General features: G+C 50.4%; 1 protein-coding gene across 1 annotated transcript; it reads left to right on the top strand.

Annotated features, from left to right (window-relative positions):
- The first annotated feature begins 16,240 nt into the window (after positions 1 to 16,240).
- On the top strand, positions 16,241 to 53,701 carry LOC136577642 (natural cytotoxicity triggering receptor 3 ligand 1-like). Its single transcript, XM_066577552.1, has 5 exons — positions 16,241 to 16,435; positions 31,603 to 31,932; positions 34,117 to 34,425; positions 35,038 to 35,154; positions 53,417 to 53,701. The coding sequence occupies exons 1-5, from the start codon at positions 16,387 to 16,389 to the stop codon at positions 53,419 to 53,421; spliced, it is 810 nt and encodes a 269-aa protein (XP_066433649.1). The 5' UTR covers positions 16,241 to 16,386; the 3' UTR covers positions 53,422 to 53,701.
- Positions 53,702 to 71,806: the final 18,105 nt, after the last annotated feature.

The following is a 71,806-nucleotide window of genomic DNA, read 5'->3' as shown; positions in this document are numbered from 1 at the left end:
TACTGTGTATTTTGACTGCACAGTATTTGAATGAATCTAAGCAAAACAGAAGGAAAAAGTTACGATTTTCAATTTTTTTGGCAATTTTTGTAAATTTAAGAACAGTTTTTTTGTACAGCGTACATAGGAATGAAGACGTTCACCACAAAATGGATACCTCCGTTTGTCCCTTGTTCAGAAACATACCCATTGTGGCCCTCATCTACTTACAGGACGCATGGCAAGGCCTATAAAGGAGGGAACACCTGTTGGATTTCAGGGCACAACTGAATAAATTCCAGGCCCCATTGCTTATTTGTATGGAATAAAAATTGACTCCCTAAAATTTCCCCCCCCCCCCCCCGACACACACACACACTCCGTTCCCTTTTCGGCGTTCGCAAATCTTAGATAAAAGTAATAATGTGAACTGTGTAGTATGTCCAAAGACAGGGGTAATTACGGAGGCTGGTTGAAATGGGCCCATTGGGCAATAAAACCGTGTATCCCCCCTCCTCTCATGCTTTTTGGGGGTATTTAGTGACCTCAGTAGCAGTTATGGGGTGTAAAAAGTGGCGCTCTGTGAGTCTCCGTAAGCTTGATGAGGTGCGGCGGTCTCACACAGAAGATGCTTAAAAAGCTGCTCCTGGAACTGCAGGAAGGCGAGCGTTCCCGGGGCTTCTTGTAAATTACGTATTACAGGTAGCGGTCTGAATAACGTCGGGCTCACGCAGCCGTAGGCGGAATCCGCTTGCGGAGGCCCGCAGCGGATCCCATCTGTGAGCCCGGCTGTGACCCTGCGTACGGCCGCGTAATGTACTGCGCATAACTGCGTACTTCCACGGGCGGTCATGCGCAGTACTTTTTTTTTGTTTGCATTTCCCACACCGTCGCTTAGCGATGACATGGGTACCCGCAGCCCGTATACAAGGTAGTTGCGTATGGGCAGCGGGTATATCCGCGACCACGGAGCACAATGGGCTCTATGTTGCGGATAGCCGCGGTAAAATAGAACCTGCTGCGTTCTCTTTTCTGCGAGTGGATTACACAATTCCGACCCGCTAATGTGAGCGAAATTGTGTAATCCAATGCGATTGATCTGCGTATTAACGCGGATCAGACGCATGCAGAATCTGTAATTCCTATCCGGTCATGTGAGACCGACCTATGTTAGAGCGCTACTTTTTTATTACGTGACCGGCGACCGCTCAACGAGGCCACCCGTCACTGCTCCAGGCTCTCGGCGACCATTGGTCGCTGAGAGCAAGAAGATTTTAAATTTCCTGGGCTCCCCGACTCCTGCGCATGTGTCCGGTATTTTGCCGGCGGTCACATGTGCAGAATCCGGGTAAGTTCACAGATGAGGATCGCGTTGGGGTGCAAATACGGAGGCCTCTGGTAAAAAGTTTCATCTCATCTCACCGATCGCATCGGATAACGGCGAACACGTGATCAGGAACCGTTCACCGCGGCCCCCCGTGAAATCTCCATGCTCTTGGCTACGTTTTGTAGCCAGGAGCAGGGAGAATTTAAATTATCCTGGCAATCCACAGCTTTTGCGCATTCGTCCGCCATTTTGGCGACGGGCGTGTGCGCAGAAGCTGGGGTAAGGTCCGCGGATAAATCCGGGGGCCTTATGTACGTACTTTCATCCTCCCTCAGGGATGTGATCCGTGAGGGGAGATGAAACGTACGCTTTTTTAACTTTTTTTTACCTTTTTAAAACTTTTTTTTACTTTTTTTTTTTTACTTTTGTACACTTTTTTTGACTTTATATGATCACTGTTATCCATTGGATAACAGTGATCACATGCTGGGTGACATCCCTCTGCTCCAGGCTACACATGGCAGCCAGGAGCAGAGGGATTTTGAATTTCCCGGGGCTCGAGCCCCTCTGTGCGCGCGACCGATGTCAATCATCGGGCGCAGAGGGGGACTTCGGGTCCCGGAACAACGGGGACATCGGCGGACCCGCGGTGAGTATTTTCACCTCCCCTCATGGATTCGATCCATGAGGGGAGGTGAAACTTTTCTTTTTTTAACACTTTTTTTCACGTTATCCATTAGATAACGGCGATCGCGGTACTGGGGACCGCTCACCGCGGTCCCCGCTGACATCTCCTGCCTCCCGGCTACCTACAGGAGCCGGTAGCCAGGAGATTTTAAATCTCCCGCGCCGCCGAGCCTTCTGCGCATGCGACTGACGTAATGCCGCCTGGCGCGCATGCGCAGAAGACTGGCTTCGGGGCCTGGAGCGGCGGGACAGGGGGAACAGTGTGGCGGACCTCGGTGAGTATTTTCAGCTGCCCTGATGGATCCGATCCATCAGGGCAGCTGAATCTTTAACTTTTTTCAAACTTTTATTTACTTTTTTGCGATCGGCGCTATCCATTGGATAGCGCCGATTGCAATGCCGGGGGCGGAGTACCGCAGCCCGGGATGACAGCTCCATGCTGTTGGCTACCTGCGGACACCGACAGCATGGAGCTGTCACGTCCACAGCCCGAGGGGCTTTATTCTCTGTAGGACGCATGTTTTAAGTCCTCAGAGAATAAAGCCCACTTCGGGAGGACGTAAAAAGACTATGGCCCGGTCGTTAAGGGGTTAATGGCCTGGTAGAAGGATTGTGCAATAAAATACCAATATTTGCAGATGACAAAACTATGTAAAGAAATGAACACAAGAGAAGACAGAATGTGGTAACAAGAGGATCTGGATAAGTTGGAGGCAGAAAAGTGGGAAATGAGGTTTAACATTAATAAATGTAAGGTTTTGCACATGGCCGGGGAAATACGTGTCACAATTACACACTACATGGGAAACCACTGGGTAACACTGATGTGGAAAAGGACTTGTGGATTTTAGTGATCTCTAAGCTAAAATGAAGCAACCAGTGTCAGGCAGCTGCTGCCAAGGCAAATAGGATCATAGGGTGCATCAAAAGAGGTCTAGGGGCACATGACAAGAACATTGTTCTTCCTCTTTACAAGTCACTGGTCAGAGCACACATGGAATGTACAGTTTGGGGCATTGGTACTCAAGAAGGACATCAAAGCTGGAGCGGGTACAAGGGCGGGCAACTAAAGTAATAAACGGAATGGGCGGACTACAATACAGAGATTTTTCCCATCATGTATTTATGCCCAGGACTGTCACAAAGGGGCGCTCTCTACGTCTAGAGTAGTGGTTCTCAACGTGGGCGTTATTGCCCCCTGGGGGGCGTTTTTACTTCTCAAGGGGGGCGGTGGAACGAAAAGGCACACCTGGGGGCGTTGGAACATAAAAGGGGCGGTAGGGGGACGTTCTCTGTTTGGTTTGTTGATTTATTTTTGTATAGTAATTACATTTTTCTAAAAATTAGTAGCGAATAAACTGTCCGAAATCAAATCGGGGAAATCTGAAACCGACAAAAACTGAGGCAATGACTTCCATATGAATCACTTCCAAGTAATGGGAGTTGTGTGCAGCCTGCGCACCTCTCATATAATGTATGACTTTATAAATGTATACTTACGGCTGTTGCAGGTAGGTATCAGCTGTGAAGGACTGCCGGCGAGTATGAAGCAAGATCGACTTCTGATCCCGCTCCGTACAAAGTCTGCACGCCCAGGACGTAACTGTATGTCGTGGAGCATGAAAGGGTTAAGATTTTCATTTTAGCTGATACTGGTCTTGTGACCGTGAAAACTGCGTTAAACCTTATTCACACAATACTGAAAGCGTCACGTCCGTGTTGGAGAAATACAAGGCTGAGCCGCAGCGTTCTGCCACAGATGTTCATGCAGACCCACATGGAGATTTGGCTCCAGTCAATGGGGACAGCGTGTGTGCAGCCGACTGACGCAGGTTTTTTTCCTAGCAATGTGTATCTCAGAACTCACGCGGAAAAACTGCCCCGTATGAACTGTAGCGCAGACTTAGGCCGCTTGCACACGGGCGGAAATCCCGCCGCGGGATTTCCGCCACTGAAAGCCTGCATAGGAGTGCATTACAAAACGCACTCCTATGCAGACGGCCGCGGCATGTCCTATTTCTGTGCGGGGCTCGCGGAGCCTCGCACAGAAACGTCACTCACCTGGCTGCCGGCTCCGGTCTGCGCATGCGCCGGCAGCCCGGGGGCCGCCAGGCGCGAGGTCGGGTCCCGCGGCGAGAATTCTCGCCGTCGGATCCGACCCGCCCATCTGCAGGCGGCCTTAGATAGTATTTCATAGAATGCTAAAATGGCGTGAATTTCATGAGGATTTGGGGCAAAATCAGCAGCGAAGGAGCAGTAGGAGAAAATATAGTGGTTTCTTTCGGGGATGCCTACTTTACATAGTATCATAGTTCGTAAGGCTGAATGAAGACAATGTCCATCTAGTCCAGCCTGTTAGCCTCCTGTTTTCTTGATCCAGAGGAAGGCAAAAAAACCCAAGAGCAGAAGCCAATTAGCCCTTTTGGGGAAAAAATTCCTTCCCGACTCCCTAATGGCAGTCAGACTGTTCCCTGGATCAACCCCTAATAGTTCCTACCTGCCTGTATACCCGGATTAATAATTAACCTAAGATTTATAACTAGAGATGAGCGAGCGTACTCGTCCGAGCTTGATGCTCGTTCGAGTATTAGGGTGTTCGAGATGCTCGTTACTCGAGACGAGCACCACGCGATGTTCGAGTTACTTTCACTTTTTTCTCTGAGACATTTGCGCGCTTTTCTGGCCAATAGAAAGACAGGGAAGGCATTACAACTTCCTCCTGTGACGTTCCAGCCCTATCCCACCCCCCTGCAATGAGTGGCTGGGGAGATCAGGTGACACCCGAGTATTAAAATCTGCCCCGCCCGCGGCTCACCACAGATGCATGCTGACAGAGATCAGAGAAAGTGCTGCTGATGCAGCTGCTGCTATAGAGAGAGTGTTAGGTGTTATTTTAGTCTTCAAGAACCCCAACGGTCCTTCTTAGGGCCACATCTGACCGTGTGCATTACTGTTGAGGCTGCTTTTAGCAGTGTTGCACAATTTTTTTTTTTTTGTATATCGGGCATGCAGACCATAGCGTCCTCAGTCTGCAGTCATTGTACAGAGTATAGGGGCAGTACTGGTGAGGCAGGGACAGTGGTACAGGGAAAGAGGTATACTGGCTATATAGGCGGTGGGCTTTTTCCAAAAAATTGGGAAGAAATACTATATTTGGGCTGCCTGTGACCGCGTGTCTGCTGGGGGTAGTAGTCATATTTAATACGCAGCTAAGCGTTACAGCAGGCTTGCGCATAATTGTTTCCTGGCTCTGCTGTGCCCGTTACATCACCGCCGTCATACCGCCAGAGGGAAACAGTATACATAATATACGCTGCATACAGGGTCTGTCTGGTGTTTCAGCTCACCATTTAAAAAAATAGAAGCAAAATACTTAAGGCCTACCACTGGCCTTTGGCCACTTGACTGCTTCTGCGCTGTGAATTCCACTAGCTCAGTCATACGCACCTACGTCTCAAAATTCTTTCCTGGCTCTGCTGTGCGTTCCGTAAGCGAAGTCAGCCTCCAACCACAGGCCAATAAGCGGCACATTTAATTACAGCGTTCTGTTTCTGCTCTACTCGTAATACACTATGCTGAGGGGTAGGGGTAGGCCTAGAGGACGCGGACGAGGACGCGGAGGCCCAAGTCAGGGTGTGGGCACAGGCCGAGCTCCTGATCCAGGTGTATCGCAGCCGACTGCTGCCGGATTAGGAGAGAGGCAAGTTTCTGGTGTCCCCAGATTCATCTCACAATTAATGGGTCCACGCGGTAGACCTTTATAAGAAAATGAGCAGTGTGAGCAGATCCTGTCGTGGATGGCAGAAAGTGCATCCAGCAATCTATCGACCACCCAGACTTCTACGCCGTCCACTGCTGCAACTCTGAATCCTCTGTCTGCTGCTCCTCCTTCCTCCCAGCCTCCTCACTCCATTAAAATGACACATTCTGAGGAGCAGGCAGACTCCCAGGAACTGTTCTCGGGCCCCTGCCCAGAATGGGCAGCAATGGTTCCTCTCCCACCGGAGGAGTTTGTCGTGACCGATGCCCAACCTTTGGAAAGTTCCCGGGGTCCGGGGAATGAGGCTGGGGACTTCCGGCAACTGTCTCAAGAGCTTTCAGTGGGTGAGGAGGACGATGACGATGAGACACAGTTGTCTATCAGTCAGGTAGTAGCAATTTTAGTAAGTCCGAGGGAGGAGCGCACAGAGGATTTGGAGGAAGAGCAGCTGGACGATGAGGTGACTGACCCCACCTGGTTTGCTACGCCTACTGAGGACAGGTCTTCAGAGGGGGAGGCAAGTGCAGCAGCAGGGTAGGTTGAAGAGGCAGTGCGGTGGCCAGGGGTAGAGGCAGGGTCAGACCGAATAATCCACCAACTGTTTCCCAAAGCGCCCCCTCGCGCCATGCCACCCTGCAGAGGCCGAGGTGCTCAAAGGTGTGGCAGTTTTTCACTGAGAGTGCAGACGACCGACGAACTGTGGTGTGCAAGGTTTGTCGCGTCAAGATCAGCCGGGGAGCCACCACCACCAGCCTCACCACCACCAGCATGCGCAGACATATGATGGCCAAGCACCCCACAAGGTGGGACGAAGGCCGTTCACCGCCTCCGGGTTGCACCACTGCCTCTCCCCCTGTGCCCCAACCTGCCACTGAGATCCAACCCCCCTCTCAGGACACAGGCACGACCGTCTCCCGGCCTGCACCCACACCCTCACCTCCGCTGTCCTCGGCCCCATCCACCAATGTCTCTCAGCGCAGCGTCCAGCCGTCGCTAGCGCAACTGTTTGAGCGCAAGCGCAAGTACGCCGCCGCGCACCCGCACGCTCAAGAATTAAACAAGCACATAGCCAAATTGATCAGCCTGGGGATGCTGCCGTACAGGTTTGTGGAAACGGAGGCTTTCAAAAACATGATGGCGGCAGCTGCCCCGCGCTACTCGGTTCACAGTCGCCACTACTTTTCCCGATGTGCCGTCCCAGCCCTGCACGACCACGTCTCCCGCAACATTGTACGCGCCCTCACCAACGCGGTTACTGCCAAGGTCCACTTAACAACGGACACGTGGACAAGCACAGGCGGGCAGGGCCACTATATCTCCCTGACGGCACATTGGGTGAATTAAGTGGAGGCTGGGACCGAGTCAGAGCCTGGGATCGCTCACGTCCTACCCACCCTCAGAATTGCGGGCCCCAGCTCGGTGGTGGTATCTGCGGCGGTGTATGCTTCCTCCACTAAACCACCATCCTACTCCTCCTCCTCCTACGCAACCTTTGTCTTGCAATCAAGATGTGTCAGCAGCAGCACGTCGCCAGCAGTCGGTGTCGCGCGGCGTGGCAGCACAGCGGTGGGCAAGCGTCAGCATGCCGTGCTGAAACTACTCAGCTTAGGAGAGAAGAGGCACACGGCCCACGAACTGCTGCAGGGTCTGACAGAGCAGACTGACCGCTGGCTTTCGCCGCTGAGCCTCCAACCGGGCACGGTCGTGTGTGACAACGGCCGTAACCTGGTGGCGGCTCTGCAGCTCGGCAGCCTCACGCACGTGCCATGCCTGGCCCACATCTTTAATTTCGTGGTTCAGCGCTTTCTGAAAAGCTACCCACGCTTGTCAGACCTGCTCGGAAAGGTGCGCCGGCTCACCGCACATTTCCGCAAGTCCAAGACGGACGCTGCCACCCTGCAACATCGGTTTAATCTGCCAGTGCACCGACTGCTGTGCGACGTGCCCACACGGTGGAACTCTACGCTCCACATGTTGGCCAGGCTCTATGAGCAGCGTAGAGCAATAGTGGAATACCAACTCCAACATGGGCGGTGTAGTGGGAGTCAGCCTCCTCAATTCTTTACAGAAGAGTGGGCCTGGTTGGCAGACATCTGCCAGGTCCTTGGAAACTTTGAGGAGTCTACCCAGATGGTGAGCGGCGATGCTGCAATCATTAGCGTCACCATTCCTCTGCTATGCCTCTTGAGAAGTTCCCTGCAAAGCATAAAGGCAGACGCTTTGCGCTTGGAAACGGAGGCGGGGGAAGACAGTATGTCGCTGGATAGTCAGAGCACCCTCATGTCTATATCTCAGCGTGTTGAGGAGGAGGAACATGAGGAGGATGAGGAGGAGGGGGAAGAGACAGCTTGGCCCACTGCTGAGGGTACCCATGCTGCTTGCCTGTCATCCTTTTAGCGTGTATAGCCTGAGGAGGAGGAGGATCCTGAAAGTGATCTTCCTAGTGAGGACAGCCATGTGTTGCGTACAGGTACCCTGGCACACATGGCTGACTTCATGTTAGGATGCCTTTCTCGTGACCCTCGCGTTACACGCATTCTGGTCACTACAGATTACTGGGTGTACACACTGCTCAACCCACGGTATAAGGAGAACCTTTCCACTCTCATACCCGAAGAGGAAAGGGGTTCGAGAGTGATGCTATACCACAGGACCCTGGCGGACAAACTGATGGTAAAATTCCCATCCGACAGCGCTAGTGGCAGAAGGCGCAGTTCCGAGGGCCAGGTAGCAGGGGAGGCGCGAAAATCAGGCAGCATGTACAGCACAGGCAGGGGAACACTCTCCAAGGCTTTATGGCTCCCCAGCAAGACTGTGTCACCGCTCCCCAGTCAAGGCTGAGTCGGTGGGAGCACTGTAAAAGGATGGTGAGGGAGTACGTAGCCGATCGCACGACCGTCCTCCATGACGCCTCTGCCCCCTACAACTACTGGGTGTCGAAGCTGGACACGTGGCCTGAACTCGCGCTGTATGCCCTGGAGGTGCTTGCTTGTCCTGAGGCTAGCGTCTTGTCAGAGAGGGTGTTTAGTGCGGCTGGGGGAATCATCACGGATAAGCGTACCCACCTGTCAACCGACAGTGAAGACAGGCTTACAATCATAAAGATGAACAAAGCCTGGATTTCCCCAGACTTCTCTTCTCCACCAGCGGACAGCAGCGATACCTAAACAATACGTAGGCTGCACCCGCGGATGGAAACATCGTTCTCTATCACCATAAAAAACGGGGAGCTTTTAGCTTCATCAATCTGTGTATTATATTCATCCTCCTCCTCCTGCTCCTCCTCCTGAAACCTCACGTAATCACGCCGAACGGGCAATTTTTCTTAGGCCCACAAGGCTCAGCCATATTACTTTTGTAAACAATGTTTATACGTTTCAATTCTCATTAAAGCGTTGAAACTTGCAGCTGAACCAATTTTTATTTTAACTGGGCTGCCTACAGGCCTAGCTACAAATTAAGCCACATTAACCAAAGCGATTAATGGGTTTCACCTGCCCTCTTGGTTGGGTATGGGCAATTTTTCTGAGGTACATTAGTACTGTTGGTACACCAATTTTTTTGGGCCCTCGCCTACAGTGTAATCCTAGTAATTTTTAGCCCACCTGCATTAAACCTGACATTACCTCAGTTGTGCTGGGCACTGCAATGGGATATATTTATGTGCCGCCGGTGGCTTCCTGGGACCCACGCATGCTGTCGGTCCACACGGAGTTGTAACTGCATGTGTCCACTTCTAAAGAACCCCAGTCTGACTAAGGCATGCAGTGTGGGCCGAAGCCCACCTGCATTAAACCTGACGTTACCTCAGCTGTGCTGGGCACTGCAATGGGATATATTTATGTACCGCCGGTGGCTTCCTGGGACCCACCCATGCTGTCGGTCCACACGGAGTTGTAACTGCATGTGTCCACTTCTAAAGAACCCCAGTCTGACTGGGGCATGCAGTGTGGGCCGAAGCCCACCTGCATTAAACCTGACGTTACCTCAGATGTGCTGGACACTGCAATGGGATTTATTTATGTACCGCCGGTGGGTTCCAGGGAGCCACCCATGCTGTGGGTCCACAGGGACTTCACATTGGGGATTTGTACCTGCCTGTGTCTATGAATTAAAAACCCCGGTCAGGTTGGGGCATGCAGTGTGGGCCGAAGCCCACCTGCATTTAATCTGATGTAAGCTGTGCTGTCCAGGGAACTGCAATGGGATACATTTATGTACAGCCGGTGGGTTCCAGGGAGCCACCCATGCTGTGGGTGCACACGGAATTCCCATTGCGGAGTTGTACCTGCCTGTGACTATTTATAAAAAACCCCGGTCTGACTGGGGCATGCAGACACCTTGACAGAATGAATAGTGTGTGGCACATGGGTTCCCCATTGCTATGCCCACGTGTGCAGCTCCTGATGGAGGTGGCACAGGATTGGATTTCTCATTGCTTCTGTACAGTATTGTGGGCTATCGCCTCGCCCCTTTTAAAGAGGGTCGCTGCCTGGCCCTGCCAACCCTCTGCAGTGTGTGCCTCCGGTTCCTCCTCATGACAGACGCACTTATAAATAGACATGAGGGTGGTGTGGCATGAGGCCAGCGTGTGGCATGAGGGCAGTTGAAGGCTGCGCAGGGACACTTTGGTAAAGTAAAAATTGTTGGGAGGGGGGGGGGGCCCACTCTTGCCGCTATTGTGGCTTAATAGTGGGACCTGGGAACTTGTGATGCAGCCCAACATGTAGCCCCTCGCCTGCCCTATCCGTTTCTGTGTCGTTTCCATCACTTTCTTGAATTTCTCAGATTTTCACAAATGAAAAACTTAGCGAGCATCGGCGATATACAAAAATGCTCGGGTCGCCCATTGACTTCAATGGGGTTCGTTACTCGAAACGAACCCTCGAGCATAGCGAAAATTTCGGCTCGAGTAACAAGCACCCGAGCATTTTGGTGCTCGCTCATCTCTATTTATAACCTAAAATATCCTTCCTCTCCAGAAAGACATCAAGTCTCCTTTTAAACTCCTCTACGGATTTTGCCATCACTACGTCCTCAGGCAGAGAGTTCCACAGTCTAACTGCTCTAACAGTAAAGAAACCTTTTCTATGTTGGTGATGAAACCTGCATTCTTCTAAACGTAGCGGATGCCCTCTTGTTACCGTCGCAGTCCTGGGTATAAACAGATCCTGGGAGAGATCCTTGTATCGTCCCCTCATGTATTTATACATGGTTATTTGGTCGCCCCTTAACCTTCTTTTTTCTAGAGTAAATAGTCCCAATTTTGATGCCTCTCTGGGTATTCCAGTCCCATCATTCCATGTACTAGCTTAGTCGCTCTTCTTTGAACCCCCTCCAATACCGTAACATCTTTCCTGAGCACAGTACGTTTTTTCTCTTTTTTTAAACCTCCTTCTTAGGGCTGCCACCCACTTGCAATTGCGTTTTTTGTTAACGCGATTGTCAATGGGACTTTCTAATGTTAAAAACGCAACGCAATGCACCAAAAACGCAATTGCGTTTTTTACAATAGAAAGTCCCATTGACAATCGTGTTAACAAAAAACGCAATTGCAAGTGGGTGGGAGCCCTTAGGGTGACTACCCACTAGCGTTTTTTTTACTGCAAAATTCGCAGCGTTTTTTTTTTCATTTTTCATTAAACAAGTATGAGTAGCTCCAAGTTTTTAATTGTCGGTCATCTGGGTTGTCTTCAGTGACGAATGCAGGTTTAGATCAATGACAACGGCTGTGTTCGTGTCTGGAAGCCTAGGGGTGAGCACCCCTTTGTATACAAGTGAAAGGCAGTACAACAGGGTACTAGAGCCTCCATGCCTTCCCGTATCATATCTTGTATTTAAGCTAGAGGTGGTGAAACAGTATGCAGAGGCTCCATGTCCGACCATATCACAACTTGTATCCAAGCTGGCAGTACAACATGGTACTAGTGCCTCCATGGCCAACTGTATCACATCTTATATCCAAGCTAGAGGCAGTACTACAGGGTACTAGAGCCTCCATGCCTGCCTGTATCACATCTTGTATCCAAGCTAGAGGTGGTACAACACGGTACTAGGATCTTCATGCCCCCCAGTATCACATCTTACATCTGAGCTAGAGGCGGTACAACGGGTAGTAGAGTCTACAAGCCCGCTTGTATCCAAGCTAGCGGCGGTTCAACTGGGTACTAGAGGCTACATGCCCACCCGTATCACATCTTGTATCCAAGCTGGCAGTACAGCATGGTAATAGAGCCCCCATGCCCACCCATATCACATGTTGTATCCAGTTGTCTTCAGAAATTAATGCAGGTTTAGATCACTGACAATGACTGTGTTCATGTCTGGAGACCTAGGGGTGAGCACCTCTTTGTATCCAAGTGAGAGGCAGTACAATTGCAAATCGCGCGAAAAAATGCCTGTCTGACTAAGGCCTTATATTGCACTCGCCAATGTGAAATTAGCCTAAAATATCAATTTTTGCAGGAGATACAGAGCTATGTAATTAACACAAGAGGACAGAATGCGGTTACATATAAATCTGTATATGGTTGCAAATGGATCTGAATAAGTTGGGGGCAAAAAAGTGGCAAATGAGATGTAACACTGATAAATGTAAGGTTCTGCACATGGGCAGAGGAAATACAGGTCACCATTACACACTTTTTTTTGCCCACAAATAGCCATGCAAACAGATCGCGTGTTTTAGAACCAATGATTTCCTTTTGAAGCGCTCACGTAAATGATTTTTAGACATGCAAAATACTCGCACCTACAAAAGATGGGACATGCGTGGCTACAATGCACACATCTAAGGTCCGTGCTGCATGAAAAGATAGAACCTGACCCATCTTTTTTTTTTATTAGATGTTTTTATTAAGATTTTAACATATAAAAACATACTACACGTATAAACCTCCCAAACGTCATCCCCATCACCCCCAAGCTCTTTTTCATATTAACCGTCCCAAAGTCCGTGAAGGACAACGTAAGTGGTGGAACCTGTTTTACATTGTCTTCCACCTTAAGGATCCAAGTTCGTCGGAAATGATGTCACCAGCAAACATGATTTGTAATCTGCATGCTCCTTCCCTTTTTGTCCTCACACTTTCCTTGACATCTTGTAGATCGTGGGTTACCCGATCCATCTTTGGTGCATGTTGCACAGGCATTCCCATTGGCTCCTAAAAATCGTCTAAAAATCGTTCATGTGAATGCTTCAATAGGAAACCATTGGTTCTAAAAGGCGCAATCTTTTTGCGCAGCTATTTCTGTGCAAAAAAACCCCCACTCATCTGAACAAGGTCTAAATGGGAAATCACTAGTTAACACTGACATGGAAAACGAATTTTAGTCAACTGTAAACCTAATTGGAGCAACCAGTGTCAGGCAGCTGCTGCCAAGGCAAATAGGGTCGTGGGGTGCATCAAAAGAGGTGTAGGAGCGCACGATGAGAACATTGTTCCTCCTCTTTACCAGTCACTGGTCAGATCACACATGGAATATTGTGGACAGTTTTGGACACCGGTATTCAGAACTTGAGGGGGTACAAAGGCGGGCAAGTAAAGTCATAAATAGAATGGGTGGACTACAATACCCAGAGAGGTTATCAACATTTGGGTAATTTAGTTTAGAAAAAAGATGGCTGAGGAGCGACCTAATAACCATGTATAAGTCAATCAGGGGACAATACAGAGATCTCTCCCATCATCTGTTTATACCCAATTACAAACACTGTATTCACATAATTCATAATAATTCAGAATTTCAGTAATTAGCAGAAAACTATGGTTTTTATACCTTGTATTCCGTTATATCGAGGTAACCCTTATAAAATCAATCCATCCCCACTATGAACAGTCTACAGTAGCGGTCTATGAGTATATACTAGGGGATGCCAAAGGAATAAGTAATAAAACAGACATTATTAATGAAATAACTATCAGTAGTAGAGATGAGCGAGAATACTCACTAAGGACCATTACTCGATCGAGCATTGTCCTTAGCGAGTACCTCCCCGCTCGGAAGAAAAGGTTTGGCTGCCGGCGCGGTTGAGAGGTATGTTGCTGCAGTGAGCAAGGGGGAGCAGGGGGGAGAGAGGGAGAGAGAGATCTCCCAACCCGCCGCCGGCAGCCGAATCTTTTCTTCTGAGCGGGCAGGTACTCACTAAGGGCAATGCTTGATCGAGTAATTGCCCTTAGCGAGTATGCTCGCTCATCTCTAATCAGTAGTCAATTAATTGAGACTCTCCAGCATTAGGAATTGGCGACTGATAATAATTCACGGGTATGAACCAAGAGGTATGTAGCAGGAGACCGTAACAACAAATTCGTGATACGATTTACCAATGGATATTTTGTGTTATCGGTTACTGAGAGGAGAAGTGATTACACATAGAAGTGAATGTGCAGAAGCATCAGGAACACCCAGCAGCGCTTCTAAACTAAAATAAGGCCTCGTGCCCACGGCCAGGACAGATTGTGACTGCGAAATTTCAAAGCAAAATCAGAGACGGCGACCCCCAGAGACCCTATACTCACCTGTCCCTGTCCGCAGCGAGTGTCTCACCTGGCGAACCGGCGTGCATGCGCAGTGCAGGGCATGACGCTTCAGCGCTAGGCTGTGACACTAATTCCCGCTATACGTCCACAGTGCCCATTGTGCGGAATATTGCGGAACAGACGGCTTCCTTTGACTGCAATGGAAGCCGTCTGTGCGATTTTACGCACAAAATAGAACATGCTGCAATTGTCCCCCACAAGCAGAAAATCGCAGCTGATTTCCGCTCATAGGCAGGGGAGAATCTTTTAAGGCCTTAGTCAGACGGGCGTTTTTTCGCGTGATTTGCGGATCGCATGACGGATGCGCATCCGCAAATCGCGTGACCGGTGCCCGAAAATCGCCCGAAAATCTGCTCCTAGCCGCGTTTCATTAGAAACGGGCCGGAGCTGTCCAGCGCATTGCATTCAATGGAGCGGCAATACAGCCAGCTCCATTGAAAGCAATGCGCTGCGGGCGAGTGTGGGATGAATTGTCGGGAAGGGCTTAAATATATAAGCCCTTCCCTGCAATTTATCCAGAAAAGTGTTAAAATAAAGAATATATATATACTCACCTGCTCCCGGCAGCCAGAGTTCCGCGCAGCCGGCCTGCAGTGGGTGTGAAGGGGGTGTGAGTCAGAGCTGCCCCCTGGATGTCAAGAGGGTGGCACTCACATTGCTTCCCCGGCAGTCAGGCTCTCCTTATAGAACAGAAATCGCAGATCGCACCTGTCTGCGATCTGCGATTCCTGTTCTCTTCTCTATATGCGCTCAATGGGGCCGGCGGCAGCAGCGCCGACCCCATTGAGCGCATATAGAGAAGAGAACAGGAATCGCAGATCGCAGATAGGTGCGATCTGCGATTTCTGTTCTATAAGGAGAGCCTGGCTGCCGGGGAAGCAATGTGAGTGCCACAGGAGACAATCTGATTTGCTAGAAGCTGCCTGCACTACCATTCCTCGTCCTCCCCCTCCCCCCCACCAGGAACACGCTCTTCACTCTACAGTTGCATGATGTCTCGTTGAATCTCTCTGTGACCCACGCATCATGTAGGCAAGCAGCCAGAAAGCATTGTGTGCTGTGTGGGGCCCACAGTTCCCCCAGCTTTAGGGTCTGGTTGTAACCACTGAAAGCCCTACATATAAGCCACTGTGTATAACTGCTACGTATTAGTAAAGACGAAAATCCAGAGCAATTCCACAGAGAATCTGTGTCAAAGTTCACATATTAGACATGAGGGGCTTGGAGCGCAGTTGTTCATGGTGGATTTTTCCGTGATACTTGAAAGTAACAAAGACTCCTTCTGCTGCCGCACATGCTCTGTTGAATGCTCTGTGTATGTTGACGTTTTACTTTAAAATCAATGTTTCCTCTGTACATATGTCATCCAACAAAGTCAGGCACATTATTGTTTTCCTGTCTGATTCATCTTAGATTCGATAGAAAAAATGGCTATGTTCCCGGATGATGTTCACATCTGTGCAACAGCTGTCAACCTTGTGGAGTTCTCTCATGTAACGATGTGGAGAATATACTGAGAACAGTGAGATTGAGGAAAAATATCCAAAGAAACTGGATCCAGAGGACGCAAACCACTACTCACCGAAAGGGGTCAGAGGAGGATGTCAAGAATTGTTCTGATGAATAGGTGCTGCACAGTCAAGAGTAACCGAAAATAACACTGGTGCTCCAACTAACGTGCCCGAACACACAACTTGTTCCTTAGCATGGATGGCTGTAACAGTTTGCTGTAGTTTGAAGGAAGATAATGTGAGGGGGGTCTCTAATAAAGTGGCCATCCAGTGTACATACTGCTATTATGGCTCTAAGGAAGCTGCTGATTAGATAAATATATTAATCATATCATTATGTATTCACAGAACAGATGCAGTCATATAAAACACTCAAGATAAACATATTGTTTACTTCTTCCACTGAGATAAGAGTTAATTTTTTCCTAAAGTGAAAGTGAAAATTCCCCACAAGTCAATAGTCCAAGGAGGTGCAGAATAAGTGGAAGAGAACAGTAATATACAGATATGATTTAGGATTTGCAGCTTCGTCCACAAGAAGTGAGAAACTCGGGTTAATCCAAAGAAGGATCTGGGCGACAAATGGGCTTCAGAGAGACATGTGTCGTCCTCCTCCTCCTGCAGCACACAGGTCGGTGATATTCCTTGTAGTGATGGTAATGTGTATGAGTGCGGGGCTGAGGAAACAGATATCAGGGGGCTCAGCTGATACAGAGGGGTGCGGGCGCTGGGAGTGAAAGTAAGCAATGCAAGAAGTGTAGAAGAGAACTTGGGAAGAGAACTATGGCATGTTCAATGGTGCTGTTGAAAATTACAACTCTGCCCACAAAAAAAAGTCCTCAAATAGATATGTCACCAGAAGAATGAAAAGTTATTATTTTTTTGAGAGTGTTATATACCAGAACTGCAGAATGTGACCTGCACACAGGAGCATTAATGACCCATGTTCATGAAAGGGTTAATAACCTACTGTAGTTGCTGCCTTTTTATTAATCAATTTTTATTAGTATCACATATCAGTTGTACATTACAGTAACTAATACACAGATTTTCCATTATATTGCTTGCATATAATTAAAATTTGCTTAATGAAATATACGAATCACTGCTCAGGTGTGATACCATTTTTGTTATTAAACGTAACACAGGACATACAGAACTCTGGTAGTCGCGAGTTCTAATATAGGAATGGGAGGGGGGAAAGAAGGGAAAGAGCAGGAAGAAGAAGGAGGTTGGAGATAAGAGAGTCATAGGGGGAAAGATCAGAAACAAGCAGGAAATCAACATTTTGAGACATCATGATGCATATTTGTTGATACAAGGAGTCGACACTAGAGATGAGCGATTATACTCGCTAAGGCACATTACTCGAGCGAGTAATGCCTTAGCCGGGTATTTCTCCGCTCGTCTCTAAAGAATCGGGGGCCGGCGGGGAGCGGCGGGGGAGAGCAGGGAGGAACGGAGGGGAGATCTCTAGAGATATCTAGAAATTTCATTATTTCTAAAGGCTAAAACTTTTTCATAAATGCTATATTCCGACACCATTTGTATTTTAGTTCCCTTACTCGAGGCACCTCTGTCGTTCGCCACCTTCTAGCTATAAGCAATTTTGCCCCCAACAGTATATGACATCAATATTTTGGTTGCTGGCTTAATTATTTTTAAATGTAGGAAAAGAAGGGCTGTACCCAGATGTTTCGGGATACTAAATTCTTAAAACTTATTTTTCATGAAGAATATATCATTCCAGTAGGTTAAAAGTAAGGGACCTGACCAAAAAATATATATAAGGTGTTCCCTCATGTCCACAGCCTCTCCAACATAAGGCCTCAGGGGTCAAGCGTCTACTTCTCAATTGTATGGGTGTAAGATACCACCTTGGTAATACCTTTAAATGAGTTTCCAACATATTAGCGCATTTAGTAGCTTGTTTTGCTCTTTTAAAAGAACCCAACCAACTTTCTATTGGGACATCTATCCTCAGATCCTTCTCCCAATTTAGGAGATGCCATTTTTTTCCCGGTCTTAAATCTCCTATCATGTGGTCGTAGAAAAATTTAGTTTTTGACTTATTACTAGAGATGAGCGAACGTGTTCTTCCGAGCTTGATATTCGTGCGAATATTAGGGTGTTCGGTATGTTCGTTATCCGTAACGAACACCATGCGGTGTCCGGGTTACTTAAACTTTCTTCCCTGAGACGTTAGCGCTTTTTTTTGGCCAATATAAAGACAGGGAAGGCATTACAACTTCCCCCTGCAACGTTTAAGCCCTATACCACCCCCCTGCTGTGAGTGGCTGGGGAGATAAGGTGTCCGCCTGATATAAAAGTCTGCCCCTCCCGCGGTTCGCTATGGATGCATTCTATATGCGCTCAATGGGGCCAGCGGCAGCAGCGCTGACCCCATTGAGAACATATAGAAGACAAATCCTTCTTCTCTGGCACAGCTGTAACAGCTGTAGCAGAGAAGAACGATGTTTGCCCATTGAATTCAATGGAGCGGCAATACAGCATGTTCCACTGAATGCAATGGGCTGCCGGCGATTGCAGGATGAATGGTCGGAAAGGGGTTAAATATATAACCCCTTTCCTGCAATTCATCCAGAAATGTGTTACACTAAAAATATATACCGGCGTATAAGGCGACGGGGCGTATAAGACAACCCCCCAACTGTCACCTTATACGCCGGCAATACAGTGGAGCAAAGAATAAAAATCATTACTTACGTTTTTAGATGATCTGCGGCGCTCCTGCAGGCTGTCGCTCCCTCCTGGTCCACGGCAGAGTATTGCTTTCTCCACGAAAGACTTGAAATCCCCGCCTCCAGAAACACAGCCAATCACAGCCATTCAATGACATCATTGTCATTGGCTGTGATTGGCTGAAGGCACGTGTCTTTCTGGAGGCAGGGATTTAAAGCCTTTCATAGAGAAAGCTTGTCTGCCGTGGATTAGGAGGGAGTGACAGCCTGCAGGAGCGCCGCAGATCATCTAAAAACGTAAGTAATGCTTTTTATTCTTTGCTCCACTGTATTGCCGGCGTATAAGGTGACAGTTGGGGGGTCGTCTTATACGCCCCGTCGCCTTATACGCCGGTATATATTTTTAGTGTAACACATTTCTGGATGAATTGCAGGAAAGGGGTTATATATTTAACCCCTTTCCGACCATTCATCCTGCGATCGCGGGCAGCCCATTGCATTCAGTGGAACATGCTGTATTGCCGCTCCATTGAATTCAATGGGCAAACATTGTTCTTCTCTGCTACAGCTGTTACAGCTGTGCCAGAGGAGGACGATCTTTATGCTGACAGTGGGGGGGGGGGGGGGGCACTCTTGCCGCTATTGTGGCTTAATAGTGGGACCTGTGAACTTGAGATGCAGCCCACCATGTAGCCCCTCGCCTGCCCTATCCGTCACTGTGTCATTCCCATCACTTTCTTGAATTGCCCAGATTTTCACACATGAAAACCTTAGCGAGCATCGGCGAAATACAAAAATGCTCTGGTCGCCCATTGACTTCAATGGGGTTCCTTGTTCGAAACGAACCCTCGAGCATCGCGGGAAGTTCGTTCCGAATAACGAACACCCAAACATTTTGGTGTTCGCTCATCTCTACTTATTACTTTGTGTTAATTTTATCAAACTTAATGCTGTTGACTGGGAAAACTATTTTCCGAGGATAGGATGTTTGCAGAAACGATCATATCTGGGAGTATTTAAATAACTCATCTTTAGGTATTCCATAGCTCTCAACTAATAGCGAGAAAGGTTTAAGGGTGCCATCGCTAAAAAGATCTGAGATAAATTGTAATCCTTTCTTAGACCAGGAGACTAGGTGTAAACCAGGAATGAAATATTTCAAGATATCAATAGGAACCTGTTTAACTTCATAAGTTGTGGTTTTCTCGGAGAGATGCGCAAATTTAGTCCAAGCCTCCAGTGTCACCCTCATGGGAAGCAAAATGGAAGGAATGTGTAAATTCGGGCCTAAGAAGGGGTATAGGATTGATAACATTTTTGCATAAATCAGAGAATTTAGGGTCTTTGAATTAAATATCTCTGATTCTAAATTATGCCAACTGACCGATGTAGACTGTGTGAACCAGGGTTCCGATTGATTTTGGTAGTAGGGTGTGTCGGTATGCCTCTAAATTAGGAAGATCCACGCCTCCTTGTGATTTATGGAGAGACAGTATAGAATGGGCCACTCTTCAAGGTTTCCGAGGCCAGACATAGTCAGTCATTTGACTTTGAAGTTTCTGCATTATTGATTGAGGAATTGGTATTGGAAGAGTCAGGAAATAATATAGTACTTCTGGGAGAATCATCATCTTGTAAAGTACTATGTGTCCAATCCACATGGCTTGATAGTTTTAAAAATTATTTAATTCTTCTTGTAAGGTCTTCAATAGATGAAGATATGGTGATGGATCTCTGGATTGAGCAGCATCCACCAGGACTCTTTGAGCTTGAGAAAGGAGCCGTGCGAGCTCCAAAACGCGTTGCACTACCCTGTTCTGTTCAATAAAACACTATTTCACATCACCATCGATGGTTTGTCCATCTCATTCTAGGAGACATTAAACCACACTAGACCTTTTGTTTGGTCTTATGAAAGGTGTTTCTGCCTGAGGTTACCCTGGGGACTCAGTCACACGAGTGGAGGTACGCGTGTATTAGCGACGATACGCGTGTATTTCCGCGTGGAAAAAACGTCTGCGCCTGTCAAAAAAAGAACATATGGGTGGCAATGGAGTTGGTCATGCGGATTTTCGTCCGCACGTGGTGCGGGTTTTTTTCCACGTGGAAATACATGCAGATCATCGCCCATGTGACTGAGCCCTAAGTGCAGGATTTTTTTTTTCCTATCTCCAATAGAGGAAGATAATTGATTGATTTTATGTCTTTAAGGGGAAAACAGATATGAATGCCAAGATAAGGGATCCTTTTTTGTTGCCATTGAAAGGGAAATGTATACCTACTATTCACTGTAGGGTTCGAGAAAAAAACTAAAATATAACCTTTATTAAATATTATATTAAAAGGGAACTTGAAATACAAGTTTCCAAAGGACACACGAAGAACATAAACAGATTGCTCCCCAGTGGGCTGCTGGCGATCGCGGGATGAATTGTCGGGAAGGGCTTAAATATATAAGCCCTTCCCTGCAATTCATCCAGAAATGTGTAAAAATAAAAAAAATATATATACTCACCTGGTCCCGGCAGACGGAGTTCAGCGCGGCCGGCTGCAGTCCTCCTGAACTGCTCTGAACAGCTGTGAGTAGTATTCAGCAGCAGGGGATTTAAAATCCCCGCCTGCTGAATGAGCTGCCTCTGATTGGTCACAGCCTGACCAATCAGAGGCAGCTCTCACTCACACCCATTCATGAATTCATTTCTGGATGAATTGCAGGGAAAGGCTTATATATCTAAGCCCTTCCCGACAATTCATTCCGCGATCGCCGGCAGCCCATTGCTTTCAATGGAGCCGGCTGTATTGCCGGCTCCATTGAATTCAATGGGCTAACATCGTTCTGCCGGGACAAGGTGAGTATATATTTTTTTTATTTTTACACATTTCTGGATGAATTGCAGGGAAGGGCTTATATATTTAACCCCTTCCCGACAATTCATCCCGCGATCGCCGGCAGCCCATTGCTTTCAATGGAGCCGGCTGTATTGCCGGCTCCATTGAATTCAATGGGCTAACATCGTTCTGCCGGGACAAGATGAGTATATATTTTTTTTATTTTTACACATTTCTGGATGAATTGCAGGGAAGGGCTTATATATTTAAGCCCTTCCCGACAATTCATCCCGCGATCGCCGGCAGCCAACCCAACATGTAGCCCCTCGCCTGCCCTATCCGTTTCTGTGTCGTTCCCATCACTTTCTTGAATTTTCCAGATTTTCACAAATGAAAACCTTAGCGAGCATCGGTCATATACAAAAATGCTCGAGTCACCCATTGACTTCAATGGGGTTCATTACTGAAAGTTCGACTCGAGTAACGAGCACTCAAGTATTTTGGTGCTCGCTCATCTCTAATGTTCTGCAAGAGGTTCTATCACTAAGACAAAAATTTACGGCAATAGTGAACAACCTTGATGGGTTCCATTTGTAATATAAAAGGTTTCAGATAGGGTACCATCAACTAAAACTTTGGCCAAGGGGGGTGAATATAATGCTCTAATTGCCTATACAATATTTCCATCCAGATCAAACTTTTCAAGGACTGAAAAGGCATAACCCCGATGTAGCCTATTGAAAGCTTTTTCAGCTTCTAAGGCTAAACGAATGGCAGGAGAGTGGAAGGAATCTATTATTGAAAGAAGGTTTAGTATTCTCCTCATTCCATCTGGTGCTTGTCTCCCTTTAATGAAGCCCACCTGGTCCAAATGTACAATAGTCGGAAGGATTTTGAGGAGTCTTTGGGCTATAATTTTTGAATATAATTTTGTGTCACAAATTAGCTGCGAAATTGGCCGGAAATTTGCTGGTGAAGAGGAATCCTTGCCAGGTTTGGGTATAGTAACTACTGTGGCCTCAAGCATCTCTGCCGGGAGTTTACCTTGTGTTACACCTTGGTTAAAAGCAGAAATCATATGTAGCACTAATATTTCAGCAAATTTTTTATAGTACTCGTTGGAGAAACCATCTGGGCCTGGAGATTTTTGGGATTTTGATAATTTAATTCTATCCAATATTTCATGGTTTGATATAGGTTCATTTAACAGCTTATTTTGAGACTCTGAAATAGATGGGAGATTCAGGTTACAAAGAAAAGACAAGATTTCTTGTTGAGTTGGTTGAGAAGTGGAAACATCATCTTTAAGATTATATAATTATGCATAAAATATACGAAAGCATTCAGCTATTTGTTTTGGGTGGAATTTTTTTTTTCTCTTTGGACATCTGGGTTAGACATAAAGGGAATTTTTGCTTTGATTAATTTTTTCTTAACTAGACTTGTGGATTGAGGCATAGAAGTTTATTCGTAAGGATTGCAGTGTCTTATCAAAATTTTCCATCAAGAGGGTACGTAATCTTTGCCTTAAACTTAAAAGATTTTTATGGTTTTTGTCTGAAGGAGAGGATCGAAGTAGTATTTCAGTGTTTGTAATTTGGGAGAGAATTTCATTAATCTGTGACGCCTTCTCTTTTTTATGTCTTGTACTCATCTTGATGAGGATCCCTCTTATAAAAGCTATATGAGCATTCCAAACCATAAGAAGAGAAACTCCAGAGTGGAGTTAATCTTAAAATATTCTCTCAAAGCGTCAGAAATAGATCCCCATCAAGAAGAGGCTGTTCCTCTACAATTCGGTCCCTCCTCCCTGGCAACCCCACAAAAAAGTGGCAGAAATGGACGCGTGGTCCGACCAAGTAGCAGTATTAATTTTAGCATCTTTAACAAATGGTAGTGACTATCTATCTACTAACACTAGGTCAATCCAAAATAACGACCTGTGCTGCAAAGCATTTAGGCATTGGAACGTGTCATAGAGCGTTTCTTTTTTAAGCCAGGGGCCCAAAGTGGGAGGTCTTCTAGGGATCTGGCATGATGAATCTATATTTTTGTCAGGTATGAGGTTAAAGTCACCACAAACAATCAATCTGCCTCTTTCATGTCTCCGCAACTTTTTAATTATGTTTAAAAATCTCATTTGTGCCGAATTAGGCGCATAGACATTCAATATGGTACAAGGGATAGAATTTACATTACCCGAGAGAATAATATATCTCCCCTTAGGATCTGTTCTAGAAAGGATATTTCTACAGTGAAAGAGTCTCTAAACGCCAACAAAACACCAGCTTTTTTATTTGGTGGCTAGGCTAGGAAAATATTGGGAAATTTCTTATGCTACATTTTTGGAAAGGCGGAGGCGTCAAAGTGGGTCTCTTGCACACATATCTGCATTTTAAGCGAGAGCTTCTTTGCACAAGGAAAGATGGTAAATTCAGCCCATTAGCATTCAGGGAAAGAAGCTTAACCGCGATATAGGTTGTACAATTCGGTATAGAATAGTGTGGACGTTTTTTGATGTCTGTTCTGAACATAGGGGGGAAACAACATACATGGTAATTCAAATAAAGATTCCATCAAATGAATCACAAAAGTGAAAAAAGACAACAAGTCCATAGAACACTCGGGCTCATGCATTGGGGGATGTAAAGTTCACCTGAACGAGAACTAAAGTCAGGCTTACAGAAATTTCTTTACTATAAATGATTACAAAAAATTTCATCGGCCCAAGTGGTATTTGTGTAGCTTTTCTTTCGTGCTCCAGGCCTTCTAGTTGAGCCTATGGATCATTCTTCGGGAAGGGAGATGCCCCAGGACTTCAGCGTTGAAATTGCATCTTCTGGTTTGCAAAATACGTGGTTAACTCCATCTTTTTGGATCAAGAGTTTCGGCGGGAAACCCCATTTCTATGGAATTTTTGCTTGGCGAAGGGTGTTAGTGATTGCAGAGAATTTTCTTCTTGCCTGCAAAGTCACCTGTGATAAGTCCATATATAGCCGGACTTCATTATAGGGTGCGGGTGGTTGGTTTGATTTGTGAGCTTCTTTAACATGGAAGAAGTGCAGCCATGCACATCTCTAGGAACTGATTCTGAAATGGATTTCGGCTTAGGTAGCCTATGAGCTCTAGCGATTATTAGGTTCCTAGGAGATGTGTCTGGCAAGGCCGTTTTTATCAGTTGTTGAAGGTAATACATTCTGGTATTCCTCTAAACTTAACGTTATTATGTCTGTTTCTATCTTCTATGTCTGCTAGCTTGATTTTAGGCATATCAACTTCTTCTGATAAAGCATCAATAAGATCATTATGAGGTTGAGTGATTTCGCCTATTTTGTTTTCCGTATGAGTGATCCTGTCATCAAATTCTTCCATATTTGTTTTTAGAGTAAAAGTCAGGGAGTCAAAAATAGATTTCAAGGAGTTCTTTAATGCTACCATCATTTCTTTCATAAATGCCTCAGTTGCTGGTTTATCTGATGAGGGCATAGAAATAATGATCCGCCATAGGAGGGCTGTGAGAGTCTCCTAAGTGATCTTCCATTAATTTAGGATGCTGCTTTAGCGGGCCAGCAGTGGGAGAGTTCAGTGATTTTTTTTTCTGGGCTGTAACTGGCGCCATTTTTGTACTCTATTGTTTGTCCTTGTGAGCTCCCTTCCCTTTATTAGGAGACATGGAGAGCGTTGTCTGCCCGGGGGAGCTATCTGGGGACTGTTGGACTGCGCTCACCTCAGAGGTCCCCTCATGGAGAGTCTGCATTGCTGGCAGTGAGCAGGAGCTGGATGCTGGGGACAGACTTCCTCTCCACGGCAGAGAAGCAGGTGATACCAGGGCCTGACGGGCTACGGACTGTGAGCAGCCGCGAAGAAGTCCTTCAGGCGTCCGGGCAGAGTGTGGGAAGACTTGCGATAGTTCATCTGTGCCCAACGAAGCAGCAGCGCTGCCACCAGAGTGAGTGACGGCCGCTGAGGATGCTTTAAGGTTGCTTCTTCAGCCTTTGTTCTTGAAGCTCCGAAACTATGCGGCCATCTTGGTGCTCAGTTAGGCCACGCCCCCTGTAGTTGCTGCCTATAAACTCTCTCCAGATGCTCCATAAAACTGAATCTTATATAGGACATGTAGTCTTACAGGGGACCTATAGTGGAGTGATACTCTATTAGGATCACATGTCTTTATCTCTGTTTTCATACATCCCAAAATCATACTTGCTTTTGCAGCTCCTGCTTGACATTGAGGGCTGCTGTTTAGTTTATACCAAAATATCCAACTCCTTGGCTATAAGTCTTTCTCAAGAGTTGTAGAAAATCCTGCAGACTGAGAGCGTGGAGAAATATTACTGCTGCTCATTTTATATGTACTTACAGGTTTAGTGCTCCTTAGTGTCAATAACAGGAATACCTTTAGACTTTTTATGAGCTTTTATGGTTTGTGTGTTCCCAGATATCTGTACTTCTACAATGCCCCTGACCTCTGGACTGCAATTACTCTTCAGAATACTACATTTCCAAGCTCCTTTACCTACACACATGGGATAATGCAATTTATAGCCATCCCACTGACATCCTGAAAGGGAATGGTGTTTGATCCTGCTGGTAAATTCCCACACTCTCCATTAATTCAGAGCGTAAACAGATGAGCGCATGTGCAAATATGCTCGCCGCTATGGTGCGCTTGTAAAAAAAAACAAAAAACAGAAAGATATGTCCTATCTTTTATCGCACATAGCAATATTACGTGAGACACACGATAGTGGAAACTAAACCATTGGAATTAAGGATTTCATTTCATCACGTTTTGTGGGTGAGATTTTCATGCTCGCAAAATATGACAAAAACATGGCCGTAAGGGCTTATTCACATGAGTGTATATCGGCCGCTGTTTTCACGGCCAGGCCGATATACATTACCATGTGATGCATTGGATTCCAATGCATCAGATCACACATGCGTATTCCCGTGGCATAAAGCACCTGGCATAAAGCACCTGGCTTTTACACTGGGCAGGAAGCCATCTTCCTGGCCGGACTATAGCCACTGCCATTGACTCCTATGAGAACCAAGGACAGTGACCAGAGAAGGGAGGTGGGAGGGAGTTTAGTAGCGTGACTGCTTAATTCCCCCCCTCCTTCTCTTCTCCTCTCCACCCCTTGTCGGCTGTTTACAATGGGAGGGGGAGGGGCGGAGCCAAGCGCTGCCCCAATCCGCACCCTCCCATTGCTGACAGCGGACAAGGGGTGGAGAGGGGGCAGGAGATTAGCTCCCATCCTGCCCTCACCCAATCCCATTGGAAACAGCCGGAAAAGAGGAGAGAGGAGGTGAGCTGGCAAGGGGAAAGGAAGGTCTACCCCACTCCATGGCATATACGCCATACGTGAAAATGCAGGCTGATTTACACTCGCGTAATAAGCCCCTAGGCTAATTTCACACGGGTAATTGGGATTTTGCCGCAAGAAAATCACAGCAAAATCACATTTTTGTTACCACAATTCTTAAAGCATCAACGGTGCTTTTTTTAAGAATAATCTTCCATCGCATCGCTGCCGCCCACGATAAAATCACTCAATAGGACTTTATTTTGTTAAAATTGCATCGCAACGCAAGCAGGCTTAATAGACCAACTTGGGAGATAAAAAAATCACACATCACATCACAGAAAGATAGAGCATGCTGTGATTTTTTGTTCTTGCAACATCGTATCAGTGAAAACATCGCTAATGGGAAGGAAACCGTTGAAAATCATTGGTTTCATAAGTCTGCTTTTTTACTTACTCTCGCGTCACATAAAAATCTTGCGATTTTAGCGCCCATGTAAGAACCACCCTTAGGCCGGTTCCACACAGGTGATACAATTGCTTGAGATTTGTTGAAAGACGCACAAATATGAACCCAATTCATTTGAATGGGTTCATACACATGAGCGATGTTTTCACGCATGACACTGCATTGCGATGCTATGCAAGAAACACATTGCAGCATGTTGTATTTTCCTACGATATCCTCTATTTCTTCCAATGGGGCAGGTGGCAGCAGTGCCAGCCCTATTGAAAGCAATGGGAGAACTCTGCAATCCTCTATTACAGCAGTGACAGGGGATTCCTTCATCCCCGCGGGGAATCCCTTTAGCCATGACTGCTGTCACAGAGTAGCACAGAGTTTTCCCATTGCTTTCAATGGGGCCAACGACATCAGAGAATTTCAGTTTCGCGTGTCCTATTATATTTTAGGTGCAATTCTTTTACACGCATAAAATTATCCCCTCTGAATCTTTTCATAGGAATCCATTGATTCTATTAGCTGTGATTTTTTTTTTTTGCTGACTGATCTAACGCTATATCTCAATATTGCTGACCTGCTACACAATGCTATGGCATATGAGCCCCAGGACATGGATTTCAATTTTGTGTTGTGACCCCTGTTAAGATTTAGAGAGTGGGTAGAGTTAGAGAGTGATTTCCCCGAAAATCATCCCTAGCTGTAAAAAAAGTTAAAAAAAAAAATTATACTCACCTAGAAGAGCCGTCCGGCTCTCCTGTCCAGCCCGGCAGTTGTCTTCTGTCTTCTGGAGGCCGAGGATTGAAAAATCCCCACCCCAAAAAATCACTAGTCTCATTGGCTTAGCGCTGCCTGTGATTGGCTGAGCGCTGACACCAATCACAGGCAGCACACAGCTGTCGTTCAGTGGCATTGAATGAATGGCTAAGCGCTGCCTGTGATTGGCTAAGCACTGTGACCAATCGCAGGCAGCTCTCAGCTGTCATTCAATGGCCGAGTGATGCCTATGATTGGTTGAGTGCTCCGCCAATGAGACCAGCGCTTTCTGGGAGTGGGGATTTTTCAATCCCCTGCCTCCGGAAGACAGAAGACGACAGCCGGGCCGAACAGAAGAGTTGGACGGCTCTTCTAGGTGAGTTTAATTTTCTTTTTACAGCTAGAAATATTTTTCAGGGAAGGGCTTATATTTTATCGCTGCGGGGGTTGCCTGCAACCCACTGCTTTCAATGGGGCAACAGCAGTGCTGACCCCATTGAAAGCAATGGGATAGCATCACGGACTTCTGTCACAGCTGCGACAGCTGTGGCAGAGGATTCCTTCCTCCCCACAGGGAAGAAGGTATCTTCTCACTTAGCTATCACAGCTGTCAGAGCTGTGGCAGAAGTCCGCGATGTACTCCCTATGTTTTTAATGGGGCTGGCGCTGCTGCCACCGGCCGCATTGAAAACACTGAGCGATATTGCAGATTTTTTTCTCTGCGCTGTGAGGCTTAAAGGGGTTGTCCCGAGGCAGCAAGTGGGTCTATACACTTCTGCATGGCCATAATAATGCACTTTGTAATGTACATTGTGCATTAATTATGAGCCATACAGAAGTTATAAAAAGTTTTATACTTACCTGCTCCGTTGCTGGCGTCCTCGTCTCCATGGTGCCGACTAATTTTCGCCCTCCGATGGCCAAATTAGCCGTGCTTGCGCAGTCCGGGTCTTCTTCTTTTCTGAATGGGGCTCCATGTAGCTCCGTGTAGCTCCGCCCCGTCACGTGCCGATTCCAGCCAATCAGGAGGCTGGAATCGGCAATGGACCGCACAGAAGCCCTGCGGTCCATGAAGACAGAGGATCCCGGCGGCCATCTTCAGCAGGTGAGTATGAAGACGCCGGACCGCCGGGATTCAGGTAAGCGCTGTGCGGGTGGTTTTTTTAACCCCTGCATCGGGGTTGTCTCGCGCCGAACGGGGGGGGGGGGTTTAAAAAAAAAAAAAACCCGTTTCGGCGCGGGACAACCCCTTTAAGAGTAAAAATTGCAAATAAGTATGCCATTGAAAATCATAGGTTTCATAATCATGCCTCTTTATTTGCTCTCGCATTGCAAAAAAATATGGGTAGGCGCCCTAAGAGTTAGGGCTTATTCCGACGTGAGTATATCGGCCGGGTTTTCATGCCTGGCGGATATACGCTGTCTCTCTCTGCAGGGAGAGGAGGCGGGCCGGGAGCAGTGCACTGAGCTCCCGCCCCCTCTCCGCCCCTCACAACTATTTGCAATGAAAGGGGGTGGGGAGGGGCCTAACTTAGCTCCACCCCGGTCCCGGCCCTCCCATTGCAAACAATGGTGAGGGACGGAGAGGGGACGGGAGCTCAGTGCACTGCTCCTGGCCCGGCCCGCCTCCTCCCCCTGCACAGAGGGACAGCGTATATCAGCTGGGCATGAAAACCCGGCTGATATATGCACGTCGGAATAAGCCCTTAGAGAGTAAAACCTAATTGTAAAGTTGTAGATCTTCTTCCTAGTCTAGCTTTGGTTCTTGTTAGTGTACTCAAGTATGTGTGATTATTTCTAGTCCAGTCTTTGCTCCTTTGGTCTTATAGTTTATTGTTTGCACTTCCCGCTCCCTGCCCCCCGCCCCCCGCCCCCCGCTGGCACCCGAATCTTTAGAGATGAGCGGGCAGGTACTCGCATAAGACACTACTGGCTCAAGTAATTTTATGCAACACAAATGTTTTCGTGTAAATAAGCCCTTAGGGTTCTTTTTCACAGATCAATTAATCATTGGAATGAGCGAATGAACAAGTCATTTGCTTTCAATTGAAGTCCTTTTACTCACGCAATCGTTGACATTTTTCTCACGTTTTCATTGTAGCTCGTTCAGTCCATTGTTCTTCTGTCAGGGGAGTTTGGAAACGCCTGGAAATCGTTAGCAAACGACTGAGCGATCGCCTTGTAGACAGAACAACTGTCAAACGATGCAGGGTGATTTTTATGCCTGTATAAGATGAATGATGAATGAGAAGGGATTGAAGTATCATTCATCATTCAATCATTGACCATGTTTACACTGAACAATTATAGCTCATTTTCGCATGATTCAACAATTATTTGAATAATAATCATTTTGCGTAAAAGGTCCCTTAAATCAGCCCCATTCAATTTTGTTATCTTGTCTCTGGGTCTTAGTGCCCTCTCATTGTTTGATAGGGTCAGTGTTTTACATAGTTTCTATTAGGGAAATACTAGAAATATTCAGGGACAGTGGTGTCTGGTATACGGGTCAGCGTCCGGTGGATAAGGGGAATACATAGGAAAACCTAGTGTTACGGTAAGTTATTGTCAGTTTATTATCTGTTTACCATCATTCATTTGTTCCATTACCTTACTATCATCACCATATCTATCTGACTACCATCATCATCAGCCATTCATGCCATCATATGATTCCCATCACCATTCTCGTCCTGTAAGCTCTTTATAAGTTCTTGTTGTAGCATCTTTGTTATCTATTAGTGTTGATACATGCTTCATATTATTGTTCTGTCTGATCGCACATAATTTGGCCCTACTTTCAGTCCTGGAGGTATATGAGTAGTGGGAGTCACCGTTCGTACCCAGGAAAGGCAACTGCTATGGGTGAAGTCCAGTTCTGTCATTTTGTGTCCAGCTGGTGTTGTTCCACCTTCCACACAATATACATAATCATTCAGTGATGTACAATACTGAGCCATAGTCTGACTTTAGCATTCATACTGTATCTATATATATAAAAACGAAAGCCCTCACTGACTCACTCACTGACTCACTGACTGACTGACTCGCCAAAAGTTCTCCAACTTCCCGATGTCGTAGAAACATGAATTTTGGCACAAGCATAGATTATCTCCAAAATAGGAAAAATAATTGGGTCCCAACTCGATTATTCAACTCTAGCGCAAAAGAATTAGCGTCGAAATTTAACGTACGGAATCTAAATCTCTCACTTCCCAATGTCATAGAAACTTAAAATTTGGCATGGGCATTGAATATGTCATAAATAGAAAAGTTAATGGGTCCCAACTTGATTATTCAATTCTAGCGCAAAAGAACTAGCATCCAAATTTTACATACGGAATGTAATTTTCTCACTTTCCGGTGTCATAGAAACGTGAAATTTGACACGAGCATTGATTATGTCATAAATAGGAAAAGCTAATGGGTCCCAACTCGATTATTCAATTCTAAGCGCAAAAGAATTAGCGTCCACATTTTACGTACGAAATCTAATTCTCTTACTTCCTGATGTCATTTTATATAAAGGATACATCGCATGGTTACCTCCCGTGGTGTTTCCTGGGTAACACAGAGAACTATGCAAAATGGTGAACATATGTTTTTCCGGTATCTCTAAAGTAACCACGACTTCATAAGATTTTCCATGTGAACGCCAGAAAAACACCAGTACCAAATTAACTCGGGCGAAGCCGGGCATATCAGCTAGTATATCATATGTATTATGTGTGTCTACCTGCAGGTGCAGCTTTGGAGATCTCTGCTCCCAGCACACATAAGGCTACAGTCGGCTCACCGGCTCTGATTCCTTGTAGCTATACCGTACAAAAGCCTCCCGTCAATCCTAAATTTTTTGCAGCATTTTGGTACTTCGAGGGAAAACAAAATCTGAGCTACGATAATGAAGTAAGAACAACCGATCCCAGATATTCATTGGACATAGAGAAAGCATTAAATGGAAGAGTGGACCTTTCTATATCTAATATAGCTTTATCAGATGCCGGGGTCTATGCCTGTTCAGTGCTCTACAGCCCGCTGCGGAAGACGAAGGATATCACTGTGTATGTTACAGGTAAGTCAGGCCTTGTCCATGTATGTTGTACATTATGTCTTTAATAACTCTCTGGAAAGCGAAGTCACACTTGGAGTAATTGTTCCTCAGTAGAACTCACTGCAAGTCTCCAGTATAACTGTGGTGATCCCACCACAAAATCCATATGTACAGTATCCCATAGGGTGACCTCGGACACCAGGGATATATGGGGAGCTGGGAGAGTATAGTGCTGGCCTGACATGGTGGCACTTACCAAACCCTTTCCTGGAGGGAACACACATACTGTAAGGACCGTTGATTCGCGGGTCCCTCGTGCCCTCATCGCCGGTACTGTCACACGGGCTGCTGCTGTGCAGCGCAGGGAAGCCCCGCTACTCGAACCTCCCCTGGCCGCCGAGCTCCTCCTTGCCGCCGGGTTGCTAGGGACGCGGTGGGTGTTGCCGCGCGCTACGTCCTCGGTATCATGGCAACCAGACGTGTCTCCTTCCCTGTGTAGCTGGATGTACTCAGCTGCTGTCAGACTCCCCGCCCCAATCAGCTGCTGGGGCGGGAATTCTGACAGCATTTAAACCTGCTTGTGTCTGCATTCCGGTGCCAGTGTTAGTTTGGTCTCCCTGCTACACCAGCGTACTTCTTGTAGTGACTCCTCATTTTTGACTCCCTGTTTTTGAACCTGACGTTGTCTTTGCCTGACCCTCTTGTACCGCGTACCCTCTCGTTGCCGACCCGGATAGTCTGACTCTCCTTGCCGTTGTTTGTTCCAGTGTCTGTCTGTTTGTTAGTCCCAGTGTTCCCCTTCCCTAGTGAGTGTAGGGACCGTCGCCCAGTTGTTGCCCTGGGGCTTAGCCAAGGGGGGCAAGTAGGTAGGGACAGGGGTTGTGGGTATTCTCAGGGACTACCAGTTTCCCGGACCCCGAGTCCTGACACACACTCAAGGCCAGAGTATCACTGCAGGCCACCAGGGAGACCCCTAGGAGAGGAAGATGCCCACAAAACACGATAACGGGAGTTGTAGTTGTCACGTGTGATGCCACCATTCTCTCACACAACGGTCTGACCCTCAGCAGAGAAATAAATATAGCCACACACAGTTAGTTCTTGAGTACCATGGGTCTCTAGGAATGGTTAGAACACGTGATAAACTTTACTTTAGAAAACTGCAAGCAGGTTATACAGGTAGTTCACTTAAAGTTTTTACAGTGCAGGCAAGGCAAAAGATCAGAGGTCAGGGAGGAAACGCAGGATGACACCGGTCCTGCAGTCTACATTATCTGCCAGAAACTGCCGTTGGAAGGGGAACACTCCAGAGGAGGAAAGGGGTAGGGTCACTCCACAGACACTCTGACAGCAATTATTAGCTCAAAATACCTCCACCCAGCCTTGGAGACACGTGGGTGTGACAATTAAAGGGTGTACCTCTATGCGGTGATCCTGGTTCTGGACGGCCGTGTAGGAAATTTGAGAGTTGATTTGTACCTCTTCACTGGCTTTGAGAAGAAGTATTTACTTACAAATGCTTTGTCTTATTCTTGGGGGCTCACTCCACTCACATGCAGAACACAAGCAACACAGGAAATTTCTCCTCCTCTTCCATCTTCACCACAAGGAGGCTGAAGGTGCCTTCATATGGCTCTGTGTTTTATACTCTCTCAACTCCAGAAGATGGAACCCCTTTCCCGCTCTCAATCACTCACTCACATTTATACCCTCTCTTATACCACATGACATGACAGACTTGATACATTTACATGGAGGCTTGGATTTTATTGAACATTTAAGCCTTCCAGTGCTGCAGCTGTGCAACACACATAATGGACATAACAAGACAGCTTTGCACAATGCATCAACAAAGGACAAACATGTATGACATTAATGGAGGGGACTAGGATGATGTACTCGGCCCCTACAGATGCATTACATACGGATTGTGCAGCAGATTCTGCCCTATACTGTACTATAAAGGGTAACATCTGTATGCTCAGATTCAGCTCACAGTTCCTTAACTTTCCCCAAAACATTTAGAAAATACAAACCACATGTATTATACGGCAAAGTGCTGTGGATTTAACATTTCATGCCATAAATTGTAAATCCGCCATTAACAAAAGATAGCGGTTGCTGCAGTTTTTGCCATTAGCCATCATCTCCATATAAGCATATAAGCAATAATAATATTTGACTAACTTTATTTTATATTATCAGCTCTCCCGCAGGTGACCATCACCAATAAGATAGTTGTACTGAATGAAGAGAGCATCCTGCGCTGCTCCGTCACTGGATTCTACCCCGTGGACATTGGTATTAAATGGTTCAGGGGCAGAGAGATGCTGAGAGATGTCACTGAGGATGAACCCCGGAGGAACCCAGATGGAAGCTACAGTGTGAACAGCACCGCGACCATAACCCCCACCGAGGAGGACAGGGAGCAGATCTTCTCATGTAGGGTCCAACATCAGTCTCTAAAGAAGCCTCTCCAGGAAGACTTCCAGCTGCTATACAGAGTATACAGAGGTGACGATGCCCTTAATAAAAGGTCCAATCACCTGCAATAAAGCTCCCTGACTTTTTCATCACCCTGTATATTAAAGTTCAGGGGGCTAATGCTCCCCCTTATGGAGATCATTGTGAGGATGTGATGAGTCTCAAACACCATGCAATGCTCCCTGTGAAAAAACAATATGCTAATAAGTGTTGGAATACTCCTCTACAGCTCCACCTATTGGAAGGCCGGTACCTTATGAGTCAATATCTGATGTTTTTACAGACCTTGCATTATGACTTTGGATGTAATCCAAACCAAAGTACTCATGTACATACAGCTGTTTTAGAGTTCTCGCTCCTCATCAGTGCAAAATGTTGGAGAATAACTAATAGGGTAGCGACCTTCCAGTAGGGGGCACCGTGGAGGATTATTCCATTCCTTAGTTGCATAGCTTTTTCCCAGGGAGCATTGCATGACCTATGTGGTCTTCTACAGAAGGAGAAATTTTAACCCCCTTTCCCCCCCAGTCCCTCTGTATGGGGTGCAAAAATTGATAACCTAATTATTTTCACTGCAGTTTTACCAGACATGTTGTGTAATTAATATTGTTCTAATTAATCTATAGTTTTGTATTTTTACAGATAATGTGATACCGCAAAATCAGAGCCTTCTTATTGCTGTTGTTAGTGGTATTATTACCGCTGCAGTTGTGGGGATTCTGGCCATTATACTGGCAACAGCCTTATATTGCAATACACGTGAGTACCTCTTCTGTCTTCATATTGCAGATCTTTATTTCTCATATGTACAAACTTTAGTAGAAAAGCCTTGAGTCATCACTCACACATCAGAATCTTCTATAAGTGATTGTCCAACAAAGGAAATCATCACCACTCATTGTAGCTGACAGAAGATGTTTTGAAGTTAAAGCATATTTTTAGGTACAAATGCAATAAAGATCTTTAGAGACCGGCCTTCATAGTTATACACTGCAGCTGAGTATTGCACTAATGCCATAGTCTTAGATCTCTGTGTGATATGCCATGTACAGATGTGTTCATCCTCTGTGTATAAGCTAGCGGGCACTTGACTGCTGGTCGACTTTATGGAGGACTTTAAGGAGTTTAAGCATGAGTAAGTTGACATGCGTCAGCATTATGTTGGCTTCTATCCTCCTCCCCTATTTTCCCTTTTCATTGGTCAGCAAAGTTTCCCAGGGCAGAATTTAAGAAATCTGTAATACTCCCAGCCCGAGGCGAGGTATTTCCTTTAATAGATCCTTGAATCCTGATGTCAGAAAATGCAGCACTCCTTGCTTTGTAAAGGGAGAAAGTGCTCAAAGAGGGCACATCCTGGCATTCCCCCTCTTAAAAGAATTGCCCCACAACTCCTGTCCCACCCACAGTGGATCTTGTATCTCCTAGTAGAATTAGCCCCTCTCCGTTTCCTAGAAGAAGAAACAGAGCGGCAACAAGGGAGGATCACTCTCTGGACCGCTGTTGCTCACAATGCAAACGTTTGCTTTGCTTCCTTTAGACTGTTACAAGCAGTGGGTGGTGGAGCTACAGTGGCCGGCGGCACAGAGCAGCCCATGGCCTTCTCAGTGGCTGTTATTGTTTCCCACATGTCTCCAGCATACAGCTCTTCAGCAGCAGCTGTAGCAGTACTAGCGATGCCACCACCTCCTCCTTGTAAACCTCCAACCAGCTGGCCAGGTGGCTTAGTAGGAAAGCACCCCCTTCCACTTTAGAAGAAATACAGGCATCTGCCTTCCCTATCCCTCAAGCCACGCATGCCTGCCTCAGAGCTCAGTTGACCTGCCACCTTCTGATGACAGTGGATCTGAGGCTGAATTTTTTTATGTTGATTTTACCCCCGGGATCCCTCTAACTCCTCGGCAGTTTATAAAGCCTGCCACTTCACGTGCCTCATCAGTTTGATCCCATAGCTTGTTCACCATGAAGAGTGAAAGGCATACTCCCCTTCCAACTCTGCTGACTCCTCAGTTGATAGATATAGGTTCAGGCATCATACACTTCAAAGCTGGTGTTAATCCACTGTCAGAGATTCCATAGGTCCCATAGTCATAGGAAAAAGCAAAAGGGGCGGTGCACTGCATGCAGTGCTTTTTCTTCCGTCCAAAAGCTGGGCAGCAGGGCGGAAAGAGGGCAGACCACATTGGCTATATCCAGAGAAGGAACCATTCGGCCACAGGCATTCCGCTTTCCTGCTTCCTGAATGGAGCCGAAAAGCAAAACACCAGACACAGATTTGAACACCCCTAGGCCTGATACTCAAAAAGGAGCTGGGAAACTTTAGAATCATACATCATTTGTCATTCCCTCCAGGTGCATCTGATAATGACGGTGTATCCAAAGGGGAGGTGATGGTCACTTATATCTTTTTACACAAAGCAATCCACATCTTGTATAAGGCCAGGCAAAGTACCTTGCTTGACAAATCTGATACTTCCGCCCCCTTCCCATACATCTGGATTGTTTCCACTATTTAGTTTGCCAGCTGAATGGTGTAATTTACTTAGTTATGTGCCCGCTGATGGGTTGCTTGATCTCTTGTTGTTGGTTTGAGATGTTCTCTTCGTTTTTTGGAATGGACAGTTAAAGTAGTATCTGGCAACCCAGCGATACCGGACAACTTCCTATCCGTAGGTCCATCGGGCTCCGCCACATGCCTGCATCGTTTGAACATGTTCCATTGCAGGATGCAGTATTTCAGAGATCTGGTGGCTGAGGATAAACCAGGAGACCCAGTAACCCGCTGTCCTTAATGCTAACATTGAGAGAGTGAATGAAGTGACAAAAGCTTTTATAAGAACACAGATCCCTAAGGGGTGGAGAAAAGAAGGCACCTCGTTGGGTAGCAGGCGCCATATTTTCTTTTATTATTAAAATGTTTCCTTAGTTTATTGGCCTCTTATTGTTGATGTGTTCGATGGCTGCCAGCTTTTGTCCGGTCCAGATAGTTAAGGATTTTTCAGTAATATGCCTGGACATCGTGTTTCTTCTTTGTTATATAGATGATTCCCCTTTAACATATTTCTAGTTTAATTCCATGTTAAATTAATACTTGCACAGAGCGAATATAAACCTAAAGGAATTCAGCACCCATTCCTTTAGAATCAGGGCGCCCACAGTAGTGGATACATGCTGTTTAATAATTTGTTCAAAGATCTTTTTCGGTATAGAAGTCAGGCTCACAGGCCTGTAGTTTCCTGCATCCACCTTCTTCCCTTTTTTGAAGATAGGGATAACATTTGCGCTTTTCCAACCTTCTGGGACTTCTCCTGTTCTCCAGGAATTTTCAAGGATTACGGCGAGTGGCTCAGCAATTAACTCTGCTGCTTCCTTTAGTATCCTAGGATGTAATTCATCTGGACCTTGAGACTTAAATTCATTTAAGTTAGCTAAGTGTACCCTCACCATCTTTCAGCTTATAGATAGCCTGCATTCTTTTATTCCCCCAATAGCACAGGGAAGATTAATTAATTTTCCATCTACTTTCTGAGAGAAAACAGATACAAAATAGGAATTTAAAAGTCCGGCCTTCTTAACATCATTCTTAACCAATTCACCATTTTCATCTTGTAAGCATCCAATAGCATATTTGACTTTTCTTTTGCTTTTGATATAACCCCAAAATCCTTTTTTTATTGCTTTTGGCCTCTGTTGCAAGCCTTAATTCATTATTAGCTTTAGCTTTTCTGACACTTGCCTTAGAGTTTCTGCAAACCACATTATATTCTTCTTTATATGTTCTCCCCTCCCTCCCTCTTTCCATTTGATAAACATATTTTTCTCCATTTTTAACATGTGTGCAAGTTCTGTGTTCATCCATCCTGGTCTCTTTAAATGCTTCCCATTCTTTCTTCTTTTAGGGATTGTTAACGATTGTGCTTTGAGAATCTCATTTTGCAATATTTCCCAACCTTCTTGGATATTCCTGTCCTTAAGTACATCCAGCCATTGGATTCTTCCTACCCTCTGAGTTCATTGAAATATGCCTTTCTGAAATCCAAAGTTGAGGTCTGAGTTTTCTCAGGTCTTCCTCCCCTTTTTATCCATGATCGCTGCCTCCTAAGGTCCCCGCTACCCTTACTTCCTCAACCATTTCCTCCCTGTTGCTAAGAATTATGTCCAAGATAGCAGATCCCCTTGTTTTCTTTTCTACCTTTTGGAAGTTGTCAGCCAGAGTGGATAAGAATTTGTGGGATCCATTACTTTCACCTGAGAGAGATACCAAACAAATGTCTTGACAGGAAAAATGTCCCATGATCACTATGCCATGCTTCTTTGAGACCTTGGCCATCTAGTGTAGAAAGAGTTCGTCCATATCTTCTGCTTGTCCAGGCGGCCTATAGTAAATGCCTACAATACTGCCCTTTCCGTTGTTCTCTCCTTGTATTCTTACCCAAACAGTTTCTACAGAACTACCTGCTCTGAAGCTTGAATCTCTGTGGAGATGAATGTTTTCCTAACATGCAATACAATATCTCCTCCCCTTTTCTAGCTCCGTTTCTTATAAATAGGTTGTATCCTTCAAGCCTTGTATTCCAATCATGTTTATCATTCCACCAAGTTTCCATGATGCCTATGACATTATATTTCTCTTTTTGTGTTAGGAGCTCCAATTCTCCTTGTTTCCCGTGCTCTGGGCATTTGTGTAGAAACATTTAGTTTGTGATCGTTGACTCTTGCTCCTCTACTTGCCTTCTCAATTTTTACCTCTTTCTCCTCTGCTCTGTTCTTTGTGGGTGGAGTCATTTCTGGCTGTACCCCTTTCTCCTCTGCTCTGTTCTTTGTGGGTAGAGTTATTCCTTGCTGTACCTCTTTCTCCTCTGCTCTGTTCTTTGTGGGTACAGCTGCACGTACTGATCACTGAAAAGTGAGTGTTGCACAGAGAAGACTGGACCCTTTCACATAGGTGAATGTCCCATAGAGAGAAATACTGGACCCTCCACATAGGTGAGTGTTCTATAGAGAGAAGTATCTGACTCCTTTACGTAGGTGAGTGTCCTATAGGGAGAAGCACAAGACCCTTCCACATAGGTGATCCTCCCATAGAGGAAAGCACCAGACCACACCACATAGGTGAGTTTTCAATAAAGGAGAAGGACCTTACCCTACACATAGGTAAGTGTCCAATAGAGCCCTCCACACCGATGTTCATCCCATAAAGAGAAGCACCAAACTGCTTCACATCAGTGAGTGTCCAATAGAGAAGAACAAGACCCCTCCCCATAGGTGAATGTCCAATAGAGAGAAGTACCGGACCCCTCCACATAGGTGAGTGTCCCATAGAGAGAAGTACTGGACCCCTCAACATAGGTGAGTGTCCAATTGAAAATAGGATCAGACCCCTCCACATAGGTGATCGTCCCATAGGAAGAAGCACCAGACTCCTTCGCATAGAGAGAGGTACCGAACCCTGTACATAGGTGAGTGTCCAATAGAGAGAAGGACCACATCCATACACAAAAATGAGTGTTCCACATAGGTGAGTGTCCCATAGAGATAAGTAGCAGACCCCTCCACATAGGTGAGTGTCCTATAGAGAGAAGGATCGGACCCCTCCACATAGGTGAACATCCAATAGAGAGAGGTACCGACCCATTCACATAGGTGTGTGTCCCGCAGAGAAAAGTATCAAACCCCTTCACATAGGTGAGTGTCCTATGGAGAGAAGGATCGGACCCCTCCATATAGGTGATCCTCCCATAGGGAGAAGCACCAGGCCCCTTCACATAGGTGAGAGTCCCATAGAGAGAAATACCGGACCCCTCTACATAGGTGGGTGTCCTATAGAGATAAGTACCCAACCCTTCCACATAGGTGAGCGTCCCATAGATAGTAGTACCCGACCGCTCCACGTAGGTGAGTGTCCTATAAAGAGAAGTACCCCGACCCCTCCTCATAGGTGAGGGCTCAATGAAGAGAATGAGCGCATGCCTACACATAGGTGAGTGTCCTATAGAGAGAAGTACCAGACCCCTCCACATAAGTGAGTGTCCTATAGAGAGAAGTACCAGACCCCTCCACGTAGATGAGTGTACCATAGGCAGAAGTACCGGACCCCTCCACATAGGTGAGTGTCCAATAGAGAGGAGTTCCAGATCCCTCCACATAGGTGAATGTCCAATAGAGAGACGCACCGGACCCCTCCACATAGGTGAGTGTCCCATAGAGAGAAGTACTGGACCCCTCCACATCAGTGAGTGTCCAATAGAGAGAAGAACCAGACCCCTCCACACAAGTGAATGTCCAATAGAGAGAAGTACTGGACCCCTCTAAATAGGTGAGTGTCCTGTAGAGAGAAGTTCCAGACCCCTCCACATAAGTGAGTGTCTCATAGAGAGAAGTACCGGACCCTTCACATAGGTGAGTGTCCCATAGAGAGAAGTACCAGACCCCCTCCACACAGGTGAGTGTCCCATAAAGAGAGAAGTTCCGGACCCCTCCACATAGGTGAGTGTCCTGTAGAGAGAAGTTCCAGACCCCTCCACATAAGTGAGTGTCTCATAGAGAGAAGTACCGGACCCCTACACATAGGTGAGTGTCTGATAGAGAGAAGGACTGGACCCCTCCACATAGGTGAGTGTTCAATAGAGAGAAGTGCCAGACCCCTTCACATGAGTATCCTGGATTCATCAGCAAGCAATGCCATGCAAAGCCACTCCATTGGCCTAAAGCTGTATCCCTGCAGCAGTAAAGGGCACATGGCAAGTCCAGCTCTGAGAATAGTAATATGTCCTCCTTCTGCAATGGTGTTGTGTCCCAGTATCTTTTCTGAGTTCAGAGTTACTTTCTGTGCCAGAGACAATATCCAAGGTCAGGACACTCCACCGGCTATGTGCTGCCCAAAAGCCCATCCGGAGGCTCTGATACAGGTACCGGTCAGTTACCTAATGCATCCAGTCAGGCCCTTTCCACAGTCCTAATTCTCTACATCATCACTTCCTCCTTAGTGCTCCAGTGTACCATGTGACCCTCACTGCCAATCAGGGAATTAAGCATAATGGAACAAAATGCAGCAATTATCATAACCACTAGATGGTGTCCGAGCATTACTACAACAAAGGAGAAAAGCCGGCACCTTAAAACACTTCTATTATTCCAAAAATCCATAAAATTACAAATGGTAAGTACTATCATAAATTAGTCACAAATAGAGAGGAGCAAGCACACTCATCCGAGCTTGATACTTGTTCGAGTATTAGGGTGTTCGAGATGCTCGTTACTCGAGACGAGCACCACGCGGCACTCGAGTCAATTCCATTTCCTTCCCTGAGAAATTTGCGCCCTTTTCTGGCCAATAGAAACACAGGGAAGGCATTACAACTTCCTCCTGTGATGTTCAAGCCCTATACCACCCCCCTGCAGTGAGTGGCTGGCGAGATCAAGTGACCCCCAAGTATTTAAATCAGCCCCACCCGCGGCTCGCCACAGACACACGCTAAGAGAGATCACGGAAAGTGCTGCTGCTGCTATAGGGACAGTGTTAGTGTCTTCAAGAACCACAACGGTCCTTCTTAGGGCCACAGCTCACCTAGTGCATTACTGTTGTGGCTGCTGTGAGCAGTTTTGCCCTTTTTTTTAAAATGTATATCGGGAGTGCAGGCTATAGCGTTCTCAGGCTGCAGTCTGTACTTGAGTATAGGGGCAGTATTGATCAGGCAGGGACAGTGGTAGTGCAGAATCCTTTCTAAAAGAACCCCAACAGTCCTTCTTAGGGCCACAGCTCACCTAGTGCACTACTGTTGTGGCTGCTGTGAACACTTTTGCACTATTTTTTTTTTATGTACTGTATATCGAGCGTGCAGGCTATAGCGTTCTCAGGCTGCAGGCTGTACTTGAGTATAGGGGCAGTATTGGTCAGGCAGGGACAGTGGTAGTGTAGAATCCTGTCTACAAGAACCCCAACGGTCCTTCTTAGGGCAACCTGTGACCGTGTGCATTGAACTCCGTGGTTGCTGGGAGTTGTAGTACCTCGGTATTGCACAGCAGAGCCTGCGTGCAGCCTTCATGTAAATATTTTTCGGTCTGCAGTTAGTGTAACGTCAGCGCTGTCTGCCTTTAAGTCTACGCCAAGAAACCACAATTTTTTTACACCGCTCTGTGTTACACGCGTGCTGTCTCAGAAGTGTACAGTGTGTCAGACGCCCATAGATTGAAAGTGCAGTACACACTGCATAGCCTCAGCCTGCATTGCATTGAAAAAAAAGGAAATTTTAAAAAGAAATCCTTTTTACGGCTGTCGGTGACCCAGTGCATTTGCCTGCGTGGCCTGTGGGACTTCACGTCCATCCAAACTGCACAGTGCACAGCAAGGCCTGCGTGCAGCCTTCATTTAAATATTTTGTGTCCGCAGTTAGTGTAACGTCTGCGCTGTCTGCCTCCAAGTGTACGCCAAGAAACCACAATTTTTCACACAAGTGCACGATGTGTCAGACGCCCATAGATTGAAAGTGCAATACACACTGCATAGCCTCAGCCTGCATTGCATCGAAAAAAAAGGAAATTTTAAAAAGAAATCCTTTTTACGGCTGACGGTGACCCAGTGCATTTGCCTGCGTGGCTTGTGGAACTTCACATCCATCCAAACTGCACAGTGCACAGCAAGGCCTGCGTGCAGCCTTCCTTATAATTTATCTCTGGCTTCATTTTGCGTTATATTACCGCTGGCAGCCACCAACTGCGCGGCAATAATTCACAAACATTTTTACACTGCTCTGTCTCTGCTCGATTCTTAATTCACCATGCTGAGGGGTAGAGGACGTGGACGCGGGCGAGGACGTGGAGTTCCAAGGGAGGGTGTGGGTATAGGCCGAGTTCCTGGTCCAGGCAAATCACAGCCGGCTGCTGCTGGAGTAGAAGAGAGGACAGTTTCTTGGGTCCCCAGCTTCATATCATAATTTTTGGGTCCACGTCGTAGACCTTTATTAAAAACCGAGCAGTGTGAGCAGGTCCTGTCGTGGATGGCAGAAAGTGCATCCAGCAATCTATCGACCACCCAGTCTTCTACGCCGTCCACTGCTGCAACTCTGAATCCTCTCGCTGCTGCTCCTCCTTCCTCCCAGCCTTCTCACTCCATGAAAATGACACATTCTGAGGAGCAGGCAGACTCCCAGGAACTGTTCTCGGGCCCCTGACCAGATTAGGCAACAATGGTTCCTCTCCCACTGGAGGAGTTTGTCGTGACCGATGCCCAACCTTTGGAAAGTTCCCGGGGTCAGGGGGATGAGGCTGGGGACTTTCGGCAACTGTCTCAAGAGCTATCAGTGGGTGAGGAGGACGATGACGATGAGACACAGTTGTCTATCAGTGAGGTAGTAGTAAGGGCAGTAAGTCCGAGGGAGGAGCGCACAGAGGATTCAGAGGAAGGACCGCTGGATGATGAGGTGATTGACCCCACCTGGTGTGATAAGCCAACTGAGGAAACGTCTTCAGAGGGGAAGCCAATTGCAGCCGCAGGACAGGTTGGAAGAGGCAGTGCGGTGCCTAGGGGTAGAGGCAGGGCCAAAGCGAATAATCTACCAGCTATTTCGCAAAGCACCCCCACGCGCCAAGCCACCGTGCAGAGGCCAAGGGGCTCTAAGGTGTGGCAGTTTTTCCCTGAGACCACGGACGACCGGCGAACAGTGGTGTGCAACCTTTGTTGCGACAAGATCAGCCGGGGAGCCACTACCACCAGCCTCACCACCACCAGCATGCGCAGGCATATGATGGCCAAGCACCCCACAAGGTGGGACGAAGGCCGTTCTCCGCCTCCGGCTTGTGCCACTGCCTCTCCCCCTGGGCCCCAACCTGCCACTGAGATCCAACCCACCTCTCACGACACAGGCACAACCGTCTCCTGGCCTGGACCCACACCCTCACCTCCGCTCTCCTCGGCCCCATCCAGCAATGTCTCTCAGCGCAGCGTCCAGCTGTCGCTAAGAGAATCGTTGGAGCAAAAGCGCAAATACTCCGCCACACACCCGCACGCTCAAGCTTTAAATGTCCACATAGCCAAATTGATCAGCCTGTAGATGCTCCCCTACAGGCTTGTGGAAACTGAGGCTTTCAAAAACATGATGGCGGCGGCAGCCCCGCGCTACTCTGCCCCCAGTCGCCACTATTTTTCACGGTGTGCCGTCCCAGCCCTGCACGACCACGTCTCACGCAACATTGTACGTGCCCTCACCAACTCGGTTACTGGCAAGGTCCACTTAACAACGGACACATAGACAAGCACAGGCGGGCAGGGCCACTATATCTCCCTAACGGCACATTGGGTGAATTTAGTGGAGGCTGGGACCGAGTCAGAGCCTGGGACCGCTCATGTCCTGCCCACCCCCAGAATTGTGGGCCTCAGATCGGTGCTGGTTTCTGCGGCGGTGTATGCCACCTCCACTAAACCTTCCTCCTCCTCCTCCTCCTCCTCCCCCAACACAACCTCTATCTCGCAATCAAGACGTGTCAGCAGCAGCACGTCGCCAGCAGTCGGTGTTGCGCGGCGTGGCAGCACAGCGGTGGGCAGGCGTCAGCAGGCCGTGCTAAAACTACTCAGCTTAGGAGAGAAGAGGCGCACGGCCCATGAACTGTTGCATGGTCTGACAGAGCAGACCGACCGCTGGTTTTCGCCACTGAGCCTGCAACCGGGCATGGTCGTGTGTGACAATGGCCGTAACCTGGTGGCGGCTCTGCAGCTCGGCAGCCTCACGCACGTGCCATGCCTGCCCCACGTCTTTAACTTGGTGGTTCAGCGGTTTCTGAAAGGCTACCCACACTTGTCAGACCTCCTCGGCAAGGTGCGCCGGGTCAGCGCACATTTCCGCAAGTCCAACACGGACGCTGCCACCCTGCGGACCCTGCAACATCGGTTTAATCTGCCAGTGCACCGACTGCTTTGCGACGTGCCCACACGGTGGAACTCTACGCTCCACATGTTGTCCTGGCTGTATGAGCAGCGTAGAGCTATAGTGGAATACCAACTCCAACATGGGCGGCGTAGTGGGAGTCAGCCTCCTCAATTCTTTACAGAATAATAATAATAATCTTTATTTGTATAGCGCCAACTTATTCTGCAGCGCTACAGAAGAGTGGGCCTGGTTGGCAGACATCTGCCACGTCCTTGGAAACTTTGAGGAGTCTACCCAGATGGTGAGCGTGGATGCTGCAATCATTAGCGTCACCATTCCTCTGCTATGCCTCTTGAGAGGTTCCCTGCAAAGCATAAAGGCAGACGCTTTGCGCTCGGAAACGGAGGCGGGTGAAGACAGTATGTCGCTGGATAGTCAGAGCACCTTCATGTCTATATCTCAGCGCGTGGAGGAGGAGGAGGAGGGAGAGGAGCATGAGGAGCAGGGGGAAGAGACAGCTTGGCCCACTGCTGAGGGTACCCATGCTGCTTGCCTGTCATCCTTTCAGCCTGTATGGCCTGAGGAGGAGGAGGAGGAGGATCCTGAAAGTGATCTTCCTAGTGAGGACAGCCATGTGTTGCGTACAGGTACCCTGGCACACATGGCTGACTTCATGTTAGGATGCCTTTCTTGTGACCCTCGCGTTACACGCATTCTGGCCACTACGGATTACTGGGTGTACACACTGCTCGACCCACGGTATAAGGAGAACCTTTCCACTCTCATACCCGAAGAGGAAAGGGGTTCGAGAGTGATGCTATACCACAGGACCCTGGCGGACAAACTGATGGTAACATTCCCATCCGACAGCGCTAGTGGCAGAAGGCGCAGTTCCGAGGGCCAGGTAGCAGGGGAGGCGCGGAGATCAGGCAGCATGTACAGCACAGGCAGGGGAACACTCTCCAAGGCCTTTGCCAGCTTTATGGCTCCCCAGCAAGACTGTGTCACCGCTCCCCAGTCAAGGCTGAGTCGGCGGGAGCACTGTAAAAGGATGGTGAGGGAGTACGTAGCCGATCGCACGACCGTCCTCCGTGACGCCTCTGCCCCCTACAACTACTGGGTGTCGAAGCTGGACACGTGGCCTGAACTCGCACTGTATGCCCTGGAGGTGTTTGCTTGTCCTGCGGCTAGCGTCTTGTCAGAGAGGGTGTTTAGTGCGGCTGGGGGAATCATCACGGATAAGCGTACCCGCCTTCCAACCGACAGTGCCGACAGGCTTACACTCATAAAGATGAACAAAGCCTGGATTTCCCCAGACTTCTCTTCTCCACCAGCGGACAGCAGCGATACCTAAACAATACATAGGCTGCACCCGCGGATGGAAGCATCGTTCTCTATCACCATCAAAAACGGGGACCTTTTAGCTTCATCAATCTGTGAATTATATTCATCCTCCTGCTCCTCCTCCTGAAACCTCACGTAATCACGCCGAACGGGCAATTTTTCTTAGGCCCACAAGGCTCAGTCATATAACTCTTGTAAACAATTTTTATACGTTTCAATGCTCATTAAAGCGTTGAAACTTGCACCTGAACCAATTTTTATTTTAACTGGGCTGCCTACAGGCCTAGTTACAAATTAAGCCACATTAACCAAAGCGATTAATGTGTTTCACCTGCCGTCTTGGTTGGGCATTGGCAATTTTTCTGAGGTACATTAGTACTGTTGGTACACAAATTTTTGGGGGCCCTGGCCTACAGTGTAATCCTGGTAATTTTTAGCCCACCTGCATTAAACCTGACATTACCTCAGCTGTGTTGGGCACTGCAATGGGATATATTTATGTACCGCCGGTGGCTTCCTGGGACCCACCCATGCTGTCGGTCCACACGGAGTTGTAACTGCATGTGTCCACTTCTAAAGAACCCCAGTCTGACTGGGGCATGCAGTGTGTGCCGAAGCCCACCTGCATTAAACATCACATTACCTCAGCTGTGCTGGGCACTGCAATGGGATATATTTATGTACCGCCGGTGGGTTCCAGGGAGCCACCCATGCTGTCGCTTGATAAAGACCCCATGAGGGTCGAAACGTAGCATGTTTCTGGAGGAATAAAGTATTTGTTTTTTCACTACGCCCTGGACGCTGCCACTATTCTTTGGTGAGAGATCGTGATATATCTTGGGGGGTGCCAGGAGGCTCTGACCCCCATACTATTGGCGTGCATCCATTGGACTTATTAGTCCCTTTTTCATCTGGTTTGAAGAATCCTGAGGTGTGCTGTGGGTCAGATCTGAGTGGATTGCGAAACTTGCACCTGAACCAATTTTTATTTTAACTGGGCTGCCTACAGGCCTAGTTACAAATTAAGCCACATTAACCAAAGCGATTAATGGGTTTCACCTGCCCTCTTGGTTAGGCATGGGCAATTTTTCTGAGGTACATTAGTACTGTTGGTACACAAATTTTTTTGGGCCCTCGCCTACAGTGTAATCCTAGTAATTTTTAGCCCACCTGCATTAAACCTGACATTACCTCAGCTGTGCTGGGCACTGCAATGGGATATATTTATGTACCGCCGGTGGCTTCCTGGGACCCACCCATGCTGTCGGTCCACACGGAGTTGTAACTGCATGTGGCCACTTCTAAAGAACCCCGGTCTGACTGGGGCATGCAGTGTGTGCCGAAGCCCACCTGCATTAAACATCACATTACCTCAGCTGTGCTGGGCACTGCAATGGGATATATTTATGTACTGCCGGTGGGTTCCAGGGAGCCACCCATGCTGTCGGTCCACACGGAGTTGTAAGTGCATGTGTCCACTTCTAAAGAACCCCAGTCTGACTGGGGCATGCAGTGTGGGCCGAAGCCCACCTGCATTTAATCTGACGTTAGCTCTGCTGTCCAAGGCACTGCAATGGGATACATTTATGTACAGCCGGTGGGTTCCAGGGAGCCACCCATGCTGTGGGTGCACACGGAATTCCCATTGCGGAGTTGTACCTGCCTGTGACTATTTATAAAAAAAACGCGGTCTGACTGGGGCGTGCAGACACCTTGACAGAATGAATAGTGTGTGGCACATAGGTTCCCCATTGCTATGCCCACGTGTGCAGCTCCTGATGGCGGTGGCACAGGATTATATTTCTCATTGCTTCTGTACAGCATTGTGGGCTATCGCCCCGCCCCTTTTAAAGAGGGTCGCTGCCTAGCCGTGCCAACCCTCTGCAGTGTGTGCCTGCGGTTGCTCCTCATGGCAGACGCACTTATAAATAGACATGAGGGTGGTGTGGCATGAGGGCAGCTGAAGGCTGCGCAGGGACACTTTGGTGTGCGCTGTGGACACTGGGTCGTGCGGGGGGGGGAGGGGGTTGGGCAGCATGTAACCCAGGAGAAGTGGCAGCAGAGTGTCATGCAAGCAGAGCTTGTGCTTTGTTGGAGGTAGTGTGGTGCTTAGCTAAGGTATGCATTGCTAATGAGGGCTTTTCAGAAGTAAAAGTTGTTGGGAGGGGGTGGGCCCACTCTTGCCGCTATTGTGGCTTAATGGTGGGACCTGGGAACTTGAGATGCAGCCCAACATGTAGCCCCTCGCCTGCCCTATCCGTTGCTGTGTCGTTCCCATCACTTTCTTGAATTGCCCAGATTGTCACAAATGGAAACCTTAGCGAGCATCGGCGAAATACAAAAATGCTCGAGTCGCCCATTAACTTCAATGGGGTTCGTTACTCGAAACGAACCCTCGAGCATCGTGAAATTTTCGTCCCGAGTAACGAGCACCCGAGCATTTTGGTGCTCGCTCATCTCTAATTTACAACCTAAAGAATGCTCATACCAAATGTCACGTTTGTGCGGTACAGATGTGTGGTATTATTTACATTACATAGGGAGTCACATACGTTTGCAATTACAATTGAATAATCAAGTTGCAACCCTTTTACTTTTGCTATGTGGGACCTAAAGATTGGGCGTGCCAAATTTCAAGTTTGTACGACACCAGGAAATTAGAGAATTAGATTAGGTACATAACATAGGGGTTCTCTTACTTTTGCACTTAGAATTGATAAATCATGTTGCGACCCCTTTACTTTTCCTATGTAGGACATAAAGAAAGCTCGTGCCGAATTCCACGTTTGTACGACAGCGGGAAATTACATAGCATAAGAGGTCACTTTTGCACTTAGAATTGAATATTGAAGTTGCGACCCTTTTACTCTTCCTATATAGGACCTTAAAGGGGTTGTCCCGCGAAAGCAAGTAAGGTTATACACTTCTGTATGGCCATATTAATGCACTTTGTAATGTACATTGTGCATTAATTATGAGCCATACAGAAGTTATCAGAAGTTATTCACTTACCTGCTCCGTTGCTGGCGTCCTCGTCTCCATGGTGCCGTCTAATTTCAGCGTCTAATCGCCCAATTAGACACGCTTGCGCAGTCCGGTCTTCTTTCTTCTAAATGGGGCCGCTCGTGCCGGAGAGCGGCTCCTCGTAGCTCCGCCCTGTCACGTGTGCCGATTCAAGCCAATCAGGAGGCTGGAATCGGCAATGGAACGCACAGAGCCCACGGTGCACCATGGGAGAAGACCTGCGGTCCACCGTGGGTGAAGATCCCGGCGGCCATCTTTGCAAGGTAAGTAAGAAGTCACCGGAGCGCGGGGATTCAGGTAAGCACTATCCGTTTTTTTTTTTTTAAAAACCCTGCATCGGGTTTGTCTCGCGCTGAATGGGGGGGCTATTGAAAAAAAAAAAAAAAACCCGTTTCGGCGCGGGACAACCCCTTTAAGAATGCTTGTGCCAAATTTCACATTTGCACAACACCGGTAAGTTAGACAATTAGTGGCAAGTCAGTCAATCAGTCAGTCAGTGAGGGCTTTCACCTTTATATATATAGATGTAGAGCCCCCTATCTTATTTCCAGGGTTGCACAGAACAAGCTCTTACACCATGTGCGTTACCGCTATTTCCTTTTATTCCGTAAGCTCTTGCCAGCTGGCCCTCATTCCTATTGTTGATACTGTATGTTGTATCTTATTAAGTGTTGTGGATTACAATGGCGCTATATAAATAAATCATATTACTCTTGGCCACCCGGCCTGTGGGAAAAGGTTGGGGTGGCCTGGCCGTTTCACAGTCCTCAAGCACAAGGCGAAGCGCTGCTAGTCAGACCTTATGTGCCCACCCAATGATAACATAGATCTCTGCTGTATTTATGCGCCACTAGATGCAGAGACTTTGACCTTAGGGAGACGCATGTTTTATACTTACCAGAGTAGAATGGAAAAATATCTACACAGAATGACTCACTCGCTGCTGAAGAGCCGAATCCCATAGAAAGGGCGAACTAAAATGAACTGTTAGGCGAATTTGATTGACAAGAAATTGCTGTTGGCACCAGCTCATTTGCATAGATTACTGAGCGAGTGCTGTGATTGGCCGACACTGTAGCTTAACGGTTAGTGAAGCACTTCCCATGAGGAGCCTTGTTATAGACATCTCAACATAGTCATAGAGTCCTTCCCTTCTTCCCCTCTGCTCTCTAGCCAGATTTTACCATTTCAACAAGGGAAGGGACACTACTATCAAAAATTACTTTATAACATCTCAACAAGCCTTGTCTAACAAGTAGTCAAAATAAATATATAATTCCTATGACATTGCCTGTTCTGTACAAGATTATACCCAGACCCAGAACAGACCGACATGACTGCTTATCTTCACCCCTTCGAGAGCTGAGCTCAGGGAGATGAAGCCTGCATTTATCACTAGTTTCCCCTCTGTGGGCTCCAAGTCATATAATGGCCAGATCTACTGTTATTACTCATGCACACAGGATGGCATAGTGTATGACCGCTTTGGCAACATAATAACTAGTTTCTTCGTATGCCATCAGAAAATCTGCCAGCATGTATTGGAAATATCTATCTCTGTAAACCAGCTCATAGACAATCATATGGGCTTTTATTTGGAGGAAGAGAGAAAATCATTACACTCCTCAAGCAGTTTGCAGATGTTGCAAAGTTGGGATTCATGGCCGATCTTAGACAGAGTGCGGCGATGGGCAAAATTATAAATGGGGCCCCAAATGCTCAATTATAGTATCAACAACACTGTGATATACAGTTAATATAGAAGGTGGTACGATCAGATCTGTAGCACTAATTTCCAGTGCTTCCAGAAGTACTGAGGTTTAGTGGTACTGAATAAAAACCGCTGTACAACGACAAATATAACCCTCATAAAGTGACCATGTAGCAGTAGATACCAGCTCTGACAGGTGCTCTGTAGACCAGTGGTCGCCAACCTTTTTGGCACCAGGGACCGGCTTCAAGCAAGAACATTTTTACAAGGCCCGGCAAGGTTGGGAGGGACATGGGCGGGGCTTTGGTTATATGGGGCGGGGTTATGAAGGGGGATGGAGTTTAGAGCATTCTTATTTAATTATGACATTTAGAATGTCCTGGCAGTACACACATAGGGCAGTATATAATCTATCCCTCCCCCAGCACACACATAGGGCAACATATAATTTATCCCCCCCCCCCCAGCACACACATAGGGCAACATATAATTTATCTCCCCCCCTCCCCCCCAGCACACACATAGGGCAGCATATAATTTATCTCCCCCCTCCCCCCCAGCACACACATAGGGCAGCATATAATTTATCCCCCCCCAGCACACACATAGGGCAACATATAATTTATCTCCCCCCTCCCCCCCCCCAGCACACACATAGGGCAGCATATAATGTATGTCCCCCCCAGCACACACATAGGGCAGCATATAATTTATCCCCCCCCCAGTAATTAGCAGCCTCCCCCAGTAATTAGCAACGCCTCTCCCTGTAATAAGCAGCCCCTCCCCTCAGTAATAAGCAGCCCCCCCCAGTAATAGGCAGCCCCCCCTCAGTAATAAGCAGCCCCCCCAGTAATAGGCAGCCCGCTCCCTTAGTAATAGGCAGCCCCCCCCAGTAATAGGCAGCCCCCCCCAGTAATAGGCAGCCCCCCCCTGTAGTAAGCAGCCCCCCCAGTAGTAAGCAGCCCCCCTCGTTGTAAGCAGCTTCCCCCAGTAGTAAGCAGCCCCCCCAGTAGTAAGCAGCCCCCCCAGTTGTAAGCAGACCCCCCAGTAATAACAGTAATAAGCAGCCCCCCCAGTAATAACAGTAATAAGCAGCCCCCCCAGTAATAAACAGCCCCCCCCCCCTGTTGTAAGCAGCCCCCCCCAGTAACAGGCAGCCCCCACCCCTCAGTAATAACCACAAACCCCCCCCCCCCCTTCAACCCATATACTTACCTCCTCCCCGCTGTCAGCGTCGGTCCCTCTATGCTTGCCCAGACGTCAGTGTGCAGCCCGGCACGCTTCCTACCCGAGTCCTCTCCTGCGGAACTAATGAGCAGGGGACTCGGGGAGGAGGTTCCTGGTTGCACACGGAGGTCAGTGTGTGCCGGGACCAGCGCGATTACCAGCGGGGAGCTGGGGCGCCCCCGCTGGTAATCGCCTCAGTGGTCAGCGGCGTCGGCACGCTGCGGGCCACATAGCACAGGGCAGCGGGCCCGATTCTGCCCGTGGGCCTTGTGTTTAGAAGAAAAGTTCCGCGGACCGGCGCTGACCTCCTAACGGCCCGGCCCCGGTCCGCGGACTGGTGGTTGGGGACCCCTGTTTTAGATGACGTGACAGCCGTTTGTCATCAGTATTTGCCTTTTGCGATCTACTGGGCAAATGTTGTCGGCATTTGTCCAATAGAAAATAATTGCAATACTGAGGCAAACATGCGGATAGATCGTGAAAAGGCTGCAAACCTTCCACAGCAGAATTGGCTGCAGAGAATCCACAGGATTTTACAGAATCAGCAGTGTGGATGAGACTCCAAGGAATCTCAAGCAAACGCTGCAGTGGAAATCCGTTGTGTAAAATGACCTGCAGTGCAGATTGTAATTCTTGTCAATCCATGCTGCGGATTCTTAGCGCTGATTTCACCTTTTCATAAAGTAGTTGAAATCCATGACAAAGTTGGCCTGATTTGCACCAAAATCCACAGCGGAATGCTTTACGATGAGGGAATGTAGCCTTTAGCTGTATAATTGGCAATGACCTTTTCTATTCCGTTGTCACCGGCATTTGGTATCTATGCAGTCTTAAAAAGATGTTTGTAATTTTTCAGATTAACAAATGATGAAAGTGATGAAGAAGAGTCGTCTGATGAGGAAGAAGAAGAGGGTAGTAGTGATGCTGCGAAAGGAAGTGATGAAGCCTCTGGAGAGGAGACTGAGGAGGAGGATGATAAGGCAGCCTGTAGTAAACCTGTTGTTTGGAAAGGAGTCAAAAAGAGACTCAGAGACTGAATTGTGAAAACCATGATAGTCCCATCCCTCTGTATGAAATCATATATGTATAGTATTTTGTACTGTAAATGTACACGTTGAGTATTAAAATGAATTTAAATTTTCATTGGTCATCAGTCACATATTGGGCACTAATATTGATTTGTTTTAACCTTTGGCTGACAGCTGATGTACATCGGATATGCATGGGGTTTGTATGAAGTGGGCCCTATCTGGCTATTAACAAGTAAAGGCCTGTTTAGACAACGATTATCGCTCAAAAGCCGTCTTTTGAGTGATAATCGTTGTGTCTAATTGCACTGACATTAGTTTTCGTTAAGCAGTCGCTGATCTTTCAGTATGCTGAAAGATAGCGATCAGTTATCAGGAATTCACAGCGGAATACAGCTGATACTATTGTTTCAGTTGTATCCCGCTCTCTGAAGACAGGCGGGGGATATAAAGAACACAGCTGTCCAGCTGTGTTCTTCATCCCCCGCTCGGAGCGCTTGGCTGTATAACAGCCAGTCGCTCTGAGCAGGGAACAGCTGGATGCAGAAGACATGCGGCCCCGCTTGTCTTCTGCATCCCCCGCTTGGAGCGCAAGGTGATCGCTCAACGTTTGAGCAATCACCTTGCGCTATAAATGGAAACCCGATTATTGCTCAAAAGACATCTTTTGAGTGATAGTAATTGTGTTTAAATGGGCCTTTACTAGATATGAGCAAGCACGCTTGGCAAGGTCAGTTACTCGAGCGAGCCTCGCTCATCTCGAGTAACTGCCCTCTCCTCCGAGCGTGCGCGCGCGGTGGGGGTGGAAGAGAGAGACATCCCGCTCCCTCCGCTCTTCCCTGCCGACCCCGCTACCTCACCGAGCATGCTCGGAGAAGAAGGCAGTTACATGAGATGAGCAAGGCTCGCTCAAGTAACTGACCTTACCGAGCGTGCTCGCTTATCTCTAGCCTTTACATCTTGTGGTCAGTACTGGCAGCAGCATTTAAATGGCCCAACAGAAGGGGCTCCCACTGTCTGCTGATCTCAGAGATCACGGGGTGCCATTCATTGTGGAGGCCCGAGAGCTGCCATGGATTTTTACCTATAGAATGTCTGCAAAAATACAATATACTGTGATACTGAGAAAGTGCAGTATGTTATAAGCATTCAAATAATTGCAAGTTTAAGTTCCCTGTGGGAACAAACAAAAAAATGTAAAAATTAGAAATCTGTTTACCTTAAGAAAAAAAGTTAAGTTTCAAACCCCCCCTTCTCATTTTTAACATTGGATTTATTAAAGTCACTTCACAGAGGCAGTAAGGTCCCAATTACTTAATTAAGCTCACTTTTAGGACCCAAAGTCCTATCAATGAATCTGTAAAACAAATAAAAAGATTTATCCCACTTAGTGAAAAGAAATACACAACACTAAAATGGTGTTGTTTTTGGTCATCCTGTCTCGAAGAAAAGATTTAAGAAGCATTTAAAGAGTCATGATGTATCTGAAAATAATACCAATAGAAACTGCAGGTTGTGCTGCAAACAAATGAGCCCTCCTACAGCCTCATCGACAGAAAAGTAAAGTCACGGGGTTAGAAGAGGACAGTGAAACTTTTAGTACGGAACTTGTTTTTCTTTACAAAAAATATTTTTTTTGAAAGTAGTGAAAGAAAATCTGGCCGTATCAAATGTATGCTTTATTCATCCTGACCCACAGAATAAAGTCAGCTGCACCAGGTACGCGTAACCACAAGATGCCCCCCAAAATAGCACAAGGGGTTTTTCCATTTCATACCACAGAGAAATATTTTAAAGTTTTTCAGTACGATAAGTGCTACCATCGAAAACTACAGCTTGTCCTGCAAAAAACAAGACCTCCAGGCAGCTATGTCGACTGAAAAATTACATTTTTTTTTTTAAAGCTGGGCAACCGCTTTAATTATTTTTTTCAACAGCTGTCCATGCAATAAAATAATAAAAAATACAAACTGTGACCTCTGATTGTACTGAAAGTGGAAGTCAGGTGACCACTGCAGCCAATCAGACCTCACAGGAGCTGCTGCACCGTTATCCAGGGGTAGAAGAAAGCTGTTTTGCGGGGAAACGCCTCAATGGAAATGGTGTCCACGGCATCGGGGATCCTGTTTGCTAAGGACACGGCTCCTACGGAGCAGGAGAGGTTGGTCCTATGGATGAGGAAGCCCAAGGTAACAGTAGTGCCGCATATTTCTTGTGTGACACCCTTGCGCTGGTGACATCGACGACGTCTGGAGTTCTGTGGTGTTCGGACGCAGCTCCTACAGAGTGAAAGGGGTCAGTGATGATTGCAGAAGGCCATGAAACAAGTGCCTTATGGCCACCAGATTGGGGAGTTGCACATGACATGTATATGCTGGTGAGAGACGCCACATGATGGCAAACGCAGTGTAAAAACGTCCATGGGACTTACCCATAAGTTGTGATTGTGTAAGGAGATGCAGGGTTATGACTAGAGATGAGCGAATCTACTCATTTCGAGTATTTACTCAATCGAGCACCGCGATTTTCGAGTACTTCAGTACTCGGGTGAAAAGATTCAGGGGGCGGGGGGGAGCCGTGGCGGCACGCGCGGGGGGGGAGGGGGGGTAGCAGCGGGGAACAGGGGGAGCCCTCTCTCTCTCCCTCTCCCCCCCACTCCCCGCTGCAACCCCCCACTCACCCACGGCGCCCCCTGAATCTTTTCGCCAGAGTACGGAAGTACTCGAAAATCGCGGTGCTCGGGCGAAAAAGGGGCGTGGCCGAGTACATTTGCTCATCTCTAGTTATGACACAATTGTATACAGCATGTGGAAGCGATGGGTACACATATGTATTTGCCTATGACAGAGTTATACCCACATGCAGATCCGCGGCAGAATAGCCTTGGCATTCTGCTGTGCTTTTACAGCCGTGTGAATACACCCTTCGGGCATGTTCACACATTGCAGATTTTCTGCTGCAGAGAAAAATCCACACTAAAATCTGCAATGATGCGCATTTGCCACAGATTTAACCCCCTCATTTGAAGAGTAGAAACTCGCTGTGAAAATTCGCAGCGCAAATAAAATGTTGCGGATTTAACTTCTGCGTCGCTTGTCATTTTATGCTGCAGGTCTTCTCCGCAGCGTGCGGACGGCGTTTCTTAAAATCCCATCCACTATCCCTGTACTATAAATGCTGTGGATGTTTTCCACGTGGGAACGCACCTTAAGGCCTCCTTCGCACATGGCAGAGTCGCTGCGGCTTTCCGCAGGAAATACCCCATCCACAGCTAAATGGTGCCCATTTGGCTGCAGTTTTTTATTGCAGATCCTAACCCCTGGAGTTCAAGAGTTGAATTCTGTAACATAAATGGACATTCTGCAGATTTGTCGCAGAAAATTTCCGCACCGTGTGAATATTTTTGAAAACTCCTGCCTCTGGATTGTACTGTAAGGCTGGGTTCAGATGGGGCGGAAATTCCGCCAACAATCTTAAGCCCGAGCTTAACCACCAAAGTGGACGAGATTTGCGCAACATGCAATGTCAGTAGCCCATTGATTTCTATTGGGCCACTCATACTTAGGTGTGGGAAAAAACACATCATTCACGTGAAAGAGAACTGCAGCATGCACTATACTGTTTGGAGATTGGCATCAGTTGTTGCGCAGCGCGCCACTCATCACGGTCATAATAATGGTGGCCAAAAACAATTGTACTATATTTTTCAGTGCATCCTCCCTATGTATATTGATTAGTACTTGCCTATCAGGTTTGAGATGCCCTACTTTCTGTAGGTTCAGTCCATCAATCCCGGTTACACAGATGATGTGAAAACTAAAACAGTAGCATGTCTTGATGCGGAAATTAACGAAATCAATATCTTCCGCGTCAAAATTCCACATGGGGATTTTACCCATTGACGGCAAATTCTGAATGTGAATTCACATGAAAAATGCGCCCAAAAGACGCGTACTTTGGAGGCAGAATTACCGTGGACATTTACACGTAGTGGAACCAGTGCGGATTTTCTGGAAGAAGAATTTGGACCAAAATCTGCATCAAATTCCATGTAAAAAAACGCACAATTGGTGTGGACTTCGAAGGGGTGGCGTTTGCCGCGGTGCCAAGTCAAAGGGCAAAATCTGTTGCAAATCTGTTTAATAAAATACAAAAAAATCAACAACGGTGCAGAATGTGATGTAAATATTCCGCTGTGGAAAACCTGCATTGATTCCGTTAAGTGTACCCTATGGCTGGGTTCACACAATCCAGAATTGCCGTGGAATTTCGGTGCAGACTTTCTGCAAGGACATTCCACTGGCAATTCTAATCCTGGGATGAAGCAGCAAATTGGATGAGATTTGCAAAAATCTAGTCCACATGCTGCGGCCAAGCTGCGCTGAAATTAACCTGGCACACGGAAATCCAAGCCGCAGCATGTCAATATTATTGCCGTTTCCGCTGCGGCCAACTCTCTTCTTAATGGAGAAGAGCTGGCCGCAGAGGAATAAGCCGCTTGAAAACCCGCTGGACTTCAAGCTGCGGAAATCTTGTGGAATTTCCGTGCTGTCCCACTGTGGACATTCTAGTGAGATTTCCGCGGGATTTCCATCCTGTGTGAACGCAGCCTAAGGTCTCCCTCACACATGCATTACGGTAAGCACCGCGATTTAAATCACGCAATTGGTTTGCCGCAATTTTACTTTCGCTTTTAGCCTCAGGAAGCTGCGGCTGACAGCAGAGTTTAACATACCCCACCATTGATGAGGTGCGCTAAACAGGCAAAAATAGAACAGCCACCGCTCGAAAATCGCAGCACTGGAAAGCGCGGCGATCGAGCTGCTGTATAAGCAGTCCCATTGAAAACAATTTTTTAATACAAAGGAAAAAGGGAGGAGTTAATGTAATTTATATGAATAATATCTACAATACATAGGTAAAAAGGATGAAAACATCTGTGGTTGGTAATTTATGAGAAGAAATTCATCATGAGAAATTAGGGTAATACAATAGTGTTTAATTCATTCATGCATTTTTCCACCTGAACACCATAAGGCATTAAGCCTCAAGAGAGCGGAAAAAACGTATTAAAAAACTCCAGAAAAATGCATGCTGGGTCTTGGCCAAATGGTGCCTATAGTTGAAGAACAGGAAATTGCAAAACTGAAGCAAAAGATTGTCAGGGCAGCACCAGGACTGACGATGAAATGGGTTAACCAGGCGTCCGCCATGTAATGGGACACACGCAGGATATCATTGTACGAGTGTCTCTCCCTCGAGGGTCAGCTGTCTGAGGCTCCACAGTCCATCTTTACGTTGACTTTGGGCAAGAAAATTTTGCCAATACTCTAGTACTGCATGATCTTTTCCGAATGTGACTCCCAGGATCTTCATAAAGTCCAGCTGGATAGAGAAAGGGGACGTACTATGGACTCCAACCTCCCGCAGTTGACTTTGGCTCCTGTAGCTTGACCATATTCCTCACAGGTCCAGATAAGGACCATCACGAGGTTCATTGTCGAGCAAATACTTGGCCACTTGGTTCTCTGGATTTCTATGAATAGACTCTGCAAGGATAGACTTTGTAAAGAAAATCTTGACGCAAAAAAAAAAGAGATGATGTGAAAGGAGGCAGTTTTATCTGAGCACAGAAGAGACCCAAGGATATGGACGGAAGCAGTAGACCATCGCCAGAAAATAGACCAGTCGCGAAAAAAAAAAGTAGAATGCAAATAGAAGCCAGGAACAATCGCCGGAAAAAACGCCCAGTCCAATGAAAAATAAAGAGGGATGCGGATTAAATAGTAGGAGACCGTCAAAAACAAAGAGGAAAACGGGGGGCCGTCGCCAGATACAGAGGCGATCCCGCCAAACACAAAGAGGGAGGCGGACGGAAGCGGGGGACCGTCGCCAGTAGAAGGGCCGGTCCCGCCAAAAACAAAGAGGGATGCGGACGGAAGCGGGGGACCGTCGCCAGTAGAAGGGCCGGTCCCGCCAAAAACAAAGAGGGATGCGGACGGAAGCGGGGGCCCGTCGCCAGTAGAAGGGCCGGTCCCGCCAAAAACAAAGAGGGATGCGGACGGAAGCGGGGGACCGTCGCCAGTAGAAGGGCCGGTCCCGCCAAAAACAAAGAGGGATGCGGACGGAAGCGGGGGACCGTCGCCAGTAGAAGGGCCGATCCCGCCAAAAACAAAGAGGGATGCGGACGGAAGCGGGGGACCGTCGCCAGTAGAAGGGCCGGTCCCGCCAAAAACAAAGGGGGATGCGGACGGAAGCGGGGGACCGTCGCCAGTAGAAGGGCCGGTCCCGCCAAAAACAAAGAGGGATGCGGACGGAAGCGGGGGACCGTCGCCAGTAGAAGGGCCGGTCCCGCCAAAAACAAAGGGGGATGCGGACGGAAGCGGGGGACCGTCGCCAGTAGAAGGGCCGGTCCCGCCAAAAACAAAGGGGGATGCGGAAGGAAGCGGGGGACCGTCGCCAGTAGAAGGGCCGGTCCCGCCAAAAACAAAGAGGGATGCGGACGGAAGCGGGGGACCGTCGCCAGTAGAAGGGCCGGTCCCACCAAAAACAAAGAGGGATGCAGACGGAAGCGGGGGACCGTCGCCAGCAGAAGGGCCGGACCTGCCCGAGACAAAGAGCGATGCGGACGGAAGCGGGGGACCGTCGCCTGCAGAAGGGCCGGTCCCGCCCGAGACAAAGAGCGATGCGGGGGACCGTCGCCAGCAGAAGGGCCGGTCCGCCCGAGACAAATAGCGATGCGGACGGAAGCGGGGGACCGTCGCCTGCAGAAGGGCCGGTCCCGCCAAAAACAAAGAGGGATGCGGACGGAAGCTGGGGACCGTCGCCAGTAGAAGGGCCGGTCCCGCCAAAAACAAAGAGGGATGCGGACGGAAGCGGGGGACCGTCGCCTGCAGAAGGGCCGGTCCCGCCAAAAACAAAGAGGGATGCGGACGGAAGCTGGGGACCGTCGCCAGTAGAAGGGCCGGTCCCGCCAAAAACAAAGAGGGATGCGGACGGAAGCGAGGGACCGTCGCCAGTAGAAGGGCCGGTCCCGCCCGAGACAAAGAGCGATGCGGACGGAAGCGGGGGACCGTCGCCAGCAGAAGGGCCGTTCCCGCCCGAGACAAAGAGCGATGCGGACGGAAGCGAGGGACCGTCGCCAGTAGAAGGGCCGGTCCCGCCCGAGACAAAGAGCGATGCGGACGGAAGCGGGGGACCGTCGCCAGCAGAAGGGCCGTTCCCGCCCGAGACAAAGAGCGATGCGGACGGAAGCGGGGGACCGTCGCCAGCAGAAGGGCCGGTCCCGCCCGAGACAAAGAGCGATGCGGACGGAAGCGGGGGACCGTCGCCAGCAGAAGGGCAGGTCCCGCCAAAAAATAAGAGGGATGCGGACGGAAGTGGGAGACCGTCGCCAGTAGAAGGGCCGGTCCCGCCAAAAACAAAGAGGGATGCGGACGAAAGCGGCGGACCATCGCCAGTAGAAGGGCCGGGCTCGCCAAAAGCAAAGAGGGATGCGGACGGAAGCGGGGGACCGTCGCCAGTAGAAGGGCCGGTCCCGCCAAAAACAAAGAGGGATGCGGACGGAAGCGGGGGACCGTCGCCAGTAGAAGGGCCGGTCCCGCCAAAAACAAAGAGGGATGCGGACAGAAGCGGGGGACCGTCGCCAGTAGAAGGGCCGGTCCCGCCAAAAACAAAGGGGGATGCGGACGGAAGCGGGGGACCGTCACCAGTAGAAGGGCCGGTCCCGCCAAAAACAAAGGGGGATGCGGAAGGAAGCGGGGGACCGTCGCCAGTAGAAGGGCCGGTCCCGCCAAAAACAAAGAGGGATGCGGACGGAAGCGGGGGACCGTCGCCAGTAGAAGGGCCGGTCCCACCAAAAACAAAGAGGGATGCAACGGAAGCGGGGGACCGTCGCCAGCAGAAGGGCCGGACCTGCCCGAGACAAAGAGCGTTGCGGACGGAAGCGGGGGACCGTCGCCTGCAGAAGGGCCGGTCACGCCCGAGACAAAGAGCGATGCGGGGGACCGTCGCCAGCAGAAGGGCCGGTCCCGCCAAAAACAAAGAGGGATGCGGACGGAAGCTGGGGACCGTCGCCAGTAGAAGGGCCGGTCCCGCCAAAAACAAAGAGGGATGCGGACGGAAGCGGGGGACCGTCGCCAGTAGAAGGGCCGGTCCCGCCAAAAACAAAGAGGGATGCGGACGGAAGCGGGGGACCGTCACCAGTAGAGGGGCCGGTCCCGCCAAAAACAAAGAGGGATGCGGACGGAAGCGAGGGACCGTCGCCAGTAGAAGGGCCGGTCCCGCCCGAGACAAAGAGCGATGCGGACGGAAGCGGGGGACCGTCGCCAGCAGAAGGGCCGTTCCCGCCCGAGACAAAGAGCGATGCGGACGGAAGCGGGGGACCGTCGCCAGCAGAAGGGCCGGTCCCGCCCGAGACAAAGAGCGATGCGGACGGAAGCGGGGGACCGTCGCCAGCAGAAGGGCCGGTCCCGCCCGAGACAAAGAGCGATGCGGACGGAAGCGGGGAACCCTCGCCAGCAGAAGGGCCGGTTCCGCCCAAGACAAAGAGGGATGCGGACGGAAGCGGGAGATTGTCGCCAGTAGAAGGGCAGGTCCCGCCAAAAAATAAGAGGGATGCGGACGGAAGTGGGAGACCGTCGCCAGTAGAAGGGCCGGTCCCGCCAAAAACAAAGAGGGATGCGGACGAAAGCGGCGGACCATCACCAGTAGAAGGGCCGGGCCCGCCAAAAGCAAAGAGGGATGCGGACTCAAGCGGGGGACCGTCGCCAGTAGAAGGGCCGGTCCCGCCAAAAACAAAGAGGGATGCGGACGGAAGCGGGGGACCGTCGCCAGTAGAAGGGCCGGTCCCGCCAAAAACAAAGAGGGATGCGGACAGAAGCGGGGGACCGTCGCCAGTAGAAGGGCCGGTCCCGCCAAAAACAAAGGGGGATGCGGACGGAAGCGGGGGACCGTCGCCAGTAGAAGGGCCGGTCCCGCCAAAAACAAAGGGGGATGCGGAAGGAAGCGGGGGACCGTCGCCAGTAGAAGGGCCGGTCCCGCCAAAAACAAAGAGGGATGCGGACGGAAGCGGGGGACCGTCGCCAGTAGAAGGGCCGGTCCCACCAAAAACAAAGAGGGATGCAACGGAAGCGGGGGACCGTCGCCAGCAGAAGGGCCGGACCTGCCCGAGACAAAGAGCGATGCGGACGGAAGCGGGGGACCGTCGCCTGCAGAAGGGCCGGTCACGCCCGAGTCAAAGAGCGATGCGGGGGACCGTCGCCAGCAGAAGGGCCGGTCCGCCCGAGACAAAGAGCGATGCGGACGGAAGCGGGGGACCGTCGCCAGCAGAAGGGCCGGTCCCGCCAAAAACAAAGAGGGATGCGGACGGAAGCTGGGGACCGTCGCCAGTAGAAGGGCCGGTCCCGCCAAAAACAAAGAGGGATGCGGACGGAAGCGGGGGACCGTCGCCAGTAGAAGGGCCGGTCCCGTCAAAAACAAAGAGGGATGCGGACGGAAGCGGGGGACCGTCACCAGTAGAGGGGCCGGTCCCGCCAAAAACAAAGAGGGATGCGGACGGAAGCGAGGGACCGTCGCCAGTAGAAGGGCCGGTCCCGCCCGAGACAAAGAGCGATGCGGACGGAAGCGGGGGACCGTCGCCAGCAGAAGGGCCGGTCCCGCCCGAGACAAAGAGCGATGCGGACGGAAGCGGGGGACCCTCGCCAGCAGAAGGGCCGGTCCCGCCCGAGACAAAGAGCGATGCGGACGGAAGCGGGGGACCGTCGCCAGCAGAAGGGCCGGTCCCGCCCGAGACAAAGAGCGATGCGGACGGAAGCGGGGAACCCTCGCCAGCAGAAGGGCCGGTTCCGCCCAAGACAAAGAGGGATGCGGACGGAAGCGGGAGATTGTCGCCAGTAGAAGGGCAGGTCCCGCCAAAAAATAAGAGGGATGCGGACGGAAGTGGGAGACCGTCGCCAGTAGAAGCTCCGGTCCCGCCAAAAACAAAGAGGGATGCGGACGAAAGCGGCGGACCGTCGCCAGTAGAAGGGCCGGGCCCGCCAAAAGCAAAGAGGGATGCGGACGGAAGCGGGGGACCGTCGCCAGTAGAAGGGCCGGTCCCGCCAAAAACAAAGAGGGATGCGGACGGAAGCGGGGGACCGTCGCCAGTAGAAGGGCCGGTCCCGCCAAAAACAAAGAGGGATGCGGACAGAAGCGGGGGACCGTCGCCAGTAGAAGGGCCGGTCCCGCCAAAAACAAAGAGGGATGCGGACGGAAGCGGGAGACCGTCGCCAGTAGAAGGGCCGGTCCCGCCAAAAACAAAGAGCGATGCGGACGGAAGCGGGAGACCGTCGCCAGTAGAAGGGCCGTTCCCGCCAAAAACAACGAGGGATGCGGACGGAAGCGGGAGACCGTCGCCAGTAGAAGGGCCGGTCCCGCCAAGAACAACGAGGGATGAGGACGGAAGCGTGAGACCGTGGCCAGTAGAAGGGCCGGTCCCGCCAAACACAAAGAGGGTTGCGGACGGAAGCGGGGGACCGTCGCCAGTAGAAGGGCCGGTCCCGCCAAACACAAAGACGGATGCGGACGGAAGCGGGGGACCGTCGCCAGTAGAAGGGCCGGTCCCGCCAAACAGAAAGAGGGATGCGGACGGAAGCGGGGGACCGTCGCCAGTAGAAGGGCCGGTCCCGCCAAACAGAAAGAGGGATGCGGACGGAAGCGGGGGACCGTCGCCAGTAGAAGGGCCGGTCCCACCAAAAACAAAGAGGGATGCGGACGGAAGCGGGGGACCGTCGCCAGTAGAAGGGCCGGTCCCACCAAAAACAAAGAGGGATGCGGACGGAAGCGGGGGACCGTCGCCAGTAGAAGGGCCGGTCCCGCCAGAAACAAAGAGGGATGCGGACGGAAGCGGGGGACCGTCGCCAGTAGAAGGGCCGGTCCCGCCAAAAACAAAGAGGGATGCGGACGGAAGCGGGGGACCGTCGCCAGTAGAAGGGCCGGTCCCGCCAAAAACAAAGGGGGATGCGGACGGAAGCGGGGGACCGTCGCCAGTAGAAGGGCCGGTCCCGCCAAAAACAAAGAGGGATGCGGACGGAAGCGGGGGACCGTCGCCAGTAGAAGGGCCGGTCCCGCCAAAAACAAAGGGGGATGCGGACGGAAGCGGGGGACCGTCGCCAGTAGAAGGGCCGGTCCCGCCAAAAACAAAGGGGGATGCGGAAGGAAGCGGGGGACCGTCGCCAGTAGAAGGGCCGATCCCGCCAAAAACAAAGAGGGATGCGGACGGAAGCGGGGGACGGTCGCCAGTAGAAGGGCCGGTCCCACCAAAAACAAAGAGGGATGCAGACGGAAGCGGGGGACCGTCGCCAGCAGAAGGGCCGGACCTGCCCGAGACAAAGAGCGATGCGGGCGGAAGCGGGGGACCGTCGCCTGCAGAAGGGCCGGTCCCGCCCGAGACAAAGAGCGATGCGGGGGACCGTCGCCAGCAGAAGGGCCGGTCCGCCCGAGACAAAGAGCGATGCGGACGGAAGCGGGGGACCGTCGCCAGCAGAAGGGCCGGTCCCGCCAAAAACAAAGAGGGATGCGGACGGAAGCTGGGGACCGTCGCCAGTAGAAGGGCCGGTCCCGCCAAAAACAAAGAGGGATGCGGACGGAAGCGGGGGACCGTCGCCAGTAGAAGGGCCGGTCCCGCCAAAAACAAAGAGGGATGCGGACGGAAGCGGGGGACCGTCACCAGTAGAGGGGCCGGTCCCGCCAAAAACAAAGAGGGATGCGGACGGAAGTGGGAGACCGTCGCCAGTAGAAGGGCCGGTCCCGCCAAAAACAAAGAGGGATGCGGACGAAAGCGGCGGACCGTCGCCAGTAGAAGGGCCGGGCCCGCCAAAAGCAAAGAGGGATGCGGACGGAAGCGGGGGACCGTCGCCAGTAGAAGGGCCGGTCCCGCCAAAAACAAAGAGGGATGCGGACGGAAGCGGGGGACCGTCGCCAGTAGAAGGGCCGGTCCCGCCAAAAACAAAGAGGGATGCGGACAGAAGCGGGGGACCGTCGCCAGTAGAAGGGCCGGTCCCGCCAAAAACAAAGAGGGATGCGGACGGAAGCGGGAGACCGTCGCCAGTAGAAGGGCCGGTCCCGCCAAAAACAAAGAGGGATGCGGACGGAAGCGGGAGACCGTTGCCAGTAGAAGGGCCGGTCCCGCCAAAAACAAAGAGCGATGCGGACGGAAGCGGGAGACCGTCGCCAGTAGAAGGGCCGGTCCCGCCAAAAACAACGAGGGATGCGGACGGAAGCGGGAGACCGTCGCCAGTAGAAGGGCCGGTCCCGCCAAGAACAACGAGGGATGAGGACGGAAGCGTGAGACCGTGGCCAGTAGAAGGGCCGGTCCCGCCAAACACAAAGAGGGTTTCGGACGGAAGCGGGGCACCGTCGCCAGTAGAAGGGCCGATCCCGCCAAACACAAAGAGGGATGCGGACGGAAGCGGGGGACCGTCGCCAGTAGAAGGGCCGGTCCCGCCAAACACAAAGACGGATGCGGACGGAAGCGGGGGACCGTCGCCAGTAGAAGGGCCGGTCCCGCCAAACAGAAAGAGGGATGCGGACGGAAGCGGGGGACCGTCGCCAGTAGAAGGGCCGGTCCCGCCAAACAGAAAGAGGGATGCGGACGGAAGCGGGGGACCGTCGCCAGTAGAAGGGCCGGTCCCACCAAAAACAAAGAGGGATGCGGACGGAAGCGGGGGACCGTCGCCAGTAGAAGGGCCGGTCCCGCCAGAAACAAAGAGGGATGCGGACGGAAGCGGGGGACCGTCGCCAGTAGAAGGGCCGGTCCCGCCAAAAACAAAGAGGGATGCGGACGGAAGCGGGGGACCGTCGCCAGTAGAAGGGCCGGTCCCGCCAAAAACAAAGAGGGATGCGGACGGAAGCGGGGGACCGTCGCCAGTAGAAGGGCCGGTCCCGCCAAAAACAAAGAGGGATGCGGACGGAAGCGGGGGACCGTCGCCAGTAGAAGGGCCCGTCCCGCCAAAAACAAAGAGGGATGCGGACGGAAGCGGGGGACCGTCGCCAGCAGAAGGGCCGGTCCCGTCCGAGACAAAGAGCGATGCGGACGGAAGCGGGGGACCGTCGCCAGCAGAAGGGCCGGTCCCGCCCGAGACAAAGAGCGATGCGGACGGAAGCGGGGGACCGTCGCCAGCAGAAGGGCCGGTCCCGCCCGAGACAAAGAGCGATGCGGACGGAAGCGGGGGACCGTCGCCAGCAGAAGGGCCGGTCCCGCCCGAGACAAAGAGCGATGCGGACGGAAGCGGGGGACCGTCGCCAGCAGAAGGGCCGGTCCCGCCTGAGACAAAGAGCGATGCGGACGGAAGCGGGGGACCGTCGCCAGCAGAAGGGCCGGTCCCGCCAGAAACAAACAGGGATGCGGATGGAAGCGGGGGACCGTCGCCAGTAGAAGGGCCGGTCCCGCCAAAAACAAAGAGGGATGCGGACAGAAGCGGGGGACCGTCGTCAGTAGAAGGGTCGGTCCCGCCAAAAACAACGAGGGATGCGGACGGAAGCAGGGGACCGTCGCCAGTAGAAGGGCCGGTCCCGCCCGAGACAAAGAGCGATGCGGACGGAAGCGGGGGACCGTCGCCAGCAGAAGGGCCGGTCCCGCCCGAGACAAAGAGCGATGCGGACGGAAGCGGGGGACCGTCGCCAGCAGAAGGGCCGGTCCCGCCAAAAACAAAGAGGGATGCGGACGGAAGCGGGGGACCGTCGCCAGTAGAAGGGACGTTCCCGCCAAAAACAAAGAGGGATGCGGACGGAAGCGGGGGACCGTCGCCAGTAGAAGGGCCGTTCCCGCCAAAAACAAAGAGGGATGCGGACGGAAGCGGGGGACCGTCGCCAGTAGAAGGGCCGGTCCCGCCAAAAACAAAGAGGGATGCGGACGGAAGCGGGGGACCGTCGCCAGTAGAAGGGCCGGTCCCGCCAAAAACAAAGAGGGATGCAGACGGAAGCGGGGGACCGTCGCCAGTAGAAGGGCCGGTCCCGCCAAAAACAAAGAGGGATGCGGACGGAAGCGGGGGACCGTCGCCAGCAGAAGGGCCGGTCCCGCCCGAGACAAAGAGCGATGCGGACGGAAGCGGGGGACCGTCGCCAGCAGAAGGGCCGGTCCCGCCCGAGACAAAGAGCGATGCGGACGGAAGCGGGGGACCGTCGCCAGCAGAAGGGCTGGTCCCGCCCGAGATAAAGAGCGATGCGGACGGAAGCGGGTGACCGTCGCCAGCAGAAGGGCCGGTCCCGCCAAAAACAAAGAGGGATGCGGACGGAAGCGGGGGACCGTCGCCAGTAGAAGGGCCGGTCCCGCCAAAAACAAAGAGGGATGCGGACGGAAGCGGCGGACCGTCGCCAGTAGAAGGGCCGGTCCCGCCAAAAACAAAGAGGGATGCGTACGGAAGCGGGGGACCGTCGCCAGTAGAAGGGCCGGTCCCGCCAAAAACAAAGAGGGATGCGGACGGATGCGGGGGACCGTCGCCAGCAGAAGGGCCAGTCCCGCCTGAGACAAAGAGCAATGCGGACGGAAGCGGGGGACCGTCGCCAGCAGAAGGGCCGGTCCCGCACGAGACAAAGAGCGATGCGAACGGAAGCGGGGGACCGTCGCCAGCAGAAGGACCGGTCCCGCCCGAGACAAAGAGCGATGCGGACGGAAGCGGGGGACCGTCGCCAGCAGAAGGGCTGGTCCCGCCCGAGACAAAGAGCGATGCGGACGGAAGCGGGTGACCGTCGCCAGCAGAAGGGCTGGTCCCGCCCGAGACAAAGAGCGATGCGGACGGAAGCGGGTGACCGTCGCCAGCAGAAGGGACGGTCCCGCCAAAAACAAAGAGGGATGCGGACGGAAGCGGGGGACCGTCGCCAGTAGAAGGGCCGGTCCCGCCAAAAACAAAGAGGGATGCGGACGGAAGCGGGGGACCGTCGCCAGCAGAAGAGCCGGTCCCGCCCGAGACAAAGAGCGATGCGGACGGAAGCGGGGGACCGTCGCCAGCAGAAGGGTCGGTCCCGCCCGAGACAAAGAGCGATGCGGACGGAAGCGGGGGACCGTCGCCAGCAGAAGGGCCGGTCCCGCCCGAGACAAAGAGCGATGCGGACGGAAGCGGGGGACCGTCGCCAGCAGAAGGGCCGGTCCCGCCAAAAACAAAGAGGGATGCGGACGGAAGCGGGGGACCGTCGCCAGCAGAAGGGCCGGTCCCGCCCGAGACAAAGAGCGATGCGGACGGAAGCGGGGGACCGTCGCCAGCAGAAGGGCCGGTCCCGCCCGAGACAAAGAGCGATGCGGACGGAAGCGGGGGACCGTCGCCAGTAGAAGGACCAGTCCCGCCAAAAACAAAGAGGGATGCGGACGGAAGCGGGGGACCGTCGCCAGCAGAAGGGCCGGTCCCGCCCGAGACAAAGAGCGATGCGGACGGAAGCGGGGGACCTCGCCAGTAGAAGGGCCGTTCCCGCCAAAAACAAAGAGCGATGCGGACGGAAGCGGGGGACCGTCGCCAGCCGAAGGGCTGGTCCCGCCCGAGACAAAGAGCGATGCGGACGGAAGCGAGGTACTGTCGCCAGCAGAAGGGCTGGTTCCGCCCGAGACAAAGAGCGATGCGGATGGAAGCGGGGGACCGTCGCCAGCAGAAGGGCTGGTCCCGCCCAAGACAAAGAGCGATGCGGACGGAAGCGGGGGACCGTCGCCAGCAGAAGGGCCGGTCCCGCTCGAGACAAAGAGCGATGCGGACGGAAGCGGGAGACCGTCGCCAGTAGAAGGATCGGTCCCGCCAAAAACAAAGAGGGATGCGGACGGAAGCGGGGGACCGTCGCCAGTAGAAGGGCCGGTCCCGCCAAAAACAAAGAGGGATGCGTACGGAAGCGGGGGACCGTCGCCAGTAGAAGGGCCGGTCCCGCCAAAAACAAAGAGGGATGCGGACGGAAGCGGGAGACCGTCGCCAGTAGAAGGGCCGATCCCGCCAAAAACAAAGAGGGATGCGGACGGAAGCGGGGGACCGTCGCCAGCAGAAGGGCCGGTCCCGCCAAAAACAAAGAGGGATGCGGACGGAAGCGGGGGACCGTCGCCAGCAGAAGGGCCAGTCCCGCCTGAGACAAAGAGCAATGCGGACGGAAGCGGGGGACCGTCGCCAGCAGAAGGGCCGGTCCCGCACGAGACAAAGAGCGATGCGAACGGAAGCGGGGGACCGTCGCCAGCAGAAGGACCGGTCCCGCCCGAGACAAAGAGCGATGCGGACGGAAGCGGGGGACCGTCGCCAGCAGAAGGGCTGGTCCCGCCCGAGACAAAGAGCGATGCGGACGGAAGCGGGTGACCGTCGCCAGCAGAAGGGCTGGTCCCGCCCGAGACAAAGAGCGATGCGGACGGAAGCGGGTGACCGTCGCCAGCAGAAGGGACGGTCACGCCAAAAACAAAGAGGGATGCGGACGGAAGCGGGGGACCGTCGCCAGTAGAAGGGCCGGTCCCGCCAAAAACAAAGAGGGATGCGGACGGAAGCGGGGGACCGTCGCCAGCAGAAGAGCCGGTCCCGCCCGAGACAAAGAGCGATGCGGACGGAAGCGGGGGACCGTCGCCAGCAGAAGGGTCGGTCCCGCCCGAGACAAAGAGCGATGCGGACGGAAGCGGGGTACCGTCGCCAGCAGAAGGGCCGGTCCCGCCCGAGACAAAGAGCGATGCGGACGGAAGCGGGGGACCGTCGCCAGCAGAAGGGCCGGTCCCGCCAAAAACAAAGAGGGATGCGGACGGAAGCGGGGGACCGTCGCCAGCAGAAGGGCCGGTCCCGCCCGAGACAAAGAGCGATGCGGACGGAAGCGGGGGACCGTCGCCAGCAGAAGGGCCGGTCCCGCCCGAGACAAAGAGCGATGCGGACGGAAGCGGGGGACCGTCGCCAGTAGAAGGACCAGTCCCGCCAAAAACAAAGAGGGATGCGGACGGAAGCGGGGGACCGTCGCCAGCAGAAGGGCCGGTCCCGCCCGAGACAAAGAGCGATGCGGACGGAAGCGGGGGACCTCGCCAGTAGAAGGGCCGTTCCCGCCAAAAACAAAGAGCGATGCGGACGGAAGCGGGGGACCGTCGCCAGCCGAAGGGCTGGTCCCGCCCGAGACAAAGAGCGATGCGGACGGAAGCGAGGTACTGTCGCCAGCAGAAGGGCTGGTTCCGCCCGAGACAAAGAGCGATGCGGATGGAAGCGGGGGACCGTCGCCAGCAGAAGGGCTGGTCCCGCCCAAGACAAAGAGCGATGCGGACGGAAGCGGGGGACCGTCGCCAGCAGAAGGGCCGGTCCCGCTCGAGACAAAGAGCGATGCGGACGGAAGCGGGAGACCGTCGCCAGTAGAAGGATCGGTCCCGCCAAAAACAAAGAGGGATGCGGACGGAAGCGGGGGACCGTCGCCAGTAGAAGGGCCGGTCCCGCCAAAAACAAAGAGGGATGCGTACGGAAGCGGGGGACCGTCGCCAGTAGAAGGGCCGGTCCCGCCAAAAACAAAGAGGGATGCGGACGGAAGCGGGAGACCGTCGCCAGTAGAAGGGCCGATCCCGCCAAAAACAAAGAGGGATGCGGACGGAAGCGGGGGACCGTCGCCAGCAGAAGGGCCAGTCCCGCCTGAGACAAAGAGCAATGCGGACGGAAGCGGGGGACCGTCGCCAGCAGAAGGGCCGGTCCCGCACGAGACAAAGAGCGATGCGAACGGAAGCGGGGGACCGTCGCCAGCAGAAGGACCGGTCCCGCCCGAGACAAAGAGCGATGCGGACGGAAGCGGGGGACCGTCGCCAGCAGAAGGGCTGGTCCCGCCCGAGACAAAGAGCGATGCGGACGGAAGCGGGTGACCGTCGCCAGCAGAAGGGCTGGTCCCGCCCGAGACAAAGAGCGATGCGGACGGAAGCGGGTGACCGTCGCCAGCAGAAGGGACGGTCACGCCAAAAACAAAGAGGGATGCGGACGGAAGCGGGGGACCGTCGCCAGTAGAAGGGCCGGTCCCGCCAAAAACAAAGAGGGATGCGGACGGAAGCGGGGGACCGTCGCCAGCAGAAGAGCCGGTCCCGCCCGAGACAAAGAGCGATGCGGACGGAAGCGGGGGACCGTCGCCAGCAGAAGGGTCGGTCCCGCCCGAGACAAAGAGCGATGCGGACGGAAGCGGGGTACCGTCGCCAGCAGAAGGGCCGGTCCCGCCCGAGACAAAGAGCGATGCGGACGGAAGCGGGGGACCGTCGCCAGCAGAAGGGCCGGTCCCGCCAA

This window comes from Eleutherodactylus coqui, chromosome 8 (genome assembly GCF_035609145.1).
Source record: "Eleutherodactylus coqui strain aEleCoq1 chromosome 8, aEleCoq1.hap1, whole genome shotgun sequence".
NCBI classification, from domain to species: domain Eukaryota; kingdom Metazoa; phylum Chordata; class Amphibia; order Anura; family Eleutherodactylidae; genus Eleutherodactylus; species Eleutherodactylus coqui.
Note: the sequence above shows the minus strand (reverse complement) of the source record. Positions and strands in the feature narration are given on the sequence as shown.

Bases quoted from the DNA above. Each gene is read 5' to 3' on its own strand.
- LOC136577642 (XM_066577552.1), top strand. From the start codon at position 16,387: ATGGGCTTCAGAGAGACATGTGTCGTCCTCCTCCTCCTGCAGCACACA. The intron at 16,436-31,602 runs GTCGGTGATATT...GTCTACCTGCAG, and splicing joins CCTCCTCCTGCAGCACACAG to GTGCAGCTTTGGAGATCTCT. The intron at 34,426-35,037 runs GTGACGATGCCC...GTATTTTTACAG, and splicing joins GCTATACAGAGTATACAGAG to ATAATGTGATACCGCAAAAT.